Below are 72,089 nucleotides of genomic sequence, written 5' to 3'. Positions count from 1 at the left end.
ACAGTGAAGATAATTCAGAGAAAATCAAGTGGGAAGATAATATTTGCGGAAGGAAAAGAAGATTTTGCAGACTTTCTTTGTAGTCTACTGACTATTCCTTTAGGAGGAGCGGTACATTTGATGGAAGGGTATTCTTGTGTTGGCAGTGTTGATGGATTGTATAAGAGTGTGGTTGATCTAGATGAAGATTATTTTACCACAAAGGAAGTAAAAAATAAGTTTGTTGATCCTGTGCTCGCCCCACAGTTTAAAATGGGTAAATTGATCCCTTTCATGTCGGACGATGTCCCCAAATGTTATTGTTACGTTGAGCTATACTTAGATGGAAGTCTAATAAGAATGTGCTATCTAACAATACATGAGAAGATATGCAACATTTACCCTAAAAGTTGTGTTGCTGGGGAGTTTGTGGACCCCTTATCCGATACAAGTGACGGTGGTACAACATATATTAAAGGACCGACAACGTATATGGCAACAGATGATTTGGTCGTGACGCCGTCGTCCTCCATTTCTGTCATGTCTTTGCTGAACAGTATGAATATTCCTGTTGATGACTTAAAGGAGAAAGTGATTAGAATTGGCATGGAGGAGGTAAGAGCAGTATGATAAAAGGAGTATGCTTTTCATCTGATCCGTCAAATGCTACTCCACTTTTTTAATTTTATTTTTTGGCATATAATATTTTTTTAATTTGTTTTTTTGTAAATAATGCATCCTTAAATTTGATATGTTGTCTGACATAGTCGTTAAATTATGTTTTGATATATTTGTTTTGTATAAACTTTTGGTGTTGTTGCAGGGTGTGCGCATACTACAAGCCTCTTTGATCTCTACGTCAGCCCTAACATTAGGTCTCAGCCACATGTTAACCAAAGTGAAGGAAGAGAAGTGAGTTATGGATATTCTCCAGAGCACACATATTGTGTGAGATAAAGCAGGAATGAACTATATTTACTTGTAGTCCTTTAATTTACTGTGCTTTTTGTTCATTTTCCGAGTTCTATTTCTACATTTTAAATTGTTCTGTTGTCATACAATGATTTCGCTTTTGGAGCAATTTCAGTGCTTTATGATTTGATCTATTTTTAAGTAGTAGACTTCTGATCTTTTATTGATTTTTGGTATTCTCCACCAATGTAATTATCTAAATACTCTTATTGTTATCTTTTTTGTCTGATATGCAAGAAGTATTATTTGCTAGCACCTTGTATATAATTTGATTGAGATGAAATGTTGTAGTGATTTTTGTATATCTTTAATATTTCAAAAGATTTACTTAATTTATAATTAGGTAGACCTTCCAAGTCAGATACGCATGGACGCAAATTAAATATTACTAGATCACCACAAAGAAGTAATAGTTTAATTATACTATTTTTTTGGGTGTTAAACGCAATTCAACAAAACTCATTATCGAATAATTAGATCGAGTGAGTTGAGTCAAAATTTGAAAAAAAAAAATCTCCTTTTTGTTAGAAAGTGATATGGTGATGTTTAGGGTATCCGCATACAGGCGTCGATGAGCTCTAGATCAGCCCTAACATTAGGTCTCAGCCATTTAATCAAAGTAAAGGAGGACAACTGAATTATCAATAGCAGTCTCCAGATCTCACGATACTTCTTCTATTTTGTATTTTATTTTATTTTATTTTCCGCAATTCTATTTCTGAATTTGAAAATATTCTGTTGTCGTACAATGATTTTGCAGTTTGGCAGTAATTTCGGTGCTTTATTATTTGATCATTCTGTTTTAGTTGGATGATCTTGATCATACACACGAGGATGTCTTGCACCGTGAAAATAGTCGATTTAGATAGAATGATGTCAGATTTTTGTTATTTATTTAATGTTTCGAAAATTAATTTTATTATTCTATTAATTTTGGTAAATATTTAAAAATCAATTTAGTGATCCGGAAGACAAATTTCATATTTAATTCGTTGTGTTGATTTAGTAGATTAAAATTTGTGCACATATGAAACTGACTTGGTTTAATTTACTTTTAAATCCTTTCATCAATTTGTAGTGTTGTCGGTGAAAGGATTAAATCGAGTGTTTGGAGTGTATTATTATAGTTTCCGCTGGATGGGATTTGTAGGATTTGAGTGGCTTTTACAAAAGATTTGTGTTGTTTTTTGTTAATATTAAGAGCACTTGTGATTGCGAGCGGTGTGTAATTAGGTGGGAATACAAGCTTAGTGATGGAAATGAAGTAAATTTATGGTTTGAGAAGGGGTAGTATGAGTTTCATTTGATGAATGTCCATTTGTTTCTTTCAATGATTTTATTGAGTTGTTGTGCATGTTATTTTTAAAAGCTTTTTGTTGGCAATATCAAAACTACTTTTCATTATGTGTTTATTCTCTCTTCTTCTATTCTGTCCGTCTTGTTAGCATCTTCAAGGAGTTGCATCCTTTCTACACCTTCTCTCTTCTATTTTTCTCTTTTTTTCCTTAACTTTGTTCGGTCCTTCTAACTTTTTTATCTTTTCAAGCGTCTAGAGTGTGGTGTCGGTGTACCCTTGACGTTTGGTATCGAGTTACGGAAAGATAATTTAATATTTTGGACCCTTTCTTTCAAATTTTCCTTTTCCGACAATTTGGTTCCAAGCTTTCGTGACCTTAGAAGTCTTGATTCAGTCCATAAGTAATGTGTTATTGATTAACGTAATTTACACACTCTTTGATTTCCGTGAATGGTACTTTTGAAAATATTGGCAGTGACATCACTTCAATTCTTTTTTTAAGTGATACTTGACAAAAGTTATACTTCTAATTTGAAATGAAGATAATTATCGTGCACCTTCATTAATTGTTGCACTGCTTCGTAAATTTAATTCAGTGTTTCAGTAGTAAATGAAATTACGTAAATGGATTATGATATTATAAGTACTCTATTACTAATATATATTAATTTTTCTGACAAAAAAATTGAACAAATGCGTCAAAATTCTGAAAGCTATTAATTGCATTTAAAATCAAATTTTAATTCTAAGAAGAAATGTAAAGAGACTATACAGAACACTCTTTATACGAGAGCCTAAAATATTGTTTTAAGGGACGATGAGTATTCTAAACGATGAGAATTTAGTAATATTTTAATAATAAAAGCTTAAATATAAATAGAAATTTTGTAAAAGAATTTTATTATCTAAAATTTATCTATCTTTCTAGAAAAAGATTGTAAGAATTCTCTCTCTTCTTTCTACGGTTCATTTGTTTGACGATCAAAGATTATTGAAGTGATCCCTGCATAACGCTCTCTAATTCTACCTAATCAATTTTCTCCACAGAGTAAGTTGATTTTCTGTTCTTCTTTTCTGTGAAATGTTTTTAGGTTTGCATGTGATCCATTATAGGACGCTTGTGGTTTCTAAGTCTTCTTTTGGATTTTCTGTTGGTTCTAATGATGTCCCCTAATCATGTCAATTTGATTTGTAGGTTGAGTGGTACGTTCTTAAGCGGAAAAAAAGGGATTTTTCTGTTTTAAGAGGTTGAAACTTGATAAACAAGGTAAGGAAAGCTAATAATTGATTAATTTGATGATTTTATTTTGTATAATTGTGGTATAATTAGAATTGATAGCCTGAATTTTGTGATTTGGTGAATTGATTAATGTTTTGAATGAATTGAGATGTGAATGCATTGTTTGAATTTGGGGTAAATTGAGAAAAATGGATTCTTGAGTCATAACTCTAATTAGTATTACCTTCCTTGGTTTAAAACTATTTTTGAACCAAAAATCCATATAGAAGTGACATGTAGAGTCATGAAAACAGATAACGGATTTCTCAAGAAAAACCAAAACATGTGCTGCTTTCTGGTGTGGCGCTAAGCGTCAAAATCAGCGCTGAGTGCTGAAAACATGCGAGATGATTGGCACTAAGTGTTTGCTGAGCGGTGCCCGAGCACTAGGACCTCTACAGGTCTCGAAGTGATTTTAGGTGCGAACGCTAAGTGGTGAATTGGCGCTAAGTGTGACGCCCTGACTATTATACTAAATAATTATTATTTTATAAAAAGATACAAAATTAATTTTTTTTTACCATAAGATTTTCCTTGAGAGAACATTAATAATAACATAACTTCATATTCATATATATAGTTTACATCTTTATAATTGTTCAAGAAATATTACAAAAATATATATTTGTAAAATATTAAGAGTCCTACATCAGAATAGAAGATTTATCTATATTTTTAATATCTCCTAAAGATATTAATAGAAATTATCCATGAGTCAATCTTCAGAAGATCCACCAATAATATCCCGAACAACTCTCATTGAGCAGGTTCCTCTTCTGCTCATGCAACAGGTACATATGAAAGAAAAATATGAAAGGAGTGAGGTCTTTATAAGCCTTAAATATTAATCTTAATAAACTCAGCAAACAATACAAACACCAGGGGCTTAGATTTGGACCTAACACCACAAAACTTGATCTTGTTTTACCATACATATGGATCCATATTCCACTTCTGATGATCCAATCTGAACATCAAAAGTTATTTTGGGAAGTGATTAGGTAGTTGAGTATTTCTCATAAAACATTGGTACAATCATAATTATTTCTTTCTCGAGAATATTAGCCATTCATTGGCTCACAAAAGAGATATATACTCACTACCTAACATTGGCGATGCCGAGCAGGTATCGGGTAGTCCCAAGTTTGGCCTATGAATATCCTAGTCCAATGCGTTATTCTGAACTATCCAGATATTCACCTACTTGGTAAAACTTCCTTAGACCCCACCATGGTCCATGCCTTTCATCCCACAGTGTACCAAACTGTGACTTCCCAAATACAAACACTTTGACACTGGTTTAATCTCAACTTATTGAAACCAGACTTAACTCTTACTTAACTGGCATACTCTTGGATATTTTAAAGGTCATAAAATGTGATGACTATCAATTCATGTCATTGTATAAACTATACACAAAGAATATAAAATAACGATAAAATGTACATGCAATTTTCTTCTATTCAAGCTCACTGAATAAAATAATATTTACTTTCACTTCACATTTATTTTATTTTTAATTATAAAATAATGATAAAATAAGAATCAAAGCAAGAACTTTAAATAAATAATTAGATAAGGATTATAACATTATAAATAAATATAATAACAAAAATATAAATTAAACGAGACCAGTGCGTAACTGGAAATATATTAATTGAAATAAATATACAGGTACAATGCATAATTGGATATAAATAAAATAAAATAAATAAATAGGACCAGTGCGTAACTAGAGACAAATAAAATAAAATAAATAAATAAATAGGACTAGTGCGTAACTGGAGATAAATAAAACAAAATAAATAGGACCAATGCATAACTGGAGATAAATAAAATAAAATAAATAAATACGATCTATGCGTAATTAGAGATAAATAAAATAAAATAAATATTTAGGACCAGTGCGTAACTAGAAATAAAATAAAATAAAATAAAATAAATAGGACCAGTGCGTAACTGGAAATAAATAAAATAAAATAAATAAAAAGGACTATTGCGTAACTGGAGATAAATAAAATAAAATAAATGAGACCAGTGCGTAAATTGAGATAAATAAAATAAAATAAATAAATAGGACCCGTGCGTAACTGGAAATAAATAAAATAAAATAAAATAAATAAATAGGACCCGTGCGTAACTGAAAATAAATGAAATAAAATAAAATAAATAAATAGGATCAATACATATTTGAAGATTAAATAAAATAAATAAACAGGATCAGTGTATAATTAGAGATTAAATAAAATAAATATAAGAGGATAATAAATGAAAATAAGTTAAATGAAAGTAAATAGAATAATATATGAGTCAAAATAAATAAAATATTTTTTTATCTTTTCTTTTTTTTTTCTTTTCTTCTTATCTTTTCTTCTTATCTTCTTATCTCTTCTTCTTCTTTCTTTTTTATATTTTTTTTTCACACACCTATTTAATAAAATTTAAATTAATATTTTTTTACCTAATATTTTTTTTAATATATATATATATATATATTATTAGTTTTGTTTTCTTCTTATTGTTATTCTTAATAAGTAAAAACTACATCATGATAAAATAAATTTTTAATGTTTAAACTACATCATAATAAAATACGAAACATTAGTAAAAATAGAAGTTTTTCTAAGTGTTTTATTTAAAATAAATAATACAATTTATTAAAAATAGGGATGTTACATTTCTCCCATCCTTTTAGGAATTTCGTCCCCGAAATTCACATGGTTGTAAAAAGATGAGGATACATCTCTCTCATATTACTTTCTAATTCCCAAGTTGCATCACCTTCATCTTGTTGATTCCACAATACCTTTACCAAAGGTATGTCCTTTCCCCGAAGTTGTTTAATCCTTCGATCTCCAATCCTTACAGGAAGCACATCATAGGTAAGGTGTTCTCATATTTGTACTATATCAGGTTCTATCACATGAAAAGGGTCATGAATATATTTACGAAGTTGAGACACATGAAAAACATTGTGAAGTTTTGAAAGGTTTGGAGGTAAAGCAATTTGGTATGTGACAGAACCAATTCTTTTAAGGATTTGATAAGGACCTATGAATTTGGGTGTAAGTTTTCTAGATTTGAGAGCTCTACCAACCCCAGTTACAAGTGTAACTTTCAAGAAAACATGATCTCCTTCTTCAAACTCAAGGGGTTTCCTTCGTTTTTCATAGTAACTTTTCTGCCTATCTTAAGAAGTTTTCATCTTTTCTCTGATCATTTTAATCTTATCAGTTGCTTGTTGAATCACCTTTGGACCCAAAACTAAGGAATTTCCATTCTCATACCAACACAACGGGGTTCTACATCTTCTCCCATATAGAGCCTCATATGGAGCCATTCCTATGCTTGAGTGGATACTGTTGTTATAAGTGAACTCTATAAGTGGTAGAAATTTCTCCCAACTTTCAGTTTGTTCTAAAACACAGGCTCTCAACAAGTCTTCTAAAGATTGAATAGTCATTTCCGACTGTCCATCAGTTTGAGGGTGATAAGCTGAATTGAGCCTAACTTTCGTTCCCAAGGCTTTTTGTAAGCTATCCCAAAATCTAGATGTGAAACGAAGGTCTCTATCAGAAATTATACTAGAAGGTACTCCATGCAGCTTGATAATTTCTTTTATGTACAAATGAGCTAACTTTTCTAAGGAAAATCTAATGTTAATAGGTAGAAAGTGAGCAAATTTTGTTAATCTATCTACAATGACCCAAATTGCATCATGACCAGACACAGTCTTTGGTAAACCTGTCACAAAATCCATGGATATGCTTTCCCATTTCCATTTTGGAACATCTAAGGATTGTAGTTCCCCATAAGGCTTTCTATGTTCAACTTTTGTTTTCTGACAACTAAACAACGTGCAACGAACTCCACCACTGCTTTCTTCATCCCAGACCACCAAAACATTTTCTTCAAGTCTTGATACATCTTTGTAGCACCCGGATGAATACTTAAGCTACTCTTATGAGCTTCCTCCATTATCAGCTTTCTCAACTCTTCTTTTGCAGGTATGCAAATTCTATCTCTAAACTTGACGATTCCATTTGAATCCTTGTGTAATTCATATTCTTTTCCTTCAACTTTTGCTATCAACTTTTCTTCAAAAATTGATCTCTTTCTTGAGCTCTCTTTATTTCTTCTAAGAATTCACTTGATATTTTTAACATTCCTAAGCATATGCTATTGGGTCTAAGCTTTACAGCTAAGTTCAAGTCTCTGAATGATTCTATCAGATTCAATTCCTTCACCATCATCATGGATGCATGTATAGACTTTCGACTTAAAGCATCGGCAACAACATTTGCTTTCCCAAGGTGATATTGCAACTCAAAATTGTAATCCTTAAGAAATTCCATCCATCTACGTTGTCTCATGTTTAACTCTTTTTGATCAAAAAGGTATTTCAAACTTTTATGGTCATTGAAAACTTCAAACCTTGCTCCATACAAGTAATGTCTCCATATTTTCAACGCAAACACCACCGCAGCTAATTCTAAATCATGTGTAGGATAATTAAGCTCATGTTGCTTGAGTTGTCGTGAAGCATAAGCTGCAACTTTTCTTTCTTGCATCAACACACATCCTAATCCTTGTCCACATGCATCACAATATACTTCGAAATTTTTTCTAGGGTCAGAAAGGATTAAAACAGGTGCAGATGTTAATTTTTTCTTCAACTCTTGAAAACTAAACCCACATGCTTCATTCCATTTGAAAGGTTGGCCCTTACGTGTTAACTTAGTCAAAGGCAATGCTAATTTAGAAAATCCTTAAATGAATTTTCTATAGTAGCCTGTCAATCCTAAGAAACTACATATTTCTGTGATATTCTTTGGTTGTTCCCAAAGCAATACCGCTTGAACCTTTGAGGGGTCAACTGCAATGCCATTTTGTGATATCACATGTCCCAAAAATTGAACTTCTTTCAACCAGAATTCACACTTTGACCATTTTCCATACAATTGTCTCTCTCTCAGAATCTGTAACACAATCCTCAAATGTCTCTCATGTTCTTCATGATTTTTGGAATAAATTAAAATGTTGTCAATGAAAACAACCACAAATTTATCCAAAAATTCATGAAAAATATGGTTCATATAATCCATGAAAATGGCAAGACCATTGGTCACACCAAAAGGCATTACCAAGTACTCATAATGACCATATCTCGTCCTAAATGTTGTCTTTTGAATATCTTTCGCCTTGACTCGAATCTGATGATAGCCAGATTTTAAGTCAATTTTTGAATATACCACAGCTCCTCTCAATTGATCCATCAAATCATCAATCCTTGGTAAATGGTATTTTTTCTTAATGGTGATTTTGTTAAGCTGACGATAATCCACACACAACCTCATAGTGCCATCCTTTTTCTTGACTAACAATACTGGCGCACCCTAGGGAGAAACACTAGGTCTGATGAATTGTTTATCCAACAATTCTTCTATTTGTTTTTTCAACTCTGCTAACTCTAGAGGTGACATCCTATAAGGGGCTATAGACATAGGTCTTGATCCTGGTACCAAGTCTATAGTGAATTCTATTTCTCTTTGTGGAGGTAACCCAGGAACATCCTCAGGAAAAACATCAAGATACTCACAAACAACAGGAAACTTATTAATGTCTGGAATTTCCTTGACTTTTAAAGAAGTTAAGATCATGTATACTTGAGATCCTTTTGGGATTTCATTGTGATTGGTAGTACTCTCTTTTAATTCTCTGGAGTCAAAAACTTCACCTATGTGTGATTCAAAAATTAAAGTCTTATCGTGACAGTTTAGGAGAAGATGGTTGGAAGATAACCAGTCCATTCCAAGAACAATATCCAAATGAGACAAGGGTAGACATATAAGATTTACAAAAAAAAATTTGTTGCCTATACAAATATGACAATTTGGGCATGCAAGTGAAGTTGTGACTGGAATATTGGTAGGAGTAAACACAGTTAAATCATATGGTAATAAAGAGACAGGTAACTTTAAATGTTTGACACATTCATGTGATATGAAAGAATGAGTAGCACCTGAATCATATAGTACATTAACAAGGTGACCATTTATGATGCATTTACCTTGGATTAGATCTTCAGATTGAACAGCTTCAGTACCATTCATCGTGAAGACTCTTCCGGTTGTCTTTGGTCTTCTAAGTTGATTATTTCCTTTGTTGCTACTTCCCCCACTTCCTTGCTCCTTAATTAACTCTTTGCATTCATTACAATAATGACCCAACTTCCCACAATTGAAGCAAATTATAGTCCTTGTGGTGCAGTTTCTCGACAGATGAGGTCTTCCACAGTGGAAACATTTGATAGGGTTGGTTATGCTTGAATTATTGGCAGGAGAGGAATGTCTTTGTCCTAAAGAGTTCCATGAAGCATGAGATGGACGTTGGTAGGGTTTCTTATTATTAAAATCATTTCTTTTGTGCCTCAAAGGCCCTCCTTGCCTCCACTGAGTTTGCCTTGCCTTAGTATCATCCTCATAAATCCTGCAACGGTTTACAAGAGTAGGAAAGGAAGAAATTTCTAAATAACCAACTGCTTGTTTAATATCAGGTCTCAGTCCACTTTCAAACTTGGAACAACAGGAACGTTCATCAACTCTATCATGAAAGTAAGGACAAAACTTTGACAACTCGTCAAACTTTGCTGCATATTCTCCTACATACATGATTCCTTGACAAAGATTGAGGAATTCAACTTCTTTCTTCCTTCGAAGATCCTCTGGAAAATATTTTTCCAAAAACTTTTGTTTGAAGACTTCCCAAGTAATTTGTCTCCCTTCATCCTTCAATTGTTGTTTTGTAAATCTCCACCAGTTTTCAGCTCCTTCAACGAGCATAAATGTAGCAAATGTGACTCTATTTGCATTTGCACACGTCATTGCGATGAAAATTTTGTCAATTTCTGCTATCCATGATTGAACACCTTTAGGATTAAATCTTCCTTTAAATTTTTGTGGATTGTTCCTGCGAAAGGTTTCTAGTCCTTGATTTTCCATGGGTTCAACATTTTGTTTTTGGCTCATATTTTCCAGGGCAATTGTCATTCTTTCCAATAACTTATTGGTAATGTTTGGTCTGTTATCCATCTTTTCCTGAAAGAATGAACAATTTCCTTAGTTTTCTTTAGAATTTTTTTTTTAACTATTGTTCAAGCTTATCCTTACTACAAGTATTAATTGTTGTTATTACTTACTTTTATTAGTCTACTTGCATTTCTCTTTCACAAGAAAAATGGAAGAACAAACAACTTGCACCTTTAATTACTAGTAGAGACTACAAACATGGAAGACACCATACCCAAGGTCTTGACAAAAGGAACGACTCTGATACCACTAAATGTGATGCCCCAACTATTATACTAAATAATTATTATTTTATAAAAATATATAGAATTAATTTTTTTTAACCATAAGATTTTCCTTGAGAGAACATTAATAATAACATAACTTCATATTCATATATATAGTTTAAATCTTTGTAATTGTTCAAGAAATATTACAAAAATATATATTTGTAAAATATTAAGAGTCCTACATCAGAATAGAAGATTTATCTATATTTTTAATATCTCCTAAAGTATTAATAGAAATTATCCATGAGTCAATCTTCAGAAGATCCGCCAATAATATCCCGAACAATTCTCATTGAGCAGGTTCCTCTTCTGCTAATGCAACAGGTACATATGAAAGAAAAATATGAAAGGAGTGAGGTCTTTATAAGCCTTAAATATCAATCTTAATAAACTCAACAAACAATGCAGACACTGGGGGCCTAGATTTGGACCTAACACCACAAAACTTGATCTTGTTTTACCAGACATATGGATCCATATTCCAATTCTGATGATCCAATCTAAACATCAAAAGTTACTCTGGGAAGTGATTAGGTAGTTGAGTATTTCTCATAAAACATTGGTACAATCATAATTATTTTTTTCTCGAGAATATTAGCCATTCATTGGCTCACAAAAGAGATATATACTCACTACCTAACATTGGCGATGCCGAGCAGGTATCAGATAGTCCGAAGTTTGGTTTATGAATATCCTAGTCCAGTGCGCTATTCTGAACTATCCAGATATTCACCTACTTGGTAAAACTTCCTTAGACCCCACCATGGTCCCTGCCTTTCATCCCGCAGTGTACCAAACTGTGACTTCCCAAATACAAACACTTTGACACTGGTTTAATCTCAACTTATTGAAACCAGACTTAACTCTTACTTAACTGACATACTCTTGGATATTTTAAAGGTCATAAAATGTGATGACTATCAATTCATGTCATTGTATAAACTATACACAAAGAATATAAAATAACGATAAAATGTACATGTAATTTTCTTCTATCCAAACTCACTGAATAAAATAATATTTACTTTCACTTCACATTTATTTTTATTTTTTTAATTATAAAATAATGATAAAATAAGAATCAAAGCAAGAACTTTAAATAAATGATTAGATAAGGATTATAACATTATAAATAAATATAATAACAAAAATATAAATTAAAAGGGACCAGTGCGTAACTGGAAATATATTAATTGAAATAAATATACAAGACCAGTGCATAATTGGATATAAATAAAATAAAATAAATAAATAGGACCAGTGCGTAACTAGATGTAAATAAACTAAAATAAATAAATAGGACCAGTGCGTAACTTGTAAGATCCGGGAAAATTTAATAGTTATTTAATTAATTATTTAGTTAGGACGGGTAATAGGAACATTTAAAGTAATTAATGTGTGGAACTATGATGTGGAAAAGTACTAGCTCATGTGGTTGAGTGTACTTTATTGTGTGTGAGGACTTGGGTTTGAGTCTTATGTGTGTCACTTGAATGCTAATTAAATTATGTATTTTTTTGTTGTTTGATTATATATGGAATGCGGGGCATGGTGATAAATTCCTAAAATTATAAGAATTATCACAAAAGATGATTTGGTTGAATTGGTTGCACTCTTAACTTGGTAATTGATTGGTGGTGGGTTCAAGTCTTGCTAAGAATCAAAATAGATGTTTCATTTTTGGATTACTTTTATTTTTGCATGGCATTGGAGAGGCATAGGAAACCCTAACTGCAGAGGGGGGTATTTGAATGGTTGAAAGTTTTATGCCAATGGTAGTTGTCTAGTCATTAGGCACCTGAAAACTCGTTTTTGATTTATAGTGGGAAGGGAGCACTTAAAAGGTTATAATTGTGAGAGAGTGAGAGACCTGGAAACTGAGAGTGAACTGGGCAGCGGCGTTTTTGTGGTTAGGCACGAACAGTGGAGGGAATTGAGGGTGGAAGATAGTGTGAGAGTGCAAGAGAAGACTCGAGGAAGGTTCGGGTTAGTGAAATCATCAAGGATTCGAGTGAAGAGCGGGAAATCCAGGTAAGGGGAGTTGTTTTTGCGTGCCTTTTATTACATTCATCATAATATACCTTGTAGGATCATAAGAGTATGGATTTTGCCTTGAATGTATCGTTTTGTTGCGTTTTCTGGGTTCTGCCCAGAAACTGCCTCGTGGGCTTGCATGTGCGGCCAGGCAGTTCATCAATTTATGTGTGGTTGTGGCTTCTGCTAACTTAAACCGCCTGGCAGGGATAAATATCCGCCAGGCGGCGTGACAGTGCTTGTAGTGGTTGACTGATTTTGATGTTGTTGGGGTGAAAAGTCATTGCGATTTCTGAAATTCAAACGTGTTGACTTTATTGCGTGTTATGTTAATCTGAAAACTGATTAGAATTGCAAGATAGTGGAATTTAGACCCAATTGGGATGGGTCGCTCATGATGGTACGTATGAGGGTAGAGGTTAAGAACATGTATGAATTGATTTGCAAACTGAAGTGGAGCCATAATATGTGTATTGTTGTATTTGAGTGCCGTAGACATAGGTCTGGACCTTGGTGATGGCGGACAAGATCGCAGATAGAGAGAGAAACCTAGTCTTGGACTGGTTCTGGTGCACCGCTCGGCGGTGGTAAGCCTGCCGCCAGGCGGTGACGAGGCACATGAGCTGTCTATAATTCTTGACATTGTAAAATGAAGAGAGGGTTTTAGTTATGTGAGTAATACTGGAAAATCATGGACGAAACAGTAGGAACGATATATTGGTACTAATGTGTGTAGTGAATTGGAACAAAGGTGGAGGTGAACGTAGCATGATAGAATTGAGAGAACATGTGTTGCAAGTAGGGAGTAGAACTATTATGAATCAGCTGCAGGGTTGAAATACATCGACTTATTGATGGAATAAAGAGGAGACAGGGGCTAGCGCGTTATCATGAGATACGGGGTAAGATAGAGTTTATGAAATATGAATTTTAGGCCAAAGGAATAGAAGTAGTAAATTTTGGGGTAACGTAGCTTGGGTTGGTATGGTGTTGGGAGGTACTGTATAATGACCTCAGTTTGAGATAAATTGGATCATTTGTTAATGATGGAGTAAATTGTTAAATTATAAATTTTATAGAGTGATTGAGAGGGAAGATTCAGAGGTAATGGGTTTACTAGGAAAGTGCCAACGAGGCGAAAATGTGGATTAACTTTATTGAGGCATGGTTGTGTAGTTTTGCATTGAGTCATGATGATTGAGAAAAGTGAGGCTTGTGGTAGTGTGCTGGTCTGGAATCAATTAGGGAGTATGCCAAATCAGTTGCTGACTACTTCTGGTATGGCGCTTGGCGACCTACTACCGACCGTCAGGCGATAGCCTTTGTGTGAGAGAGCGATGTACAGAGGGGTGCCTGGCGGCAAGACGTGCTCCGCCAGGCGGTAGCGGTAAAATAGTGACGCTGGGAGGTCTCTGGCACCTGGCGGTGAGCTAGTACCACCAGGCAGTCTGGAACAGTTTCGCCTGGCGACGTGTGGGCCAAGCCAGGTGGAAATACTGTTGTTCTTTGCTTTCTGGTGTGTTGTTTTAATTAACGATGATGCTTTTCTCGGATCGGGGGATGTTGTGCCATGAGCGGGTAGGTTCATGGATGGTGGATGACATGTGATGATATGAGCGGGGAGGTTCATATCCAGTTACTCTCACGTGGGGATACGAGCGAGGTAGGTTCGTATGTTCCGTGCTCACGTTGAGAGATGCCACGTGCGGGGAGGTATGGGGCTGGTGGATCACATGTGTTGGACTACGGGCGGGTAGGTCCGTAGAGCAAGACTACGAGCGAGGAGGTTCGTAGAGCAGGACTATGAGCGGGGAGGTTCGTAGAGGCAGGACCACGAGCGGGCAGGTTGGTGTGAGCATCATATTCCCGAGTCCAAGGCTAACTAGTTGTGTGATTGAAGGCTATAAAGCCTTGGGGTTAAAGTCTTGGCCAAGCAATAAGTAGAATTAATAAGATAGGTATATGATGTTATCTTGTATTTTATATACCTGTTATCCTATTTTCACAGCTCACCCTTTCTTGTTTGTGTGTTTGTGTATGGCGATGATCGTGTGATTCGTTATACGGGAGCAGATGTTGACACAGGTGGAGCTGATGACATCCAACCGACGGAGTGAGGGCTAGCTTTGGGGATTAGAGCTAGGGTTTTTCCCTCGTGTATTTATTATGTGTTATTATGAACATGAACTTTTGGAAATTTGTAACACTCTGATGTTTATGTTATGAGTTTTGGCGCGCTCTTTTAATAAATTTAAATTTTTCCCGCGTTGGGATTTTGATCGAGATGACTTTTAATATAATTATTTCTTTTATTATTTATTTTTAAGTAATATTCCCTAGGGATGTTACATAACTAGAGACAAATAAAATAAAATAAATAAATAAATAGGACCAGTACGTAACTGAAGATAAATAAAATAAAATAAATAGGACCAATGCGTAACTGGAGATAAATAAAATAAAATAAATAAATAGGACCAATGCGTAACTAGAGATAAATAAAATAAATAAATAGGACCAATGCGTAACTGGAAATAAATAAAATAAAATAAATAGGACTAGTGCGTAACTAGAGATAAATAAAATAAAATAAATGGGACCAGTGCGTAAATTGAGATAAATAAAATAAAATAAATAAATGGGACCAGTGCGTAACTGAAAATAAATAAAATAAAATAAAATAAAATAAATAGGACCAGTGCGTAACTGGAAATAAATGAAATAAAATAAAATAAATAAATAGGATCAGTACATATTTGGAGATTAAATAAAATAAATAAACAGGATCATTGTATAATTAGAGATTAAATAAAATAAATATAAGAAGATAATAAATGAAAATAAGTTAAATGAAAGTAAATAGAATAATATATGAGTCAAAAAAAAATAAAAGATTAATATAAAACCCATGAGTTGATCAAGATTAATATGAAAAGAGCTTAACCTCACTCTCTTTACCTTATTAATTGAAGGACACACTAATAATATTTGTAGAGGACTAGGATCTTTTTGAATCTTTGCTCTTAACTTTTTCTGTTCTTTCTCTTTCTCTCTCTCCTTTCTTTCTCTCTCTCTTTTCTTTCTTCTCTCTTTCTCTCTCTTCTTTCTTTCTTTCTCACTTTCTTACCTTCTCATCGTAACTTCTTCCTTCATCTCTATATATATATATAAGCAAGCCATGTGCTTATTTAGATTTTTCTTTCAAAACCATCATTACCCACATTAATGAAGAGATAATCTGTATCTCTTCATCTTATCTTTTTTTTTTCTTCTTATCTTTTCTTCTTATCTTTTTATCTATTCTTCTTCTTTTTTTTATATTTTTTTTTCACACACCTATTTAATAAAATTTAAATTAATAATTTTTTTTACCTAATATATATTTTTTAATATATATATATATATATATATATATATATATATATATATATATATATACCTACATCATGATAAAATATATTTTTAATGTTTAAACTACATCATAATAAAATACGAAACATTAGTAAAAATAGAAGTTTTTCTAAGTGTTTTATTTAAATAAATAATACAGTTTATTAAAAATAGGGATGTTAAACAAATGGCGCTCAACGCTGAAACCTGGCGTTGAGCGCTAGATTGTCTTGTTATAAGTGCTTCTTGTTTGATCTGTATGAATGCATTGAATATTACTAATTGGATTTTATAACTTCTATTAATGAAAGAGTTTTATGGAGAAATTCTATGTGTTGGTAATGAAGGACATAAGGAATCATTTTTGGTTAGCATCCTGACACTCTAATAATCATTAAGGCTCACGTAGAGCATAATGAGTTATTTCGTGAGGAGTAGCAGGAGGTCTTAGTCATTAGACTCGATCAAGTCCTAGGCACGAAGGGGATTTACCTGGTGTGTGATTGGGTGATAACCCCTTGAGGCCAAACTCTGCAGAGTTTGGGAATCACACACTGATGCAAGCCACCAAGAAAGGTCTAGTGTCGCTTGCATATATCTGAATAATTGAGTCTTGTGTCAACTGTTGATATGTGTTAGATTGTTTTTTGCATTAGTCTGTGATAAGAAATTAGCAATGTGATTTTGATATAATTGAACTTTTCCTTAATTATAATTAGCTTACCCTGTGTTGTTTGTGTTTGCTTGGTTTTGGTTTATTTTTGCAATGATCAATTAATTGTGTGAGTAGAGGAAGCTGTAGGTGAGGATGCTTCCCGTGTGGTTATTAGAAGGGTTGCGGAGTAGGACCTGAACCTATTTATAGATAGTTTCTATTTTGGAGTTTAAAGTTAGAATTTGACTAACTATGTTCATAGTAGGCTTGTATATATAGTTATTATTATGGTTTTTGGATGACTGTATTAATACTTTATATGAACCTTTATGTTATCTACTTGGTGCTATCATTATATGATGTTTTATTTAATAATTTAAAGGTTATTAAATGAGATGTTACACCTTCTACTCCATCTAATAAAAAAACAAAACAATATTAGTGAGAGCTAAAATTGCGTCTTTTCAATATATCATAATTGGTGATACAACAATTTAAATATTTTTAATATATAAGTTGGACATTTAAATTTTTGTAATATAGAAGTTGGACAACCGCATCTTTATATTTATTATTACGGAAAAAAAACATTGAAAGCTATGATTAATTATCAGTAAAACTTTTGATTGACTCGGTTACTAGAAAAGAATACTAACAAAATTTGCATGTAGAGGCAAATAATGATAATGAATTCTTCTTGGAACCATGCAATAATAATGAGCTATCGCATCATTGCAGATGTATTAGGCAATATACACATCTAAAAATAGGTTTTTTCCCTCATCAGTGCAATTCACTTTTGTAATTATTAAAGTAGTGCATAAATTATTAATATTCCAACAAAGGGTAAATCTTGAGATAATGACACGATTTAATAATAAAGAAGTCGTACCAAAATAAGACGATTTGACTTAAGCTAAATTAAAGTCATGCTAAAATGACAAGACTTATTTGTTGATGTGAAGTCGTGCCAAGTAGATAGGACTTTAATTAAGTTAATTATCTATCTAAACAAAGTCATGCCAATATGGCCCGATTTCAGTATTAGATTCGTAATGAAGAAGTCGTGTCATATTTGGACAACTTCAGTTAATGCCATTTTTTTAGTGATTAATACACATTAAGGGATTTGTTGCTTGAATAAAAAATAAATATTTTTTTAGTGATATTAATTAGTTAAATAATAAAGCATATAAGTACTTAAAAATGTCCATGATGATTTTGTTCATTACAATAAGGTGTGAAAGTTATTTATTAGAACCCATGCTACAAGGAGGTCTTCTTCGGTGCCGTCTAGGTCGTATTTGAAGGGTTTGAACTGGATCATCCTCATTATTATTATCTTCATCTTGTTGTGTTTGGTTCATATCTTTCGGCATTTATGGTGGCATTATAGGCCGGTAATATTGCTAGAAGGATATGGGATATGCTGACAGAGGTGTTGACGAAGAAGTTGCAAATACATTTTGTGAAGGAGCAGAAAAAGTATCTAGTTGTTGAGGAAACATGTTGTATGTGTATGGAACTTGCTGGAATGGAGTATGTGAAGACATTGGTTATGATGCATCCAAGTATGGTGGAAAAGGTAGTGGTTGAAAGGACTGGTACTGAAGTTGTTCAACATATGAAGAAGAACCAACATGTTGATAAGGAGTGTTTGGTGGAGGTTGGGTAGACTCTTGTGGCGTGTCGTACTGTAATACAAAAGAGAAATGTTTAGTTCACATGAAAAGAAATCCCAAATTAGTTATTAAAGATAAGTGACTTACATCGTCATCAAAGGATGGTTGCAGATGTGAAATATAACGAATAGCATGGTTGATGTACCACTGCATGTGCGTTATTGTGTCACACAAGTGGCCATTGCCAATGAAATTAATACCTTCAATTAGTCGATTATAGCGATCGTTCCACATGGCTATCCATGTGGTATGGTATTGAGGCCACTTTCTTTCTATTCTACCTCTCATATCTTCTCTGTGAAAATGATCCAAATTCAAAGGGTCAGTAGGAATATTTTGGCGAAATCGAAATCGTCGCATGACCCGATCAACCTAATGAAATTCCACGGTGGCAAAATAGATCAGAGGGACTATCGCCCAAAAAACTGAAGAAACCTCAATATGAATCAGTGCAACGACGTCATTCTTGGAGTATGGAGTCCATAAGAACTATAAAGAGTACATGTCAGTAGCGATGGAAATTATTTTTTAACTATACATACAAACTTTGTACATGAATCACAATTCACTTGTTTATTGTTTAGTTGGTCCAAGGTTTTCCTTATTAGGGGAATAGTTTTTCAACCATACAACGATATCATTTTTTTGTCTCATTCCCATCCCGGTATATTCGCGTACCCATACCCATTTTCTTACTGTTTCAATATTAATTAATTAATTTTTATAAAATAATAAAAAAATACGGTAAAGAAAACATAATATTATCAAATATTCAATATTAAGAGGAAGGTTATTTCTTCAATATCAAATATTTAGAAAGAAATTATAATTGCATACATTTCAAATTAGAATATCAAATAAAATTGCATGAAAACCAAAAAAATTATTAAATTTGCAATTATTAATGAAACATAATTGATAAATTTTCTTTTAAAGAAATGTAAAAGGAAAACAAATATTCAAATTAAAATATATTGAAAATGTCTATTTACTTCAATTTTTTAAATTCTAATGAATCTCATTTTTATACACAATAAAAATTATAATACATTACTGGATCAAAATCACACAAATAACAAATATTAAACTAATAATTTAGATCTTGTGTCTTTTGAAATTCAATATATGTTGGATGATTATAACAAAAAAGTCATGGCAATCACATTAAAATTTTATATTATAGTTAATAAAATTTGTTTATACAATTATATTGACAAAATTACAACATGATTATAATGAATTAGAAAATAAAAAATAATCATATAAAATATATCAAAATAGTATTGTACATAATAAAAATAAACAAAACATAAAAATATTAAAAATTATCAAATGTGTGTCTTAGAAACAATTTGAGAGACTATTGAATGAAGTGACCCAAAAGAAAACAAATATATACTTAAGGGTATGATAAGATGAAAAATACCTTAGAAATCTAAGAAAATTTTTCAAATATTAACATAGTCAATGGTTGAGAAATAACGAAAATTGTTTTAGCGAAACAAAATGGTTCTTGAAATGAAATAAAAATTAATAATAATAATAATAGAGTAAAGAAGATAAATTTGTTATATTACCTTGTAAATGAAAGGTTTATGTTATTAAACACTTAAATTGAGAATCTTAACAATATATTGAATATGCGAATAAATTTAATGACAAACCAAACAACTAAAAAACATAGAAAGTGTGTAATAATATATATATATATATATATATATATATATAAATAAGGTCACTTAATTAATTGTGAATACTTTAATAATTTAAGCGGAGACATGAATATGACGGGGACGGATATTATGGCGAGTATGAGACGGATATGTACATCCTCATACCCATCTGCATATCCAAATGGAAAAGTCGAGAATTTCTTATACCCATATTCATACCCAGTCAATATGAGAATTTCTCGTCAAAACGGTGATGAATTGGAACAATATCCACGAAACGAATTTATTTGTCATTAGATATCAAACCAAAAGTCACAATCATCTTCTAGTATAATTCAAGATAAGCATAAATTAGTAATTATGTTATAATTAATAAAATAAATTTTCATTATATAAATTCTTTTTCATAAATCTAAAACACAACTCATATATTTAAAAATATATATTAATCATTAATTTTAATCATAATACAAAGCATATATATAAAATATAGTTTATATATTTGAATAATATTTATTTATCATAAGCTTATATAAAATAAATTATTTATATATACTATATATAGATTATATTATCATTAATTAATTAAAAATAAAAGGTCCACTAAAAAAAGTTGACTTAACGCAGAGAACAACCTCCACCGAGTAGAACCTAAGATAAGCAAACCTTCAATGACCAATGTCATAAACCTCTCTCAATTGTATATTATTTTTGTCATTTTACATATATCTCTTGTATAAATAGTGTTGTTATCAGTTTTATACGCACAAAGAAATGGTGGAATGAGTTAAAAATAATTTACAAGTATGTGATAATTATGGATGAAAATGGGTCGATACGAATAATATTTATTTGTACCTCGTTATCTGTGACGTCCTTTTTTGTTAATATAAGATGTGTAATTTTTAATTATTATTTAAGGGATAACATTAGAAAATAATCAATCAAAAAATAACACAAATTGATAAGAACTTAGACAAAAATAAGACAAAATTGGGGACTACTTGTACCATGAATCAAACTCTTTTATTGTGAATAAAAGATTTTAAAAATAAAACAAATATGATTTGAAATTGTGTGAAAATGTTTCTTTATCCCAGAAAACGAATAATAATCATCTTTGCCACCATTTGAATTAAAAAAAAAAAAAGAAGCAAAATAGTTTTTTTTTTTTTCAAATTACGTTGAACAAAGGTTACACTAACACCGAGGGATGACATAATATTTCATCTGGTTTGTCCACTTGGTGATTCAATCAATACTAAAAAAAGAAAAAGAAAAAAGATTGAAAAGAAAAAAACGATTTGGTTATGATAAGAAAACAACAAAAGGAGAGAAGCAAAAGTTGAAGAAAAAGAATAAAAAGTAAAAACAGAAAAAGAAAATCAAAAGGTGAATAGTCAAATTGATGCTATATTATTGAAAGAACCTTGTTCCAAATAAATTTGATTCGAAACTTTTTCACCTCAATCAAGTTAACTCTGTTTTATAAAAGTTCCAAAAATAAATTAAACCTTAATATTAATTCATTTCATATAAAAAGATATTATCTTGATTCTCTCTCATGATAATATAATGAAGAACTTAAAAGACTAAAAATATATTTTGATTTCTAACAACACTGAAATTAATATAAAAATTTAGATTTCGTCTTATTTTGTTATATTAAGCCACACATACAAGACTTTCTTTATTGAATCACTCTTTTAAACATCCAAATCTAAGGATACAATATAATGTCACATATTTCTAGTATTACAAAACCTATAAAAATTGTCCACAATAAAATAGTAACAATTTAAAGTGACCAATTCCATGTAGTAAAACCATGTTTGTCTCCAATAGGGATTGATGTATAAAGCAATTGCAGTTGCTAATAATGCTAATGTGTATGACACAATAAAACTCACACAAAAGATATACATGTCCACCAACCTATCATCGTCTCTCTTAGTGTCTAGGTTATTTTGAATGATTTTAAGAGTTGGATGGCAACTCTTTGGCAATGGAGGTCCACAAAGAAACGGATTACCTTCATAGCTACTCTCATCAAATGTGGCAAACTGGTTTGTTCCTTCAGGTATTGAGCCTGATAAGTTGTTGTGCGCCACACTTAATACTTCAAGCGAGGTTAGGATATTGAGCTTAGGAGGAATTTGACCACTCAACTTGTTAAAAGAAAGGTCTAAACTCTCAATTTGCTTCAAATTCGAGAATGAATATGGAATTTGTCCAATCAAATCATTATGAGACAAGTTCAATACTTTGATTCCTTTCAAGATCCCAAGTTCATATGGGATATTCCCTTTCAATTTATTCTGTGGTAAGTCAATTCCAGACATATAAGTAAGGATGCGTCCCGTGTAATTATCAAATCTTTTCTTTGAAGTGAAACTTGCATGTTCTTGTTTGAATGATGACGAATTTCCTCCAGATAAGGTTCCAGCAAACTCTTTTAGTGATGGATTAAGGTTCTTACTATCAAAAGCCATTTTTCCCAAACAACGGGGAATTCCTCCAGAAAATTTGTTGTCTGAAAGGTCTAACATGGTTAAATTTATCAACCAACATAACTCCTTAGGTATATCTCCAGTCATGTGATTACCTTTTAACAAGAGAAAATTCAACTTTGTATAACTAAGGTCTTCTATCATTTCTTGAATATTGCTAGATATTTCGTTGTAGCTAAGGTCTAGCATCACTATAGAAGAGTTTCCATTGAACATATTCTTTGATAATCTTGTTAAATGATTATTGTTCAAATGGATAAAGTGAACATAAGAATTTAGAAATGATGGTACAAGACCAACCAAATTATTCTGGGAGAGATCTAAATAATATAGATCTCCATGTTGACCCAATTCTAATGGAATGGATCCTTCAAAATGGTTATTGGACATACGAAGTTCCGATAATGCTGAATTTTTTTTCAAAAGACTTGGAATCTTTCCTACCAAATGATTATTGCTTACATCCAACGAAATGATTGATATGTTAAAAATGTTGCTTGGAAGTTTGCCACTAAACTTATTATCATTCAATGATAAGAACCTCAAATTGGTGGGCATTTCTTTTGATATCTCTCCAGATAGTTGGTTGCTTGAAAGATCTAACTCATCTAATAACTTCATTCGGCCTAACTCACGAGGAATTGAACCTTGAATGTGGTTTCCAGAAATATTTAGATATTGCAAATTTGGAAAAATTGAACTGAAATTCTTACTTGGGATTTCACCAATTATGATATTATCAGAGACGTCAATTCTCTGTAAATTAGGAAGGGGATGCAATGGTAGTTGTATAGCACCATTGAAAGAACAATTTTTAACATGAAGCTCAATCAATTTTGTGTTGTTTTCAAGCAACCATTGAGGAAACAATCCTTCAAATCTACAACCAGTGAAATCTAAGCTGATCAAATTGTTTTGATGTAGAAGAAACTTGGGGAGTGGAAGAGAATCATTTTCGGTTGTTGAAGGCAAACTAAGCACTTGCAATTGAAATTTAGGAATCCAAGTTTGTAGACTAGGTTGTATGTCTAATATGACTTTGTTGCCTTCACCATATATGAACTTGAGGTTTGAATGATTGGTAAATGGTGCAAAAGAAATAGGAACTTCAAATTGATTTTCGGTAAAATCAAAATATTCAAGTGATGCAAGACTGGCAATGTTAGAATCAAATTGTCCACTAAATTGATTTATGGAAAGTTCCAACCTCCAAAGAGATGTCATGTTTAAGAAAGATGAGGGAAGTGATCCCACAAATAGATTCTCCTGTATATTTAATTCTTCAAGACTTTTCAACTTAAACCAATCTGAAATATGAAGTTATGGAAAAGAAAATAGTAATCATCTTGTAAGGATTATAACAAAAAAAAAATATTAAGATTTTTGTAAAACTATAAAATATTTTTGTGCAACTATGTTATGAATAACTTAAAAAAGGCAAGTTAATAATATAATTACCGGCTTGAGGAAGGGTGCCACCTATGTCACAATTTGAAAGAGTCAGAACTTTTAAGGACGTCAAATTTCCAATACTTTTGAAAAATTCATTCTCCATGTTACTATTTCCGTCCAATCTCAAATCTTCTAAGTTACTTAAATCATGAAAATCTGTGCCAGAGAAAAAAAATCTTAATGTAAATTAATTTACCTGGATAATAATATTTTAACTCATTTTTTGACTCACTTTTAACTCACAATTTCAATCACTCTTAGATTATCACATCACATTACTAAAAAAAATTAAAATAAATAATTGAATGGTGATTAGAATAACGGGTTAAAAATTGGTTAAAAAAAGTTGATAAAAATATCATTATCCGAATTTACCTTGTGAACATAATAAATATTACTACCTTGAGCTAAAATTGTTCCGTTGAAGTTATTGTAAGACATAGAAAGCTTCCTAATAGATGTTGATAAAGCTCGTAATGACTCCCTAAGCTTGTTTCCATCTATCGTATTTCCATCCAAATTAAGGACATGTAGTCTATTTAGACTTTTTGAGCCTGAAAATAAGTAACTTAAATTAACTAAAAATGAAAAAATAAATTTTAATTTAACTAAATGGGACAGAGAAAATAAATGTTTATAAGAAGACAATTATATTTTGTATAAATGTAAATATATGATCTTAGACTAAATAATGGGATTAACAACGTGTTAGTATCATGAATTTTTCTAATTAATAAATATAACGTTCATTCCTGAACAACAAATGCAACTTTTTTAATTTAATTTCCTTAAATACCTTGATGAGATGCTAAAATATGGATATTATTATAGCTTAGATCAAGGTACGCCAAGCTGGTCAAAGTTGACAATCCTGTAAGAGATAAATAAAGAATCAATGAAAAATGAGATATGAAATATCCTTCAAGTTAATATTTTTCTCAACACGTAAAATATAGAAGCATTACAAAACTAGTAAAGTAGAAGCATTATAAAACTAATTTACTTTCAAATAACCAAAAGTATTTCTTTTTTCCAAAAATTAATTAATATTCAACCTCTAAAAGTTGACTTTGTTTAATGGAAGAAATTACTATAAATTCAACTCTGTAACTAACTTACACCATTTTTATAGAATAAAAAGTGAAAATTATAATTAGAAATAATTTCCAATATGAACGATATCACACAATAGAGTTTCAATGTTTTTACTAAGTATTTAATAAAGAAATTAAGATTTGAAAAATAACCACTAAAAAACGACATTCATCAATATCACAAATTTCAAATGCAAAGAATCTACGAGTAAATCATATTATGGATAAATTTTCGACGGCAATGATCAATAGTTTGTCATAAGTAATTTTTAGATGAATTTTTATCCGTTAATATATGTGGGTAATTCGGCCTCCGATTAGTCCCGCATTCGTATGCAATACTTATCGTGTCTCATATGTAGGTAAATTTACTTTGTTTTATAATACAAATGGAAGTGTGTTCTATAATTTGTGGACTTTTGAAATATTAATTATCTTAAAAATCAAATTAACTATTATATTTTATTACTTGATTGATTAAATATACTTTCTTACATTAGCCTTTTACAACGTTAAATTCATATCAAAGTCGGTTCGAGTCAATTTAAATCAAAGATTGTCCTGCATCGGTTTGGATCGAAGGTTCGCCCGAGTCAAAATTGGTCGTGTTAGTTGAGGCTAATGGTTAACTAAGTCAATTATAGTCAAAGATTAGCTGAAATTGGACTCAGTCAAAAGTTAGCTCGATTGATTTTTGACCAAAGGTCAACCCACGTCGGTGTTGATCGAAAGTAGGCATGTATTTGCCCTAGTCTAAAGTTGACCCGAGTTGACGTTGATTAACTCGGTCAAAGATGAAAGTCAGCCAAGTTGAACTTGATCAAAGATCAGCTTAAATCGTCCATGATTGAAGGTTAACTTGAGTTCTCCCCGTCCGAATGTCTGAACAAGTTGTCCTCGACCACACATCAATCGAGATGATCCAGTCAAAGGATGACCAAGTCGACCCGGCCAAAAGTCAGGCAAGCTAGCCCTGCTAGCCCGACCACAGATAATTAATATATACTATATTAGTTCACTCTATAATGAATGTGTAATGTAAACTACTATAATATAGTTGTATGTAGTACAAAAGTACATGACTCTAAGTATACTAGGAAAATGAGAGAGTAAGTTTTTATTTTACTAGTATTTTGGTTTTTGATATGCATATATCTTTGTACATGTCTTGTTTTGGGAGCATTGTGTATAAGTAGAATTAAATATGTTTTTATTCCCTTAATTTTTAGTAAAAATTGGAATTAGACCATCTTTAAAATTTTGGGTCAATTTAGTCTCCAATTTTAGAAATGCATGAATTTAGTCCTTTTAACCAAATTTTGTTAAGTTTATTTGATGTTTCAAATGTGTTTCATGATAGTATTTGAATGGTTACAATTTGACACATTTTTGATTCAATGTCAGTTGAGAAACGCAATTAAAACGTCAAATAAACTTTAAAAATTGGGTAAAAAGACTACTTTCACACATTTTTAAAAATAAAGAACTAAATTTGTCCAAAATCTTGAAGATTGACTAATTTAAATTTAAACCGAAAGTTGAAAAAAAACATACTTAACCCATATAAGTACGTTGAATATATGTTTTGTATGTAAAAATTATGCGTGTAGTTTTATTTCTTCAATTAGTACGAAGTAAAAGATTTAGGAACATCTCAATTTTATATTTATAATTTATAATATTATGAGATAAAAAGAGAATAAATAACTATGAAGAATAAGAGTTATAAGATTGGTTTATTGATAAAGTTAGTTAGGACGTGTGAGAGGGTTCAATTCCTCTCACTTACACTTGAAAGTTACCTTTGAAATATAAATTATCTGTAAAATAAAGTTAACCACGATTTATTACTTGATTGGTTAAATAGATTTACAATGCATTGTATAAATTTTAAACTCAATAAATAAGTAACTAATTTATATGTGGATTCTAGGATTTGTTTTAATGTTTAGTTGAAATGGTTCTAAAAATAATAAATATTATAGTTTTAATTATCTTAAAAATATAAACTTCTAAATTTCACTATCTGTCTAAACTTTTTTTCTTTATCTTTTTTTTTTTTTAATTTCTAATTCAATTATTCATCCTTTCTACAATAAAAAGCGGTCTTCTAAAAGATAATAGAAATTTAGATAATTTAGATAATAGATAATTTAAAGTAAGTGTTTTTCCCTCAAATCATAAAGCTCTCTTTCTTAATGTTGTTTACATGAGGAGTACTTTGATCTTGCATGTGAGATTTGAGCCTATTAGGTTAAGCTTTGCTAGTTTAGGTTGATAATTATGTGATTTGTTTGTGAAACAAGCTCTTTAAGAACAAGTTATGATCTTTCTAACTTAGTTAGGTTTTGAAATCTTCCCTTGAGAAGCTAAAATAGAAGCAAGCGAGTTTAACTAATTCACTTTATTTTAAGTTGGAATGTTAGTGTAAGCTAAGAAAATGGGAATTAGTAAATAATAATGGTTTATTGAAGTAATTAAGACCATTTTGTTTTTAATGATAAAGTTGCATTGGTTTATATGAACAAAATAAATTGGTTTGTGGCAGGCATACATTGATATTTTGAATTGAAATAAGATTATTTGGGTTATGAAGTTTGAAAAAGAAAAAGAAGAATGAATGAATAGTTTAACGTTTGTTCTAAACAATTGAATTTGGGACGTGTTAATGATATGAACTATAAAACAAATGTATTTATATTGATTTTTAGAGATATTAGAGTTTATTTTTTAGTTTTGGTCTATTGCATAATCTTAATATTAAGACACTTTGTTTCAGTGAAGTATTTTCGCCCAAGTAAAAATAAGCAAAGAAGACTCAAGATGAACTATTTGGTGTATGTGTGTTAGAGAAAGGGGTGCACTTGAAGTTGAGTTGGAGATAAATTTATTTATTAAGAAAATAGATGACAAACAAATCATGAAATGCGAAGGTAAAGAAGATTTAGATGTAAGTAATCACTGACATAAGATTTCAAAATCAGTTTTTACCTGTGGTGGTTCTAACGAGTAATTGTTATATAGTCTTGGGTGAAATATACTTAATGTAAGTTTGATTTCTTTTCAAATCATTAGATGTAGTTGGAGATTCTTATACTTAGATGGAAATAATTCAATAGTAAATTTTTGTTACTTCTCTAACATGAAAATGAATGTGATTGTTATGGGATGAGAGTGTGTAAAAAGAATATATTTCTTTTGATATGGATATGGGTGTTTATTATATTAGATTACCTTAGTATATCTGTAATGTGAACTATTATGAACAGACTAAGTATGAAAATAGAGTTCTGAGGACTTTTGTTCTTCTAATATTTTAGTTTTTTATATGTATAAATGTGTACTAGACTCCTGACTTATAACAAATCGTTGAATACTATATTAATTCTGAAATATTAGAATAGAATATCTAAAAAATATTAATGTCTTAAAGTAATTCATAAAAATACTGACCACTTATATTACCCATTCTTATTTATTGTCGCATAATCTAAGAGATTGGAGACGTAAAAGACTACTAAGATATGAAAAAAAAATTGTTGCTCAATCTATTATTTGATCTCAACCATAACCTTTGTAAATTGGTTGGCAGTTTAAATATGTTATAAAAACAAAGTTAACTTATCATACCCACTAAGAATAAGAAACATGCAAGTTGAAATGGAGTCATAGGAATTAAAAACAAAAGTTGTCAAATGTAACCTAGATTATATAAATTTATATAAAATAGAAAGAAAATAGAGAATAATTTACATAATGAATTCAAATTGGTATTAATTTAATTTTATGTGATATAAAAGTATATTTTATCCTTTCTTATGTAGGATATATATGATGCGCCACCTCATAAATAAATAAATAATGGGTTAAATATGTTTTTAGTCTGAAAATTGAAATTAGTTCCTCTTGAAAATCTTGAACCAATCCAATTTAGTTCTTTTATCTTTAGAAATACGAGAATTTAGTCCTTTAAACCAGATTTTTTTAAGTTTATTTATCGTTTCAAACGCGTTTCTTAACTAACATTGAAGCGAACATGTGTCAAACGACGTAAATAAACTAAAATACTATGATAAAATGTATTTGAAACGTCAAATAAACTTACTAAAATTTAATTAAAAAGACTAATTTTTTTTAAGTTTATTTGACGTTTCAAATACATTTTTCAATTAACATTGAAGCGAACATGTATCAAACGGTATAAATAAACTAAAATATTATGATGAAATGTATTTGAAATGTCAAATAAACTTATTAAAATTTAGTTAAAAGGACTAAATTCACACATTTACAAAGTTGAAGGATTAAATTGGTTCAAGATTTTCAAGAATGACTAATTTCAATTTTCACTAAAAGTTGAAGGAAGAAAAACATATTTAATCCATACATAATTGATATATTCTTTTGATTAATTTTAAAACTTATATATTATGTTACGTTTATTCTTCTTTCTCAAATGTCTTATTTTTTTTTCAGACCCGGAAACAATTTTATTTAAGATATAAAGACATATTAAATATGAATAATTTTTTTAATAGAGATCAAACATTAATTAGTTGTCTAGGAAACACTAATCATATCCATTGAATATTTAATCTTATTTATTTTTTGTTTATTATTTGATTAGAGGTTGCTTTGAAGAAAAGGGATTGCAAGTAAGAGAAATTATTTATGATTTTTATAGTATCTTAGTGTAGCTGATCTAGACGTGCATGTAACATTACCACAGTATCTTGTTTTATATATGATTGTTTGTGTTTGTATATACTTTAAATGTTTGAATTGAAATGAGATTTGTATAGTTTTGAATGAACCATCCTTAATGTTGTGTGTTAATAGTTTTTGTGTTAGAATATTGCATCTAGGACAAGTGTGTTATAATTTTTTTTTTCACGGATAAAAATATTTTGTAGATAAAATAAAATTATGTATGAAAAAATATTTATAGATATTTTTTGGTAGATGATAGACGATTTTTTTTGTAGTGATTAAATATAAAAATAAAGAAGTAAAAATTTATCTTGAACCAATTTGAATTCTTACACTATTATGCAAATGTGCTGAATTATGCAAAGTTATTACACGAACAAAACTCATTGGATAAAATTTAATTAATTAAAAACCTAATTTGGTGATAAATTTTAATTAATTAAAAACCTAATTTGGTCCGCAGGCTTATTTTCCTTGGGTCAAATTCAATTAATTGAATATCTTAGAGCTTTGGTAACCAGGAAAGCCACTCCTCATTTGAAAAATTGTTTTGTTGAAACTCCCAAAAATTTTCGTCGGACAAATAGGTTTTTGGCAGATGAAAAAGTTTTTTTTTTTTCTACGCGAGCAAGTTTTAATATACTATTTTTCGGTTAGCAAGGCAATGTTTTAAATTTTTGACAAAAATGTTTATAAATGTCAAAATTTGTTTGTATGATTAATTAAGAGTTAAATATGTTTTTAGTCCTTTAACTTCTAATAACAATTGAAATTAGTCTCTTTTTCAAAAATTTATACCAATTTAGTCCTTCATCTTTAATAAATGAGTGAATTTAGTCATTTTAACCAAATTTTGTTAAGTTGATTTGACATTTTAAACACATTTCTAAGTAAACATTGAAGTGAGGATGAGTTAAATGATGTAAACAATTCAAATATTATCATGAAATGCCTTTAAAATGTCAAATAAACTTTAAAAAATGTGGTTAAAAGGACTAAATACATGTCTTTCCAAAGTTAAGAGACTAAATTAGTCTAAAGTTTTGAGGAGGGAGTATTTCCAATTTCTACCGAGAGTGAAGGGACCAAAAACATATTTAATCCATTAATTAAATTGTTGTTTTTGATAAAATCAATCACTTTATTATTATTATTAACAACATAACTGACTATATAGAATTTATAATGGATTATAAGTATATTTTATTCTTAATGCCCGCATGTTAATAGGGTGAGTACAGGTATCATAATATTCATACTCGTGGATACCCGTATCCGCTATACTTTAATTTAAATAAAAAAATGTCATTAAAATATTAATTTTGAATGAGTTATTTTTTATCAATTAGTTTTAAAAAATTTTCATTTTTTTATAAATTATCATTCAACACTATTTAATTATGAAATTTATGAATGTTATACATTATATTTATATTTAAATTTATAGTTAAAATATGTTGTTAAATATTAATTTTTTTTAAATACTTTCTATCTTTTCCGATGACATTCCTTATTAGTCATAATATCATTATCCTTATATTAATTGTAAATATTAGAATATAATATATCTGAGAATATTTTATTGAATTTTCTAATAAAGTAATGGATAAAAATACTGACCGCTTATATCTAGCGTGCTTTCTAATTGATTGTTGCTTAAATCAAGAAATTGGAGATGTGGAAGGTCACTGAGAGATGAAAGAGATTTGTTGCTCATACTGTTGTACTCGAGGTGTAGTTCTTGTAAATTGGTTGGCCATTTAAATGTATCATTCTCTGATAAAAACAAATTTGTAAGAATCAACTTATCAGTACTCACTAATTACAAATCATTAAATTAATTATGATTTGTAATTGACTGTGTAAATATTTACTGGACTCCTGATTAAATCATTATCTATAACAAATCGCTGAATACTATATTAATTCTAAAATATTATAATATAATATCTTAAAATATTTTTTTAATGTTTGAATAATATAAATAATAAAAATACTCACCGCTTATATCTGGCGATCCTTGTAATTGATTGAAGCTTAAATCAAGATATTGGAGATGTGGAAGGCCATTCAGAGATGAAAGAGATTTGTTGCTCAATCTATTATACTCGAGATGTAGTTCTTGTAAATTGGTTGGCCATTTAAATGTGTTATTCTCTGATAAAAATAAGATCAAAAGCATAACTTATCCGTACTCACTAATTAAGAATAAGGAGATGCATATGTGTTGGATTAAAAACAAATTTGTAAGAATCAACTTATCAGTATTCACTAATTACAAATCAATAAATTAATTATGATTAATTGATTGTGTAAATATTTATTGGATTCCTGAATAAATAATTATTCATAACAAAACGTTGAATACTATATTAATTCTAAAATATTATAATATAATATCTAAAAAAAATTGAATGTTTGAATAGAATAAATAATAAAAATACTTACCGTTTATATCTGGCGCTCCTTCTAATTGATTGTTGCTTAAATAAAGAAATTGGAGATGTGGAAGATCAGTATGATATAAAAGAGATTTGCTAGTCAATTTGTTATTCTGGAGGTGTAGTTCTTGTAAATTGGTTGGCCATTTAAATGTCTCATTATCTGATTAAAAACAAATTTATAAAAATCAACTTATCAGTATGCACCATAAATAAGAAACTGCATATAGGAATGGAGTCATAAGAATATAAAACGAAGCTAAAATTTAACTCAAATGGTATGTCACAATGTAACTTAGATTATTATAATATATGAAAATATTATTTTAATGTTCAAATAAAATAAACAATAAAAATACGGACCGCATATATCTAGCTCTCTAATTGATTGTCGCATCAATGGTAGGACTTGGGAAGAAAAGGGGGGAAGGGTTTAATGTTTCTTGTAATCACTATTTTACCAAATAAAATCTGTATATTTTTATTTATTTTTTTCCTTTACCAAAATACAATAAAGTTCATTACTAATTCATACCAGCTATAAGAATATTTGTGTATATCAAAATATACGTATCAATGATGTCATTACTATTTATTCAATATTTAATATCATTATATATTATTTTTAATGTGTCATATGTAAATTGCAATATTAAATCTTTATTTGTAATTTTTTAAAATTCAACAAAGTATGGATCATATATTCTAAAAAGAATTCAAAAAACTTTATAGGAAGAAGAAAATTATGATTTGTATTTGTTACGTCTATTTAAATTCAGTTGTTGCGTATTGTTTTTGTTATTTGTATACATATTAACAAAAATATTTAATTCTTATAAGCACAACCTTAACTTGAATCTTTCTCAATTTAAGAAAATTTCGATGATATAGATTTATGATTCTGTCTTTTTAACAACATACGTATACACACAGGCACCTGCACATAAATTCACTTACCCACGCCCACACACTCACATTATCAATTTACAAATATTAAATATTAATAACTTTTGTCATAATATAAATATTTTAAAAATATAGACACATATGCGACATCTATTTTCTGCTAATATGTTGAACTATATTAATCAAACATAATATGCCGGAAGTATAATCATATTGAATATAATTGAAATCATAAAATATCTATAGTAAATCATAGAAAATAAAATAAATGAATTTAATTATCATTTTTGAAGAAAGAAGAAAGTACAATGATATTTAAAGTCAGGAGATAGTATAATAATTTGTGTTTATGCATGTTTTCAATAAACAACAAATATTTGGCCAAAAAAAAAAACAATCACATTGATGTGTTCAAATATAATAAAAATTGATAATATGAATATCATATTCAAGTGAGAGAGTAAAAGGATGAATATGAATTTCATATGCAATTAACAAATGTCAAGACAACACCAATGAAACATGATTCCAACCTTGTATACATAATGGATTGACACTACCTTTAAATCAAAATTTTAAGACAATAGGTTTATGGATCTTCATCCTTCTATGATATTCAACTTTCTCACTTCTACTCAATGTAGTGGTAGCAAAATGGGTCAGTCTAGCTCATCAAGCTAAAATGGCCAATAATCATAACCTGCCATACAAGACAGACTAACGGGTCGGACCGGGCTGACCTGTCTCTTTTGTTTTTGTCTTTTTTTTTTTAATTTGCTTTCAATTTTTTTTTAATTTTTTGTTTGTATATACATATAAATGAATATTAAAAACATATATAATCATATAAAATATTTTTAAACTTTTAATTGATTAGTTAATATTTTTAATTAGATAAATTAAAATAATTATTACATTTACATAAGTTACTTTATTATAACTAATAATTGAAACTTAATTTGTAAGTATTAATGATTTAAAACACAATACTATTATAAATCTTTAAACAATATAATATAAAAAAAATAATCTTTTTTTATTATTTTTATTTTTAATGTATTAAAAAAATGAGTAAGCTAACGGGTTGAAATCTTCAACCAAACTCGTCCCTTTTAACATGGATTGAAGGGTTGACTCATTGGATCCAACCCTGTTTTGCTACAACTAATTCAACGTAAGATTTAGACTCACACTTAAACATCTAATACTAGCATGATTTAAACTTCTACCCTATTATAAAACTTATTAAACTAAAATCTTGAATATTATCAACCAAAATGAAGGGATTTAATTTCTACTTTATCTTTTATTGAATGAATAAGAATTTAGAATTTATTCAATCTTAGTGTGTGTATGTAACCTTTGATATATATTTTTTCTTTATGTAATCATCGTACTTTAAATTATATTTAAAACGAGGAAATAGTGTAAAAATGTGTTTAATCTAATCGAATAAATTATTATAGATGATTTTAGTTTATGTATTTTTTTTTTGTGTTTAACTCAACAAAACAATATAAGTTATATTAATTACTTTGACTTTTAAAAGTGAAATATAATAAATCATAAAAAATAAAAACTACTTTAACATTATTAAAATAATTTAAAAATTATATTTTAGTTTATCTTTTTTTTCGGTTATTAAATATACTAAATCACTAAAAACAAAATTTACTCATATTTAACATTATTAAAATAATTTAAAATTTATATTTTAGTTTACCATATATAGTTTTGTTATTAATTGTAATTGAGTGTTATTTAAAAAGAAAATTCAAAATAGCGATTACTCTTAAAAAAGGTTAATTAACAATAAGAACTAAAATAAAAATATGAATTGTGTACACAGTGAAAAATTCTTTTTATATAAAATTATAAATATCAATTATAAAATATTAGAATATAATGATCGATCAATATACTGACTGCTTGTATCCAGCGACCCTTGTAATTGATTGTAGCTTAAATCAAGAAATTGGAGATGTGGAAGGTCCCTCAGATATGAAACAGATCGGTCACTCAAACTGTTTCCACACAGGTCTAGCTTTTGTAAATTGGTTGGCCATTTAAATGTGTCATTCTCTGATAAAAACAAATTTGAAAGCATCAATCAGTACTCACCATGAATAAGGCTTAGATGTTGTAAATTGATCGGCCATTTAAATTGAAAGATACTGACTGTTTATATCTAACGCTCCTTCTAACTGATTGTAGCTTAAATCAAGAAATTGGAGACGTGGAAGGCCACTCAGAGATGAAAGAAATCTGTTGTTCAATCTGTTTAAACTCAGGTCTAGGTGTTGTAAATTGGTTGGCCATTTAAATGTCTCATTCTCTGATAAGAAAAAAAAAAAGGAAAGCATGAGTCTATTTGCTAATTAAGAATAAGGAGGATGCATATGCATATGTTGAAATGGAGTGATATCTACTTTAAATAAAATACTATCAAATATTAATCGCAACCTAACCTTTCAAAGGCCTCAACACACTCTCATGAGACTCGTTCAAGTCGTTCCCCTCCAAGTGAAGCTCCTCCAAAGAACTTAAGTTTGAAATATCTAACCATATACATATTCCGATTATAGAGAGTTGGATATATTTTATAATAAAAAACAAACAAATGATGAAGATTTCGATAATATGAAAAGTATATAGGGGCATACTATAAATTGATCTCCAACTCAATTGATTGTATATTAAATTTAAAGAGTTGAGGGATGAGAATCCAATAAGAGCAGAGCCAATATCAATGTGGTTGAAGTTGTTGAAGGACAAGTCAAGAACCTCAAGATTCTTGAATGATGAGCAAAAAGCTGCAAAGAATATATTTTCCATTAATTAACAACTACTCAGCTTTATTAATTAAATGAAAAAGTTACCTTGAAAGTGAAGATCCGAGTCCAATAGATTTCCAGCCAAATAGAGTTCCTTTAAAGATGTGAATCCCTCGAGGGATGCCAAGATGTCATTGGTCAAATGGTTCCCACTTATGTCAAGAACCTCCAGATTACTACGCAGCTTTGGTGACACACTTTCAAAAACTTACATATATGCACCAAAAAAGTTGTGAAAGAAGCCAACAAATGTGAAAAAAATATAGTATAAGAAAATTAGAAGACCTTCATGCTAATCATAAGTATTATTGTTGTGATTTTTTAAAAGACAAGAAAAAGAAATAGCTAATAATCTCACCGTGTTTAAATGAAAAAGTATTGAACATGTTGTCCCTTAAATAAAGAGACTTAAGAGATGGAAGGCCCTCCAGACAAGATAGAATGCCGGCAGTAGTATCCAGATTGTTATAACTCATGTCAAGGATCTCCAGATTTGGCAACTCTGGAAAGTATGTAAAATAAAGTTTAAATAATAAGTACTCCTTTCAACATAACATGGAGATTCTTAGTTTTGAGTAAGTACAGAGTAATGAAGTTTTATTGAATAATACCTTCAGCCTCCACACAACCAACTATATTACCATCTGACAAGTGGAGTTCCTTCAAATCTTTAAAAACAGAAAAATCAGAGTAATTTATATATTGTTCGATGTCAGAATCCCACCGGCCATAAGAAAGATGGAGTTGCGCCACTCTGCCTGTGGAGGAGTTGCAGTACACTCCTCCCCATTCACAGCAATCCTTGTGGACATTCCAAGTGAAATAAGGAAAACGGGAATATAGGCCCAGAAGTGCTTCTCTCTCATCCTTCCAACATCCTTCACAACAGTACACAGCTTCCAATAAAAGGAAAATCAGGAAACTCAATCTCACACCACTCTTCATTCTTCTCTTCATTGCATCAACAACTTCCTCTCCATCCCTTAAATACAACTTCATTTTTCTCCTTTAATTTTAATTTAAGAGTCTTGATATTTCATTCACATCAAAACTATTCATTTATTCTTAATTTTAATTACATAAATCTTTATATATCAACCAAATTTTTAATAATTATTAAAACATACAAACACTAACAAAGCATAGAAGAATAACTTTGACGTCAACCAACAGGCCAAAACCAATGAAACCAAAAAACTGACATACCTCTACTATTTTGTTAAAATAAGTCAAATGAGTTAGTAATTAACTTTTCTTACTAAACACATCAATTAATGCATGACTTATATCTACTTTGATAAAAAAAATTCTTAATCACAAACATTTATGAAATTCAAGTGTCGCTACCGAATGCTAACAAAATACTAGTCAATAATCTTGTTGGAACCATTAAATTTTTTGAATTTCTTAAACTGAACGACATGTTATATGTAAGGCCCATTTTATTTCTATTTTTTAAAGACTACCCCAAACGGTTGGGCCTAAGGGCTGGCCCAAAAAGGGGAAAAGGAGACCCTAAGTTTGCCCTTACACTTTCATTCCTCTTGCCCTTCAGTTTTTTGCATCCGTCAAACCCTTCATCTCTCTCGCAACAGGAACCTCTGCTAGGGTTTGATACCAGCTCTTGGACAAGACAACTCTAAGCTCCGCTCTACTCCATGTAAGTAAATCTCGAGCTTGTACTTCTCACTCTCTAGGCATCCTTTCTCTTGTTGATCACAGTAGGGACTTTGTAGTAGTCTCGTTCCTAATCTGCTCCCCTTCGTTTTCAATCCTTTGGCTCACTCTTAGGATTGTGGTGCTCTCTGTGTGTGTGTCGGAACTTCCCGCTAGCCCATTTCCAGGTAAGGGAAGCTAGGACCCTCGGTTGCTTGTGTTTTTCCGCTGTTTTGTCGTCATTTCATGTCTGTATGGCTTGGTGGTCGTTGTGACCGATTTGGATTGAGTTAAAGCATGTTTTGGTTCGTGGTTTTGGCTGTTGTACGAGAAAACAGTGGTGAGTGCTGGTTTTCTCGCCCAAGAGAGCTAGTCTCGCCTAGGCGAGATTATCAGAGGCTCGCCCAGGTTTTTGTTGCGCGATTTGTCGCCTAGGGGACGTGCGTTCTTTTTTAGCGAGGAGTGTTATCGCCTAAGCGAGAAGGGACTCGCCTGAGCGAGACCTCGCAGGGTTCTCTGTCCCCTCGTCGCGCCCTCGCCTAGGCGAGATGGGACTCGCCTGAGCGAGCCTTGTGAGCTTGAGTGAGGCAGCGGGCGGGTTTTGATGTTGTTATTGAGTGGTTCACCGTTATGTGGCTTGTTTATCTGACCCAAATGCTTTACTATAATGGTTTTGTGATGATGGCATGATTAATATGTACATTTGAAATGAAAATGGCATGTTATTTGATTGGGTATGAATTGGAAAGCATGAATTGTATGAATTGTTGATTGTACATGATATTTATGTTATGGGAAATTTCTTGATTGGTGGATGGAACATGTTTAAAGCATGGGTAGGGCATAATTCCATGACTCTTGTAATAAGAGATCTTGGTGGCGCCTCATCGGTTGGACGTAATCCCATGGACCCTCTTAAGGGGAGTCCCTGGTGGTGCCTCGACAAAAAGGACATAATTCCACGGGGGGTCGTGGTGGTGCCTCAGGGCCAGGGCGTAATTCCACGAAGGCCACGTGGTGGTGCCTCCTGTAAGGGTATAATTCCGTGAAGGCCTCGCGGTGACGCCTCATTGCTAGGACATAATTCCATTACCATGTGGTGGTGCCTCAGTACGTATCTGGATAGCTAAATCTTAGGATTTTATATGAATGGGTACTTCACATATGAGTGTCTGCTATGTATGTTTGAATTGGAATGGTATGTTGAGTGCCTGATATGATGACTTCTTCGCTAGCTTACCCTTTCACTTGCTTGTGTGTTATGCGTGGTCTCTTTCTTTCCAATGATCATCAACCTTGTTGATGTAAGCAGATGTGAGAACTTCTGGTAGTAGTGATGGTAATAGGAATGCTGCAGCTTGATGGATTGGACAGGTGTTGGGCCCATTGTGGGGCCCATTACTGGAGGATTTTATTATTTATGTTTTCTTGTCCGAACAAGACCTAGTATATTTAATTGTGTTCTTTTCAATATATTTCTGGTTGGGCCATGTGGGGCTTTTTTCTTATAATCCGGATATATTTGACGTATTGTATATTTTCTTACCCTAAACCTCGTACTCTCTAAATATTCATGTATGTGATGTTTTATTAACTGAGGTTATTCAGTTTTTGGAACGTTACATTATACATTCCTTCGTTCTCTATCAATCTTATTTTTATAAGCAATGAGTTAGTGTTACTCTTTTTCATTTTTAAATTTATTTTATCAATAAGAAAAATTCAAAGACCGGATGATATTATCAAGAGAGTGAAAATATATTATGACTTTTAATTAGATGATGTTGAGACTGGGAATACACATAACAAAATGAACTTTTAATTGCATTAACTTTTTATTAGATTTAGATTTAATTTCAACTTAATCCATTTACCTAAAAATAACTAGTGGTACGATGGATAATTTAGAAAAAATATGATCCATATAATTTTACAATTTTATTCAATAATGAAACAATTTTATTGTATCACGATCATGGATATTTGAATTTAAAACAAAAGAATAATGAGGAGAACAATAACTCAACATTCAGTATTGGAAAAAATAGCAATAAATCGTAATTTATTATAGTGGTGGTGATGAATCTAGATTGGAATTAGGTAACTTGCGGATTTGAAATGGATGCAGATGGCACTGGGTGGAGGTAATTAATATGGCTTGGATAATATTAATAAATGGTCCCACAAATCAAGTTGCGCAACAAGGGATTTCTTATGGAATCACCACTTTACCTAAACATTTAATTAAGAAAAAACATGACACGAATTTCGGAAATTATAATATGTTTAAAAGTTATTGTATTTGTTTATTTGTGAAGTGACGCGGTTATAAATGACGAGGAGTTGACTTGAGGTCAACCGGGACACCAAAATTTATGGCAGCCACCAAGAAAATCCGTAGCCAATCCACGTTACATTTATTTCCTACTACACTTCCTCGGAGAAATTATATTCATATAATAAATCTTTCTATAAGTATTTCTGCAGTAAAGATGAAGAATTTGTTTTAATTATACATAGTGTTTCACTAAATAATTAGTTTTATCTTTTCTTCTATTTGAAAATTACAGTTTCATTTATTTATCCTTATTTAATTTAAAATAAAATCATAATAGTTTCAAGTGTCAGAATTTTTTCATTATTTAATGATGATTTTGTTTTTGTAATTTTTTTTTTTAACTCGAAAGTATACCTTTAGTAGCCTTCTTAATTTACGTATGTTTACTAAGAAGTAAAATCATAATAGTTAATAAAGTTGATGATGTTGTTAAATTCTTTAGTGATGTGTGAACGTAACAAAAGCGTGTTTGACTTTGGATCTGCTGTCATAAGTGGATCATAAATGGTTTAGATTTTCAGTCACTCATCCAAATTGCGTATTAGAATTTCAATATACCATATTTATTGTTTGACACTTCACAACTATTATCGTTTCACACTCACCCAAGATAATTGATGCTCTTCACAACTATCATAATAGTATTAGGGGTGGGCATGGATTGAATATTTAATGATCAAATTCACATCCATTTTAGATCCAAATAATTGGATTAGATTTTTGATCCAAATCCATTTTTTTAGCAAAAGTAGTTTGGATTTTTTTAAAATCCAAATCCAAATATTTGGATCAAGATTTAAATCCAATCCAAATATTTGGATTAAGTTTAAAATCCAGAATCCATTTTTAATAAAAGAAATTTAAATTGAATTTCTTAAAACTTGTGTCATTAAGGCCCGAATGACTCGGATGGGATTGACGACCCGGACAACCCAGACGGGCCCGACGACCCGAACGACCCAAACGGGCCCGATGACCCGAACGGGCTCGACAACCCGAACGGGTCGGACAACCCGAACGGGCCCGAAAACACGAACAGGCTCGACGAGGCGAACGGGCCGAACGACCCGAATGGGCCCAACGACCCGGACGGGCCAGACGACCCGAACGGACCGGTCCAAATAGTCGGGCCCAATCGGGTAGTCAGGCACGTTCGAATCGTGGGGCCCGTTTGGGTCGTCAGGTACGTCAAGGTCATCAGGCCCGTCTGAGTCGTCGGGCCCATCTGGGTCGTAGGGCCTGTCCGGGATGTCGAGCCCGTCTGGGTCGTAGGGCCCGTCCGGGTCATAGGGCTCGTTCATGTCATCGTGCCATCCGGGTCGTAAGGCCCGTGTAGGTCGTCAGGCTCGTCCGGGTCGCCAGGCCCGTTAGGATCGTCCAAGTCGTCAGGTGTGTCCGGATCGTCGGGCCCATTCGGGTCGTCCGGCCCGTTCGTGTTGTAGTGCCCATCCGGGTCGTAAGGCCCGTGTAGGTCGTCGGGCCCGTCCGGGTCGCCAGGTCGTCTGGCCCATCCAGGTCTTCGGGCTCGTTCGGGTTGTCAGGCCTGTTCGGGTTTTTGTGCCTGCCTGACTCTTTCGGGTCTTTGGGCTGCCTGACATGTTTTCGTCATTGGTTCTGCCTGGTTCGTTCGGGTTTTCGGGTCCGCGTGACCCTTTCGAGTCTTCGAGTCTGCCTGACCCGTTTGGGTCTTCAGGCCCGCCTTACCCCGTTCGATTCTTTGAGCCCGCCTTACTCGTTCGGGTCATCAGGCTCGCCTGACCCGTTCGGTTCTTCGGGCCTGCCTGACCCGTTCAGTTCTTCGAGCCCGCTTGACCCATTTGGGTCATCGAGCCCGCTTGTCCTGTTCGGGTCTTCGAGCCCGCTTGGCCCGTTCGGATCTTCGAACCTGCCTAGCCTGTTTGGGTCTTCCGGCCCACCTGGCTCATCAGGTCATTGGGCCTGATCGACTCGTTTGGTTTGTCGGGCCCGCCTATCTCGTTCATATCTTTAGGCCCGCCCAACCTCTTATAGTTGTCGAGCCTGACCGATCCGTATAGGTCGTCGAGCAAGACCCATCCAAGTCTGAATTTAGTATAGTTCATCTCAACCATTAGTCTAACCCAACTAAAAATTTAAATTGAAAATTTGGATTGGATTTTTTGGATTATCCATATTTAAAAATCTTGATTTATAAAATGGATATCCAATCCATAAGATATATAAAATGTAAATTAGATTGGAATCCATATCTATTAAATGGATTTTAAATGGATTAGATTTTTAATAAAATGGATTATAAATGGAGTGGATTGGAGCAAAAGTGGATTGAATCAAGAAAATTAAATTTTTTGCCCACCCCTAAATAGTATAAGGAAAATGTTGGGCACCGATTAAGAAATATTATTTTTATATTAAAAGTTGAAATAATTAAGTACAATAATTAAAATAGTATAAATGTACATAATAAATTTTATAAAAATAAAAATATTAATTTTAAAGTTTTAGACAACTTTCTAATATAAAATAAAGATTTTAAAATTTTGAAAATCTTTACAAAAAACAAAAAATTCAATAAAGTTTCAAAATGATATTTTAATTTTTTTTTAAATTTTTAGATATTTAACGCTACTTTTTTTGTTAGTTTTTCTATTAATATAAACTTCTTATTTTTTTTTGTAAAACTTTTAAGATATTTAACACTTTTTTTTGTTGATTTTTCTGTTAATTTAAACTCTCTTATGTTTAATTATATTTATTTTTTATCAATATTAAAATGTTGTTATTGTATTATTTAATTGGTTTTTAACTTTTATTTTTAACATTAAATAAAATATTAAATACACATGTATAATATTTATGGATATTTTTATCTTTTAAATAAAATAAAATTGCATTAATGATTATTAGATAATATTTTATTTAATATCACACTTATTTATGTACTTTTGTAGGATCTAATGCATATTAATCATCCTTAATCAGTGTTTTCAGGACAATGGTTAACAAGACCCATAATATAATAATATATAGGCTTAAATATGTTTTTGGTCCATTAACTTTCAGTGAATTTTGGAATTAGTCCATTTTGAAACTTTGGACCAATTTAGTCCTTCATCTTTCGGAATACATGAATTTAGTCTTTTTAATCAAATTTTGTTAGGTTTATTTGATGTTTTGTACGCATTGTGCATTGTAGGATTGTATTTGAGTTGTTTATACTGTTTGACACATTTTTGCTTTAATGTTAAGTCAAATACTATTGTGAAACGCACTTGAAATGTCAAATAAACTTAACAAAATTTGATTAAAATGACTAAATTCACGTATTTCAAAAGATGAAGGATTAAATTGTTTCAAAGTTTCAAAATGGATTAATTCCAAAATTCATTAAAAGTTAAATAATCAAAAACATATTTAGTCCTAATATATATTAATACTTAGAATAAACAAATAAAAAATTTATTAAAAATATTAATTTTATAATTTATAAAAGTGAGTGTCTTCAACTTTTCCTGTGATATTTTATTTATAGATTACTTTGAGATTAATTAGGTCACCCTATGTCAACCCTAGAATATACGTGTTGTTAACTCATATTAAATAACTAAATAACACTTTTTAATATGTTAAGATATTTCGATTAATAAATTTACTAAGCGATTATGAATAAATAATTTTTAAAAGAAACTTTTCACGTGGCTTTAGTTATATTTTAATCAATATTTAAGATATTTTTTGAAAAACAAAAGTAGGTATATTAATAGATTATGAAGTGTATATTAGATTGGTCCGTGAATCAATATAATATAGGCTCATGTAATATGTTTCAGATATATTACATTGATTATGAACAAACTGATCTAATATTTTTAATCGAAAAAGTTAAAAAAATACATCTTTGAATATATTACAATGATTATGGTATTAATTTCTTTAATATTTGCATGAATTAAAAAAAAATAACATGTATAATTAGATTGGTTATGATATTAACCTATCTAATATATCACTTAGTGTTATAATTGACATAATATGTACTTTATTTTTTTTAAAAAAATCAATTTAAAATTGCAAGAAACCCAAATAGACAAAAGTGGTCTATAATTCAAACCCGACAATGGATTTTACCAAAATTTGTCCTAAATCATAAAAGACAATACTAATACTAAATAAAAAGTAAAAGAAAAAATACATATGAACTAATTTTTTCGTTGCAAAACTAACTTAAAAGGTTAGCTAAAAGTGACTACGAGTAGAGATGGCAAATAAACTCGTCTCCGTGGGTATTGTTCGAACCCATCTCCGTTTTAATGGAGAATCCCCGCATTGACTGGGTATAGGTATGGGTATGGGGAATCTCCGATTTTTTCGAATGGGTATGGGGATGGGATGAATATATCCCCGCCATAATACTCGTCCCCGCCATATTTCCATCCTCTTTTAAATTATTAAAATATTCACAATTAATTAAGTAACCCTATATATATATATATATATATATATATATATATATATATATATATATATATATATATATATATTCTATTTTTTATTTCTTCTAAATATTTGGTTTGTCATGAAACTCATTCGCATCTCCAATATATTTTTTATCTTATCATAATCTTTATGTAATTATATTAAAATGATGTATGTCAATTAAAAAAAATTTATGTCTAACATTTGAATATTTCTATTATTTTTTAATATTTTTATTTTTTGTATATTTTCCTTTCACATGAGAATGTTTAATATTCTCAATTTAAGTGTTTAATAGGATAAACATTTCATTTACTAGGTAATATAAAAAAAATTATTTACTTATTTTTATTAATTTTTGTTTATTTGAACTCTTTTATTTCGCTACAACAATTTTTGTTATTTCTCAACCATTGAGTATATATATTGATATTTGAAAAGTTTTCTTAGATCTCTAAGATATTTTTCGTCTTATCATACCCTTAATTATACATTTGTTTTTCTTTGTGCAATTCCTTCCAATAGTCTCCAAATTTTTTATAAGACACACATTTGTTAATTTTTTAATATTTTTATTTTTGTGTATTTTCATCATGTAGAATATTATTTAGATAAATTTTATCTAATTATTTTTTATTTTCTAACTCATTACAATCATACTTTAATTTTTTTCACTATAATTGTATAAATAATTTTTATTTACTACAATATAAAAATTTAATGTAATTGCCATGAATATTTTTTTATCACCATCCAACATATATTGGAGTTTAAAAGATACAAGATCTATGATAAAATTTTATTATGTTTATTATTTATTTTTTGCGTCATTTTTTTTATCAACCATTGAGTATATTTGTTGATGTTTGAAATTTTTTTTTAGATCTCTAATATATTTTTTATCTTATCATACCATTAATTATATATTTGTTTTCCTTTGTGTGATTCCTTTCAATAGTCTCCAAATTGTTTATAAGACACACATTTGTTAATTTTTTAATATTTTTATTTTTTGTTTATTTTTATCATACAGAATACTATTTCGATAAATTTTATCTAATTGTTTTTAATTTTCTAACTCATTACAATCATACTTTAATTTTTTCAATATAGTTGTATAAATAATTTTTATTTACTACAATATAAAAATTTAATGTAATTGCTATGAATATTTTTTTACCACCATCCAAAATATATTGTGGTTCAAAAGATACAAGATCTATGTTAAAATTTTATTATAATGTTTATTATTTGTTCTTTGCGTCATTTTGATCAAGTGATGTATTATAACTTTTATTAGTGTGTAAAAATAGATTCATTATAATTTAAAAAATTGAAGTAAACAAACATTTAAAATATATTTTAATTTAAATATTTTTTCCTTTTATATTTTTTAAAAATAATTTTTCCTTTTATATTTTTTTAAAAATATTCTTAAAATTTATTAACTAGGTTTCATTAATGTTTGCAAATTTAATAAATGTTTTGGTTCTCATCAAATTTTATATGGTATTATAATCTAAAATGTAAACAATTATAATTTATTTCAAAGCATTTGATATGAAGAAACAATCATACTTTTAATATTGAATATTTAATAATATTATGTTTCCTTTACCGTAATTTTTTATAAAAATTAATTAAAATTAATATTAAAGTAGTAAGAAAACTAGTATGGGTATGGGTACGAGATTACACCCGTTACCCGGTGGAAATGGAGATGAGACAAAAGTTTGATACCCGTTGGATTTGGGTATGTGGATGAGGATGAATTTTTTTTTACGGAAATATGTGTGGGATAGTGAAACCCGTCCCTGTCCTGCCCTATTGCCATCCCTAACTTCGAGTCCAAAAATACTAGTTTTATACTTTGTAACATTAGTTTGCTTAATAACACTTAGTTAGTTCATTGTATTATGAATATAGTCTTTATAGCAATAAATTATTCAAAATCTACAAATACATTAATCGAGTTTTATTTTAATTGAAACTCGTTAAGGATACAAAGGAAAACACCCTTAATTCAAGAGAGTGAATAGGTGTTGCACTTAAAAAAGACAGGTGATGATGAATTTTAATTGCATTAATTTTTTATTAGATTTAAGTTTTACTTGAACTTAATCCATTTATCAAAAATGACGAGTAAAATAATTTAGAAAAAATAACAATCCATCCGTTTTTACATATTTGTTCAATAATCTATCGATTTTATTGTATCACGATCAGATTTGAATCGAAAGTATTACATAAAATCACAAAATTTTACAATTTTACAAGATAAATTTTATTTTTTACTAAAATGTTTATTATTAAAAACAAAAGAGTAGTGAGGAGAACAATAACTCGATGAGTATAGTATTTATACTACAAGGAAAAATAGCAAGAAATCGCAATTTATTAGAGTTGTGGTGATGAATCTAGATTGGAATGACATAAATGGACGCAGATAGCACTAGATGGAGGTTAAGAATGAGCATGAATTAGATTTTGAAAGATCCGATCTAGAGTCAAATTTAAGATTTTAGATTCAAATTTATTTTTTATACAAAACTAGTTTAAACTTTTTTAAAATTTAGATCAAATATTGAGATCAAGTTGTAAATCTAATCCAAAATCAAATTCGAAATTCAATCCATTTTCAATAAAACTTAATTCTTTTATAAATATAGTTTTAATTTTAAATCTACATTTTAAAAATAAAATAATTATTTCATCTAATACTTAATACATAAAAAATTTAAATAATTTATAAAATTATAAAATTATAAAATATAATATATTAATATTAATGATTAAAAAAATATATTATATAAATTCTTAACATTAAAAAAACTAAAATCATATAATATCCATATAAATCCTATAAACCAAATTCAAGCTAAAACAAAATCAGAAGCAAATTTAAGTTCTTCACGAAAAAAAACAGTTCACTTAATAAGAATTCTAATTCAAATTTTAAATCCACATCCAAAAGTTATAAATCCAAATTATTTTTTTATAAAATAATCTAAATTGAAATTCTACATCCATATCTTTTAATAAAAATTAATTTTTATTAAAAATTTAAACAATATATATAATATTATAAAAATATACTATCATAATTTAAAAATGTCAAAGACTAAATATAATATATTATATAAATTCTTAATATATATATATCACTGCATAGTTATAGTCGCAAAAGAGGAAAAGCTTCCGTTTGTTTAACTAATGGAATTTACATGAATCCAAATTGCACTATTTTAATATTACGTGCCCATTCATTTCGAAAACAAGAACAGAAAGCAAAGCTGCCTGACAATTAAGATTGAAATTTGAATTTTCCAACTTTTAAAATCCATAGAAATAAAATGGAAATCCTATCTGAAAAATAGATTAAAATGTATATCAAACCAGAAAATAGATTTAAAGGAATAGATTTTTAATGAAAAACAGATATAAGGGAATTAATTTTTAATGAATCAAAACAGAACAAAAAATTAGGGCAGTTTGATAAAACCATATTTTTTTCTCACCCTAGTGGAGGTAATTAATGTGGTTTGAATAAAATCACCGCTTCACCCCAACATTTAATTAAGAAATTTATCATGTTTTAAATTTTATCAACTAAATATGTAAGTATTTTTAAGTCATATCAAGTTGAGTAAAAACTTTTAATGGGATGAATTAAAATTATTAAATGTTTCATTATTTTATTATTAAAATTTGATTTACAAGCGTTAATTATTTAAATTTTTTTAATAATTAATTTATATAATTTGTCCTGTCTCTAAATTTTCTTAGAATATATTTTGTTTAATTTTCTTTCGATTACAAATAAAAATTACCATTTTACATTGATATTTTTGATATGAAATACAAGAAAAACATTTGCTAAAAAAATTTAACATCAAAAGAAAATTGAAAAATTATTTTAAGGATAGAAAATCAACAAATATGTCCGAAACAACTTGACATGTTTTTTTATAAAGAACAGAACTATTTGTCTTAGGAATGGAATATAAAATAAAATCTATTTGAGGAGTTGAAAGTAAAAAAAGAAATGAATCGCAAATAAGAACATCAAAAAAATTTCAGAAATTAGAATATATGTAAAAGTTAACTGTATTTGTTTATTTGTGAAGTCATGCAGAAATAAATGACGACTTGACTTGAGGTCAACCGGGAGACCAAAATTTATGGCAGCCACCGAGAAAATCCGTAGCCAATCCATGTTAGGCTTATTTGCTTCTCCACTTCCTAATATATGTTTATTAAAAAGTAAAATCATAATTGTTTATAATGTTGTTAAATTCTTTAGTCATTTCACTATGTGGAAGGTCTAAACTTAACAAAAGCGTGTTTGATATTGGCATCTGCCGTAACAAATGGTTCAAACTTTTAGTCACCCATCCAAATCGCCATCAACAAATAAAAGTATTTAATTAAAATATTAATTTTCTAAGTTATAAAGTGGGTGTTTTTAACTTTACCGGTGCCAAACATCACCCTCCTATTCATAGCTTATTTTTAGATTAATTACGGTAAACATTAGTTTACACCCACGTTAATTTAAGTCTGGATTTCTTTTAAATCTTTATTTTGAAAATAAAAAATTTTCGGATCAATAATCTTATGATTTTGTTCAGTAGAAAAAGTTATGTAAAGTCGTTTAACTTTATATTATGTTATATCTTGTATAGAGTGGGAGAAAATATATGAATAAAATAAAGGTATAACTATTTATTTGATCTCCCAATTTTTTTTAGTTTGTTCAATTTAGTTTCTGAATTTTTGATACTATAATTGTGAGAATTCTTAACACTCATAATATTTCATACTGTAATTATATGATTCCTAATAGTCCATATTATTACAATATCACTTTTAAAATTTTATAAGTTCGCATCCCAATTAAGTCTTCATCAAACTATCAAAATCAAGATGTGGACTTAAACGATTTCTACTATAGGCCACTCTTAATTATACACGTTGTTATTTCATATTAAATAACTAAATAACATTTTTTTAATATGTTAATATATTTCAATTATTAAATTTACGAAGCAATTATGAATAAAGTACTTGTAAAAAAAACTTCTCACGTGGTTCTAGTTTTATTTCAATCAATATTTAAGATATTTTTTGGACAAATTTATTTATACACATTTTTTAAGTGAGAAAAATAAGAAGAAAAAAGTTAAAATTATTTATTTATTTATTTATAAAAGTGTTTACAAGAACCAGTAAAATGCACTATACAATGACATAATATTAAGGAGCAAAAATTGAATCTTACAAAATCGTCGGACCTTCAAGATGGATACTCCTGTAGTATTCGGCTAGGATATGTCATCATAGTGTAGGTGGATTGGACATTTTGAGGGTTACTTGCGAAAAAGGTTCCGAAGATCCAGTCAAGAAAAGCTCTCTCAAGTCAAGTAACAAATTGGTGGATTAATGATTTTTGTGCCTTTAAGTGTTGAGATCCACATGTATTTATAGAGTTAATAATTATGGTTGACCCTATTTTATGGGCTAGACCTTTCTTTACTGTGTTGGGCCACCGTTTGGGTTGTATGGGCCTGGTCCAAGCCCAAAAACAAAGTTTGTGAGTTGACGTCAGAAGTTTGCCTATTATCTAAGTTTGAAGTGAGCGGCCCATACTCATGTGTTGTTTGAAGCATGCGACTATAGCCGCTATGTATGCATTGTGTTTTTATGTATTTAGCCAATATCTCTATTTTGTGCTATTATATGTTGGGTCGGGTGGATAACAAAACCAGCCCTATCCGCCTAGTATAGTACATAAGTCATGATTGATGCTACTTTCTTTTAAAATAATCTAAATAGGGATTGCACATTATTATCGAAGAAAATGTTATAAAGAATATGTCGTAGGTAAAATTGTTTGGTTGGCATGTCTCTCCATAAAACAATGACACACTACAAAAATAATTAATTTTATTTGGATTTTATTAGTAAAGGTTATAATAACCTCATTAAAAATCAAACATAAAAGAGGTTTCAAAAACCCCGTGTAATTATCAAAGGGTTTTCAAGAAACTCAAGTAAAGTTTATCACAACAATACAAATGAGTTTTACATCCAACTTCTTGCTCCACCACCATGAGAAGACTTGTCACTGCTTTGCATTCCCCACTTGTGCAAGACGTAGAGGAATGAGAGTGAAACGTACCTAAGCTCAACAATGAAGAATGGAAAAGACAAGCTCTTCTTTCGGGGAACAAAACCTGTTCTTTCAAAGCCTTAATGTTTACATTTTAGGGCAAAGTGATGAATCTCTTCAAAAGGGGTAGAGGATACATTATACACGTCATTACAAAACAAATGACATGTGCTCTGTGCAATATCACAGCTCATCACACCAAACACCATTTCATAGTACATAATATTAATGACCTATTTGCTACACATTTAAAAAAAAAAAAAAACTGGATTGGAACAACTTAAAATCTTTGACGACCCAATTGAAGTTTTGAAACAAAAACGGAGAAATTATGAGGGTTTCAACCTTAAAATTAATATATTCTTGGATATAATAGAAATACAAATTGCATTTGTGTTTATTTTTGAAAAACCAATTGGTACTTGCGCATATTAAAATAATTATAAGAGATATTCAGTTAAAAAATTATGTATTAAATACCATATTTTAAAAATAATAAAATATAATTAATATTGAATTAAAAACTTTGACCATGGTTAAAAAACCCATTATTTTTACGTAAAACACATGGTAATAATATAGTTTCTCCTCGCCTTTATAGCACCCACATGGCAGCAATCGCATTCATATATACCTTTTTCAAAGTTCGTATTCAACGGAGAAATCAAACAGCACATGTCAACATTTTTTCTCATTAGTGAAGTCCTCACTCACCATTCATTTCCAACTTATAAAACATCATCACCATTTTACTGTAAATAATATATAATGTGCCAACAACAAATAACAATTTACTTAAAATTAATCCTCCACACTTACAATATTTTCGGAAATTCCAAATGACAAAATGTTTATAATAATCTCTAGTGAAAGGCCTTAATTAACGTAGTTACAATAAATTATTACACACGAAAAAAGAGAGGCACATATTCTTCAGCATGCCTATGTTTTCTTCCTTAAATAACTGTGTAGTAGAGAAATCAAGTATTACGAGACAAAATGATGTTTTGATTAATATAATTTTTCTTTTGGTAATAAAAAATAATTGAGGAATGTCTTACAAGAATGAATTTAGAGGATTAGCCAAAATATACTCTAGAACTAAAAATCCAGAAATAATGCAATAATGGGAAAAGATGATGAGTTTTGCATTTTCCCACTCGCCCCTTTTGGAACAATGCAATAATAATTAACCTAAACAAAATGAGAGAGTATTATATTATGTCATTCCGACATGCATCTCATTGAAAACCCAAGAGATTATTAAACAGATTCTGTGTTCCTTGTCGACTCTGCATATTCTACCACTCTCTCTCTGTAACTCTTCCATTTCCTTTCCATGGAAGCACTCCCTCTATTAATGAAATGGTTTTAATGTTAGGAAGCGAAAAGGCCATGGACAAAGTTAAAAATATATTGACCGCCTGATTCGACCAATCCTTGCATAGTAATAATTCTCTTGGCTTCCTTCTTTTCTTTCAATCTCTTACAATTAATAAACATTTCCACACAAAATACTACCTCATTACAGTCAAAGTGTCTTTAGGTCTTCAATATAAATACTTAATATGCTTAGAAAACCCGATGAAAATAAAAATAGATACTTTCAAGCAATCTGCATAAAAGGTTGTATCCTCTTAGGTAATCGATATTTGATTTTTTCGGCTATAATGGCTGCGGTTGGAACTGAGCAACCTCTTACCTTGAAGCTTATGGTAATCAAAGGGAAAAAAAAAGTTGTCATTGCAGAGGCAGGGAAGGAGTTTGTGGATATTCTGTTTAGCTTCTTAACATTACCTTTAGGAACCATTGCAAGACTTGTGCGTGAGGAGTCATTGGTGCAGCCACCTGAAGTTGCATTACTGAGCACGCTCTATCAAAGCGTACAGAATCTTGACGATGGGTATCTTTGTACTGATACGTGTAGAGAAATGCTGCTGCGTCCCAGAAACTCAATGGAAGCTTATTGCAGGAGTTTGAAGATAAACATTGACGACACAGAACCAACGGAGTATTTTGTATGTAAAAACCTTGTCAATTGTCCAGAAAAGAGCCCAGTCTTTATAAGCAGCTTCAAAAATAAAAAATGCCGATGTGGCGCCTTGCTGGGAAAACCTATTTCTGCTGAAACCTCTTGTGTCTTTGATGGTTTTATCAAGAGTAATGTCCGTTTCATGATCACGGACGATCTGAAAGTTATCCCAAACTCATTGGATGAAATGGTTAATGTGCTAAAGGGCAGTGGAATAAAAACCATGTCCTCTGTGAACGTAATGTCGGTACATATAACAAAGAATCAGGTTTGTTTAAATTTTCATATCATATTACTTTATAAAGATTGTTTATTGAACAACCGTTTAAGGTTGCTATGATTATATGTATCGAGTTTACCTTTTTACAGGTAGTGGATCTGTTGAAATGTTGTTTGTGCTCAAAAACAGTTTTGACAGATTTGTTCTTAGAAAAACTTCCCAATGAGAGATTACTCAAAAAGAAAAGAATCGCTCCCTCCGATTTTAAAGCAAAAGGTAGTGGTAAAATCACAGTGAAGATAATGCAGAGAAAATCTAATGGGAAGATAGTGTTTACCGAAGGAAAAGAAGATTTTGCAGACTTTCTTTCTAGTTTGTTGACTATTCCTTTAGGAGGAATGGCACATTTGATGGAAGGGTGTTGTTGTGTTGGGAGTGTTGACGAATTGTACAAGAGTGTTGTTGATCTGAATGAAGATTATTTTATCTCAAAGGGAGTAAAGTACAACTTTGTTCATCCTGTACTTGCCCCACAATTCAAATTGGGTAATTTGCTTCCTTTAAGGTGTAACTATGTCCCCAATTATTTTTGTTACATTAAGTGCTACGATCTTCATGGACACAGATATGGTAGTAGAAGCATTGCTTCTTGTTATTTAACCTCCATAAATAAGACAGTCAACTCCTCCTTAGAAAGTTGTGTTCCTTTGAAGTTTGTGGATCCCATGTCTGATACAAGTAACAATGGTAAAGGATATCTTAAAGGACCGACAACGTATATGGTAACGGATGATTTGGTCGTGACGCCGTCGTCCTCCATTTCTGTTATGTCTTTGCTGACAAGTATGAGTATTTCAGTTGATGACTTAGAGGAGAAAGTGGTTAGCATTGGCACGGAGGAGGTAATTAAGAGCACAAACATATAAATATTATGCTTTGTATATAATCTAGCTAGTCCTAACCAATTCATAGTTTAGTTTCTACCTGTAATGCTTTTCATCTGATCCATGAAATGTTACTCTCATATATCTCTGAACTTCTCACTTTTTTAATTTTATATTTTACATATGATATATTTTTAACTTTTTTTTATATAATGCATTATTAAATTTGTTATTTTGTCTGATACACCGTGTTAAAATTATGTTTTAATATTTTGATTGGGTTTTAAGCTTTTGACAAAGCTATTGTAAGCGTATGGTGTTGTTGCAGGGTGTGCGAATACTACAAGCGTCTTTGAGTTCTACATCAGCCCTAACATTGGGTCTCAGCCACTTAACCAAGGAGAAGGAGGAGAAGTGAGTTATGAATAGTATTCTCCAGAGCTTAAAGATACATTTTCGAAGCAAAAGCTTTTTGTGACGTATATTTACTTGTAGTCCATTTATTTTCTGTTTTTGTTTTATTGTATTTTCCGTAGTTCTATTTCTGAATTTTAAAATGTTCTGCTGCTGAACAATTAGTTTGCAGTCTTGCAGCAATTTCGGTGCTTTATTATTTGATCTTTTAATTTTTGTTGGTAATTTGGATAATATTTTAAAATTAATTTAGTGATAATGATATCTTAATTTATTTATTCATTTTTAACATTTTATTTCAATTACTATTAAATTATCTATTTTAATTTTTTTAATGACATGATGTGATGATCTAATAATAATTAAAATAATAAATTAAAGTATTATTATTTTTTATAATTATATATATATATAAAATATATATATATATATATATATATATATATATATATATATATATATATATGCCAATTTTGTGATCTGAAAATCTTCTTTGAGCAGCTATAGGCAGAGAAAAAAAAAACATTTCTTATATTACATATATGCCAATTTGTTGGCCTTAACACACTCAAGTCACAACACGAGGAATTTTTCTTTTTGTTACAAAATTTTGTGTTTCAAAAAATTAAAAATAATGAGATATTCTTTTTATATTGTTTTAAAGCAAGTGTCAAATTAAAAGATTAGATTGTACAAATATTTCAAAGTGTCTGAATATTATTGAAAGAAAATAAGTGGTTACAATTATGTTACATTTGTTATAATCCTTTATTTTATGGGGGCCTTTTTGCACTCTTTGACAAAAATTAATCCAAGTACAAAATTTAGATTGGAAATCAAGATTGCAGAAATACTCTTGTTAAATGGAGGTAATTTTTCCTCTCAACTTTATTCAGATAATGGTTCACTTGTTTTTCCTTCTAGTAAATAAGTAAGATTGGGTGAATCTCTTTAATTTTAGTTGATGTATCCAATTGAGATTTGTCCAAATTAGAAGTTATGTTCAAAATAAAGTTTATCTAGAAGGTTTCATTACTAAGTATTATAAGGCCAAATAGAAAAAAGGAAGAAATTATAAGAGTAGTGATTTATATAGTGTAGATTTTTCTCATTATTTTTCAAGTAATAATGTATGGTAACAGTTTTTTTTTATCCATTTTCTCATTTTTAAATTTTACTTTAAATCATTGCATATAGATTTTAAGATTCAAGACTTTAAGGGAAAAAAAAAATGAATCAAGGTAAAAAAACAAAATCATAATTTTAGTGAGATAGAATCATGAAGATGATGTATCATTTTTATTTCTCTCGTGGTACAAATAATGTTAGAAAGAGATTTTCAGTTTACCTGATAAATGGATAAATGATTATAAATTTCATCCTAGGAAGAGAAGAGACATGCTTAACACACCTTAAAATTCTAGTGTAACTTTAATTTCTGACTCTAAATTGTGCATGTTTTGAGGGGGGGAAAAAAATCCTGATTTTCACTTATTATAGACAATCAATGACATAATTAACTTGAACTATCATCGTTTTAGGTTTGTGATAATTAGGTGTGGTTGGTTTGAGAATGAAGACAAATATATAATTACATGTGTTTACTAAAGTAATAAAAGTGTTGTCAAAAGGATCTTTTATTTTGGTTTCTCGAGTCAACCAAATGCAAACTTTTCCACCACCAGAAAACACAGAAATTTGAAATCGAGTTTAATGACGATACAGTTACATTGTAAAAGAAGGTTTGAGCAATGTAAACATGTTTTTTTTTGTCATGTCCAAAGTAAAAATATTACAATATGACACCACTGCGATGGTCATGTTACACTACCAATGTCACTGTCTAGTGATATAACATCAGTTTTGACACATCACAAAATTTTATTTTAATTTTTTTTAAATTAAAAATAAATAAATAAAAAGTTAAAAAAATAATGATACGACACATACACTTTTTTAACATCGTTAATTCAATATTAACGAAAAGAACCTTACTGTATCCAGTTTTTCAAAATAAAATCAAATTAAGACAGATAAAAAAAAAGAAAATCGATTTGAGATTTCTTAATAAAAATGGAAATGAATGACCTGATTTAACCATACATATGTATTTAAATTGGTGGGTACTCCCACCCTTATACACAATTAATGTATATTGTTTATGAAACCCTTTATCCCAATATATTAATATTATTTCCAGAATTCATTTCTGCAGCCTATTATTGTGTCCTCTATTATTGTGTCCTCCCTAGTTTCCAATCTCGATAATAGGACTGATATTACATATACAAACGTTCAAATAATTTGGAACAAGTATTTGATAGCCTATCCGAGACTTCAATAAAAAGAGAGACTCCAAAATATAACAATTGATTTATAGTGAATAATATTCAATGGGTCTTGTCTGTATATGCTTACTTTATATCCAATGCTATATTGTTGGTCCATTTAATGTCACCGATGTCTTCACGTCATCACTCTTGTTTTAGTCTAACTCTTGGGATTGTGCATTTGTTGCATAGGGGCAGAATTCGTGTGGTTTTGTATTCCCACTTTAAGATTGGTATGCTTTGTTTAAAAGGATTTAAAATAAAAGGGTTTAACATATTTTTCACATGGTCAATCTCTTGTTGCAATTTGTTTCCATGCAAAAAGATTTTCTAAACTATATTGTCTGATATCTGTTAGCTACATACACTACTAAAAACATTAATATTTTTTACCAATTTTGTTTTGAAATTTTTTTTAGGTAATACTTACAAATTTTGTTAAGAAAAAAAATTGCAAAAAATTGCTACTAATTTTCTTGTAAAATATTTTGTATAAAACACTTTTCGCAATAAATTTTGTAGAAAATACTTACAAATTTTATAATTTTGTAGAAAATGATTATTCACGAAGGAATTATTTGTCAATTAAAATTCTTAGAAAAATGACAGAAAAAAGTATTTTCTTGTAAATTTTTTTAATAAATTTGAAAGAAAAATGATGTAATATAAAAATTTCTAGTAATAATTTATATGTCATAACATGTATATGCATCTTTTTCCAAAGTTTTAAAGCAATGAACAAAATATAAATATCAATCTGAGTATCTCGTAGTGATTTATACGCCATAACATGTATATGCATCTTTTTGCAAAGTATTAATGCAATTAACAAAATATAAATATCAATTTGAGTACGAGAAGGATGCTTTTATATTTTTTCTCCTCATCCATACCCATATTATTTGATTCCATATATTCCAAATGAAACCTACCTACATTATTTCTTTAGTTACGGTATGTTGATACAATATTCTAGTTTCTCTCTCTGCATGAGAATTGATCGAATATATGCAAATACATATATGTAAGCGAAAATGTAGACACTAGTATGTGCTAGAAACAATACATTTTTTTTCTGGAGATATATTTTTAAGATAACATCACCATCATAAACAAAAAATAAATATAAAAAAAATGTTGTAAAGAAACGTCATGAAGATGTTGCATTCTGCTTAATCTATGTTTCGAATCAAGAGCCTTGCTTAATTAGAGTAACTTTTAGTCGAAAGAGAGATGTCTCACCCAACAAAGGCAAAAAGCATGAAACAAATGCTTGCAGGCGTAGTGAGTCAAAACTCTAGTTCAGTGGATCATTTGTATGATGAAAAAATCTCAAATATGAAGTGCCTTTTATTATAAAGTGCATTCAGCCAAAATATGTATTTAGAAAGAAAAAAATCTTCGATCAATAATTTGTGATTTTATTTTTTGACAAAATTATTTAAAGTTATTTTACTTTATATTCTGTTACATTTTGTTATATAGATAGAGAAAGAAAATATATAAATAATATAAAATATCAAATTCTTTTTTTAACATATATCTTATATATCTCATATTTTTATGATTTTTACAAATTTTTAACGCTCATAATATCTCATATTATAATTATATGATCCCTAATATTTTATATTGTGATATGACTTTAAAAATTTCATAAGTTCGTCATATCAAACTCTCAATATCAAAATGCGGATGAAGCTAATGTTTATTTATATAATCCTTTTCTTTTTATGTTTTCTCTAGATAATTATTAACTATTGTAGTTTGATCGGTTAAAGTTGTAATAGATTGAAAAAAAATATTTTTAAATTCTTAACTAAAGATAAGACCGTCAATTTGTCTCGACATAGAGAATTACTTTTTTCTTAATAATCTTTAATTTCTTGAATTTAATGTAAGTAGATCCTATTAAGTTGACAAAAAATATGATTCAATAATATATACATTCTACTTGGCTATTTGAATATGACTATTCATGCAATGAGAACAAAAAAGAGAAAAAATTATTTAATGAACTTGGTGAAATTAGGGAAAAATAATTTAATGAACTTATTGAAACTAAAAAGTAAAGTGGTGAAGATTAACTCCACTAATATTATGTTATTATACATTTCTATCAATTTAACTTTATCTATTTCAAAAATACACAAAATATGATAATGCTTAGTTTTATTTTTTAAATTCATATTGTTAAATTTGGTTTCCTTCTATTTAAGTCTAATAGTATAAAAGTTAGAATAATTCTTAATATTACCTTTAAATCTAGACTAGTCAAAAAATTAATAGTTATGCAATCAACTATTTTATTATTCTTAAAAAAAATAATGTAACGTTCCATATTTTATTTTGTGAAAAATACGATGCAAAACTATATAATTTCATGTTACTAAGAGGTCTACTATTATCAAATCCTAGTTCTTGCAAACGTACAATACCTTCTAAGAATTTGATATTAAACGGAATTGTGATAGAGTAACATTGAATCAGTGAGGGATTCACCATGGAGTAGAGTGGAAAATATAAAAAAAATCTTGTAAAGAAACGTCATGAAGATGATGCATTCTGCTTAATCTCTATTTCGAATCAAGAGCCTTGCTTAATTAGAGTAATGAAAATGGGTGGATGATAACAAAAAAAGAGCAATGAACACCTGCCATGTGAAAACGAGACCAAAAATTCACTTATTTTTAAACAGCTATCAATAAGACATGAAATATGAATACTTACCAACTGTATCTAGAAATATATACCTTGTATATCATTATTAAACAACATATATGAAGGCTATTTAATGCAAACATAAAACAGGGGTATTTCAGACATGCATACAAGGTGACATGTTATGTACTTCCATGATTTGAAAACTTGAGCAAAATCTTGTCCTCAATAAAGTAGTAACCATTTGTACACACCAATTCTATATTATAGAACCATCTTCGTCTCCAGTAAGGATTAATATAGAGAGTTGCAACAATTACCAAAAATGTCGATGTGCAAGACACACCAAAACTTAACCAGAAAACAAACATATCAACGAAACCGCCATTGCCCCCATCAGTGTGAGATCTATTTGGTGAAATAGCATGTGGTTGTATATAAAGATTGCAACCTTTTGGCAATGGCGGTCCACAAAGAAAAGGATTATCTTCATAACTGCTTTCATCAAATGTAATAAACTGGCCTTTCCTTTCTGGTGTTTCACCACTTAAGTTATTATGTGCTACACTAAAGATGGCAATAAAGTGTAACCTATTTAGTTGAGGAGGAATTTGACCACTTAATTTGTTAAAAGAAAGATCCAAACTCTCTATTTGTACCAAATTGGAAAATGAAGCAGGAATTTGTCCAATAAAATCATTGTACGACAAGTTCAATGCTCTAATTCTTGTTAAGTTTCCAAATTCAGATGGAATATTCCCATTTAATTTGTTATTGGATAAATCAATTGCAGACATATTACCAAGGATATTCCCTTTGTAGGTGTAGGATGTTTTCTTTGTAGTGAAGTTCACCTTTTCTTCTGCATATGGAAATATCCACTCTCCTGGTCTGGGAAAACCATCATAAGAATTAAAATCACCATGAAGATTTAATGCATCAATGTTCTGGTCCTCAAAAGGCATTTTACCGAAGCAACTGGGTAACAACCCAGAAAGATTATTAGATGAAAGGTCTAGTATAAATAGTTCTTTCAACTGGCATACATGTTGTGGTATATGTCCTGAAAAGTTATTACCTTTCAATATGAGAATGTTCAATGATGAATTTTGAAGGTCCAATATCATGTCTTGAATTTTACTGGTTATTCTATTGTAACTAAGGTCAAGAATCACCAACGAAGATTTGCTGAATGTAGATTTGGACAAGCCAGTAAACTTATTATTGCTCATGTGGATGAATTTCACAGAAGAATTAGCAAAAGACGGTAAAAATCCAGAGAAATTATTTCCTGAGATGTCCAGATATCTCAGAGCTTCCAGTTCCACAAATCTTGTTGAAATAGATCCTCCCAGATGATTGTTTGACAATGAAAGCACTTTCAAAATTTGACAAATTTCCAAGCACACTTGGTAACTTTCCCATTAAATGATTATTGCTTAGATCCAATGCTATCAATGATTCCGCAGAAAAGCTATTTATACTTCCTGAAAGACTATTTTTGTCCAGACACAACTCTTCCAAGTTCTTCAAAGTCGATAAAGTAGGAAACACGGATCCATGTAGCTTATTATTTGAAAGTTTCAAAATTTTGAGCTCGTCGCCAGATATGTTCTTTGGTATTTCTCTTGACAAATTATTGTATGAAAGATCCAACGTATGCAATAAGTGCATTTGGCCGAAGTCACGAGGAATTGAACCTTGGATGTCATTTATAGACATGTCCAAAATTTGCAAATATGGAAAGATTGAACTGATGTTGCTGCCAAATATCTCACCAGTTATGATATTGTCAGACACATCAATATTCCTTATCTTGAGAAGAGGACGCGATGGTAACTTAAAATTATTGAAAGAGTAATTTCTCAGAATAATGTCGGTTAATTGTGTGTTATTTTCCAACAACCAGGAAGGAAATTCTCCTTCCAACCTCAAACTGCTAAAATCCAAAATAGTTATGTTATATTGGTAAAGAAGAAAATTGGGGAAAGGAATAGAATTTGTCTCTGTGGTTGAAGATAAACTAATTACTTGTAATTGAAATTTTGGAATCCAGATTTGCAAACGGGATTGTGAGTCCATAATGACTTTGTTGCCATCACCATAAATGAACTTAAGATTTGAATTATTGGCAAATGGTGTAAAAGAAATAGGCACCTCAAATTGGTTTCCTTGGAAATCAAAATATTCAAGTGAAGTAAGACTTGCAATGTTAGAAGCAAAATTTCCGAGAAAGTAATTATCAGATAATTCCAGTGTTCGAAGAGATGTCATGTTTACAAAAGACGAGGGAAGTAATCCTTCAAAGTGATTCTCGGATAGATCTAACTCTTCTAGCTTGTTCAGCATAAACCAATCTGAATTGAAATTTTGAGAATCAAATTCGTTATTTAGGCAACACAATGAAAACATATAAATATTTTAACAAACGTAAAAGAAAAAGTTGTATTGAGCAACATAAAAGGTTATTTAATCAGAACGTTACCAGCTGCAGGAAGTGTGGCATTTATGTCACATTCCGAAAGAGACAAAACTTTCAAAGAAGTCAAATCTCCAATACTTTGAAAAAAATCATTTTCCAGGTTAGAACTTCCATCCAATATCAAACGTTCTAGGTTTTTTAAATCCTGAAAATCTGCACAAAACGAAAAATGATACGAAGCTTAATGTAGCAGAAAGGAAATTAATTTACCAAGAAAAGTTGAGAAGTAATGGGTAGTACCTCGAGCAACAATTGCTCCTTTAAATTTATTATAACTCATAGAAAGCATCTTAATTGATGATAAAGTTGGCAGAGACTCCCTTAGCTTCTTTCCATCTATCACATTGTAATCTAAAGTAAGGACCTCCAATGTGCTTGTACTTTGTAAGCCTGCAAGATGTAAGGTGAATTAACTATAAATATGCAAATATATATGAACTTTGGCTAAGTAATCATGTCTCTTTCATAGGTAAATCATTAACTAAGTGCTTTAAATTTAATGTTCTTAAATACCTCCGTGGACAACAAAATTGTTGATTTGATTTGCACTTAGATCGAGATTCTTCAGACTGGTGAAAGTGGATAATCCTGCAAGAGATACATGACAAAGTAGAAGAGTGATGGTATCTGTCAATAAATTTTCCTATAAACCTTCTCAACACTTTTTATAATAAGTCAGTCTAATTAATGTTCAAATTTTGTCCTCCTTAATTGCTGATATTCACTTTTAGTTCTTTTATCTAACTTAGTCTAATCTAGTTTAATTTTTTTATAAATTCGTAAATGATTCTTAAGATATGTTCATTTTATTATTTTGAAACATGTGTAATATAAAAATTATTATTTTGGTTTTGGTATCTTTTAAATAGTAAATTTAAAAGAGATCAAATTTAAATAGTAAATTTAACATGACAGAAGAATATTTAGGAACCAAAAAGCAAATTAAAGGGATAGATAATATATTTAAGTATAACTTATTTTTTTATCGCTATAATAAAATTTCTTAAAAATTAGATAAATGATTATTTCTCAGTTTATAATTGTATTAATTTTTACACATTGACAACGCAAGAATTTAACAGAATGGATTATCGGAAATAAAATTATCAGTAAGAAAAATTTATCGATAACTTTTTTTTTACGCATAAACATAATAACTATTTATAGGAAAACAAAATCAATAAGAAAAAGATAAAACCATCCATAATTTATTTTCATAGAGTAGTAATACTTCTCATAAATCATAAATAGAAAAATGTGTTTTCGATTAAATTGATAGATACGTAGCGTGCAAATTGGTGATGGGTAAGAAATAAGGATATTCCTAATTACCTCATAAAATCCTAACAACATTACATTTTTCTATTTTAAAATATAAAATAATATAAGATAAATAAATAATGAAAATAAAAATATTATTATTTTATTAGATGTTTTAAGAATGTAAAAGGATTAAAGTATGGAGATATTACACATTTCAAAAACATAAAATCATATGAAATTTAGTTAATAGATTAAATCTAGAATAAATCATAAAATAATTTAAAATTAATACTAAAGGAATCACGTGTTCTTTTAAATAGCATATTTTTTTAGTTTCTCATAGATTTTACTACAACTTTTAGTTTCCACAATTTTCTCTAGCATCAATAGTTCTTTCTATTAAAATCTATGATACACAAATATGATATATGTATAAGATATAGGTATATGGTATGTCGATACATTAATTTAAAAAATAATAGAACACGACACGTGATATATGTATAATGAAAAATATAAAAATATTTTAAAAACATGAGAAATATATGATTATTCTTGTGTGAATTCAAATTAAAATCAAATATATTAAATATTTTCAACATAAAAATTCATAAGTCATTGTCATCGTAAAAACATTATTGATTTACATATTAGATACTTCAATGGTAAGTGTCGGTAAAGTATCATAAAGTGTAGAATACAAATATGTACCGAACACAATCATAACACAAAATGAAGTATCGATGTTGTTAAAAATATTTAATATAATTTAAAAAATAATTGATTAAAAGATTATCCTACTGCTACTCATGTTTTCATCAACTTTTAATTTCATAGGTAAATGTTATTTATGGTTAACAATTATATTTTTTAGTATGAATTAATATTTTATTTAATCAGACTTATTATAATCGATTCTTAAGTCTCTCTCTAGTACCTATAAATACCCCTTATTTGTATAAAAATAAACACACCTACAAACGTTAGAGCTCTTATAAGTGTTTGTATTCTTTTCTATATTATTTTTAAGATATTGGTATTTATAAAGTTCAAATATCTTTGCTGCATTGAATAATGTCTGCTCAACCCATTAGATATATGTTTCAAGGTTATTGTTGCTCTAATAATTATTATTTCATTATTTCATATTTTTATTATTAATAGTATTATTTATTTAATATTTTCAAACATATACATCATATACATCATAGATTAAAATAAATTAAGCCACTCTTACATAAAATAATAACTTTATAGTTTTTGTACACACTAAAAACGGTTTTAAAGACTAAAATAAAGATATAAAAATTTGCTCACATATTTATTCACCTCAACCAAATTAATTCTGTTTTATTAATACTAAAAATATATTAGACCCTAATATTAATACATGTTACGTAAAAATATGATCTTAGCTCGATTATCTCTTTAGCATCTCATCTTTTTTTATATTTGTATATAATTTTTTAAAATTAAATATGTTTCTAGTCTCTAAATTTTAGTTTAAAATTGTAATTTATCATTTATAGAAATTTTAACACATTTTAATCCTAAAATTTAAAAAATAATTGAAATAATTCTTTTAACTCAATTATATCAAATTTATTTTTTTTGTATCAAACACATTTTAGTTAACGTTAAAATGAGGAAAACATACCAAACAATAAACAACTCAAATTGAGTTAAAAGACTATTTCTACTTAAAAAAATATTTATCCCTAATCTTTATTAGTTAAACTAAATCAACTTATGCGCACGTGTCTTTGTCCACAATTATCTCAAAATAAGACCCAAAATCCAATACGTAGATATTGTGGCTTTTACTTTTGCATATTGAAAACTAGTTACCAAGACAAATAAAAAACACGCGTAAGAGAAATTTACGGAATTAAATATTCGTTTAAGTCTATATTTTATCTTGAGAATTTGATGTGGACTTAAACTTAATTGAAATACGGACTTATGAAATTTTAAGAGTTATATTATAATATGAAATAATAGGTATCATATAATTACATAAAGAAATATTATAATTTTGAATTTTTTTAAAGATTGTAAAAATATGAAAGATATAAGATATATGATAGATATAATAGATATGTTGCAAGAGAAACTTACTATTTTATTTTATTCATATAACTTCTTTTTCTATCTATTTATAATATATATATATATATATATATATATATATAAAATGCGACAAGATATAAAGTCACATCACTTTACATGATTTTTTCTGAAAATATAATCACAAAATTATTAATCTAAAAATTTTCTCTTGTCAAATGCAGATTTAGGCAAGATACAGACTTAAATGAGTGCGGATTTACACAAATGTTCATTGTATCAAATAACTAAACAATTTTATATATATATATATATATATATATATATATATATATATATATATATATATTAAATAAATGTACTGTAATTAATAATTAAAATTTAACTTATAAGTGTTAATTATTTAAATTAAAATATCATTGTATATTACATTTTTTTTAAATAATTACATTACACGAAAAATTTTAAATAATGATTAGTTTTAGTGACAAAATGTAATTAATCCAATTTAGGTACCGATTTATAAACTAAAAGCTACTAATAACTAAATTGGATTCTGAAGTGGCCACTATAGTGAATTGGTCACTAATATTAACTAATAAAGTTTTGTGGCTATCAAAGGAATTAGTCTCTAACATCTACTAATTTCGTTGGTAGCCAAAACTTTGGTAACTAATATTAGTGACCAATTTAAATACTAATTCAATAATAATCAATTTAGATATTATTTTAGTTACCAATAATTTTTAGTTTATAAATTAGAATCTAAATTGGTCACTAAAGTTTGTTACTAACACTACAAAAAAAAACGTGTTTTAGTGACCACCCATTTTGATCGCTAAATGACCAAAAATCGGTCACAAATCATTTAGCGATCGAAATAGAGACTAAAGAGAATTAGTGGCGAAAACCCTAATCACAAACCATTTAACGACCAAATATATATTTGGTCGCTAAATAGCCACCAAAATTATAATTGTTAATTGGTCGCTAAAAGAATTGGTCGCGTTTAACTTTTGGAGACCAATTTAGTCACAAAATTCCGTAGCTAATTCGGTGGCTAGTATTAAAAATATAGCGACTTTTTTTTTATTGCTAACGACAAAAAAAATATTATGATTTTAAACTAGTTTGATCACTTATTCGGTTACAAATGTAACAATTTTATAAAATTGTCAGTCATTTAAGAATTTTCTTGTAGTGTTAATTTATTACTTATCGTGACTATAATCGTGACATGTCATGGCTACAATCGTGACTGGACTATGATTTAGAAATGTATATTAAAAAAACATAGATATTAATACTCAATTACATCTATAATGGTGAATATATAATAAAAGATGTATTTTTTTTAAACATTTATCTTTCCGGAAAACAAAGAGAGGAAATGTTATACAAATAGACAAAATTATCTTTTAGAAAATAAGGATTTGCATAGTTCTAGTCGAAAAAAAAAACTATTTAGAAAATCATCCGAAAACTTTTTTATTTTTTGAAAATGAATTCGACAATGAATAAGTTCACTCCTCCATATTTTCAATCCCAATTAAAAAAAGATCAAATTATTCTTAAATGAAAAACTATTTGAAAATAATCTTGATTTTTAATTCTTAAAAAATCTTAATATTTTTTGGTATTTTTGACACAAAGTAAAGGAATGAAAATTATTTTTGAATATTTTTTATTTTTTAAAACGATTTTAACTTTTATTTTATTTTTCTTTAATATTTGAAGAAACTTTTATTTCACTTCTTTTATTTAGCACTTTTTTCAGAATTAATTTAACACTTACTTTTTTTTTTTATCTTTTAGAATCAATTTTATTCACTAAATTGGATGGTTAAAATTACTTATCTAATTATATTTGTTTTAGGAGACTTAGCTTGTATTTTATATTTAACATTAAAAATATTTATTTAAATTAATTTATTAAAATAATATTTGTAAGGATTAAAATGAATAATTTTTAGCTGAATAAACTACAATATAAATTTTTTTTAATTATGCAAAATAAATAAAAAATATATCTTATGTAAAAAAATGTAACAATATAGTGAAAAACAAATTGACATGAAGTACTAAAATAATCCATAAAAATACGATCTAGCAATTCTTTTGTTTGAATGACTCTTAAATCAAGGTGTTTGATTAATTTTATGACGATATTTAGTTTCATGTTTTCTCTTATTTCTCAAATGACTTATTTTCTTCACATTCAAAAGCATTTTTATTTACGAAAAAAGAAGATAATAAATAAGATTTTTTTTTGGTAAATATATTTTTAGTATTAAATTATGAATTAAAATTATATTTCCTTCTTATTTCAAAATAAATATCAATTTCATTTTATAAATGAATGTAAAACGTCTCTCTCCTTAGTATAAGTTTTTTTTTTTTAATTCTTTTTATAATTCTTTTTCTCCTTACCACAATTTGTTTTTTATCATAAGACGGAGTTAAAGGTGGACTTATAGATAATGGATATAAAAGTTGACAAAGAAATCATTTTCAATATGTACAATGTCACACAAAAGAGTTTTAATGTTTTTACATAAGTATTTGAAAAAGAAAAAAAAATTGTCAAACAACACATTTGTGGAAAAGAATGTTTTATAAATTTATTTATTAGTTTAAATTCATGTAACATTGAGTTTCTTTTCTATAATTTTTATTAAGAGAATGAAAATTAAGATTGATTGAATTGAAGAAAAAAGAGTTTAAAATAATAGAAAATAAGCAAAAATTGTTGTCCATTTGATTAATTTAATAGATACATTTTGTTCTATATATTTAAAAAATAGTTTATGAAATAATTTTAAAATAATTTGATATAAAATTAATCTTTAAAATATAAATCACACATACAATAAATTTTAAATTAAAATAAAAGCTTTATAAAATATTAATAAATAAAATGTTATATTTCAAAATAATAATATATTAAAAATATCTGACCGCTTATATATGAAAGTATTTTTTTGAATGTTGTAATTAGAGCTGTCAAAATGGGTTGGAACCTGCGAGTCGGGTTGGGTTGAAATTTTGTTACAAATTTCAATATAGATTGATTTTTGACCCGACTCAGATAGAACCCGACTCATGTGGATTGAACCCGTGGTGAGCCAACCTGCAGATAAAAAGGTCACACAATTGTTTTGTTTTTTTATTAAGTTGGACTTTACATTTGGGTCATGTTAGGTTGTTATCTTTAGCCAACACATATATAACTTGTATTTTTTTTTGTATTTTGATTGTATTAAAGTTTATTTAAATTTTAATTAGAAATATAATTTAGTTTTGACTGAAAAAAAATAAAAAATTGTATTTTTTTTTTAATTAAGTGAACCCGTGAGTCAACCCGTTTAACCCATTAATCTGTGGTGGGCTGGGCTGGGTTCGAATTTCTTTGGCTCACTAAAAAGTGAGACAGGTTGGGTTGCTCACTAAATCATCAACCCGTGATAAATTGAATTGGATTGGATCGGATTACCCGTTTTGACGACTCTAATTATAATAAAGTAATGGATAAAAATACTGACCGCTTATATCTAGTGCTCCTTCTGATTGATTGCCGCTTAAATCAAGAAACTTGAGATGTGAAAGACCCCTCAGAGATGAAACAAATCTGTTGCTCAATCTGTTTGAAGTCAGGTCTAGGTGTTGTAAATTGGTTGGCCATATAAATGTGTCATTCTCCGGTAAAAACAAATTTGTAAGAATCAACTTATCAGTACTCACCATGAATAAGGAACTGCATATGGAAAAAGAGTCAGATTATCTGAAAATATTTTTTGAATGTTGTAATAAAATAAACAAATATAATACCGACCGCTTATATTTAGGGATCCTTCTAAGTAATTGTAGCTTAAATCAAGATATTGGAGATGTGAAAGGTCCCTCAGAGATGAAAGAAATCTGTTGGTCAATCTATTATTCTGGAGGTGTAGCTCTTGTAAATTGGTTGGCCATTTAAATGTTTCATTCTCTGATAAAAACAAAATTGAAAACATCAACTTATCAGTACTCACTAATTAAGAATAAGGAGATGCATATATGCATATGTTGAAATGGAGTGATATTTGCTTTAAATAAAATACTATAAAATATTAATCACAACTAACCTTTCAAAGGCCTCAAAATACTACCAGACTTGTTCAAATCGTTCTCGTCTAAGTGAAGGACTTCCAGAGAACTCAATTTTGAAATATCTAACAATACATATTTCGATTATATAGAGTTGAATATATTTTATAATGAAAACAAGTGATAAAGATTTGTAATGTGGAAAGTATATATATGGCGCGTACTATAAATTGATTTCCAACTCAATTGACTGTTTATTAAATATAAAGAGTTGAGGGATGAGAGTCCACTAAGAGCAGAGCCAATATCAGTATGGTTGTTGGAGTTGTTCCAGGAGAGGTCAAGGACCTCAAGATTCTTGAATGATGAGCATAAAGCTGCAAAGAATATATCCTCCATTAATTAACAACTACTCAACTTTATTAATGAAATGGAAAAGTTACACACTATACCTTCAATGTTAAGATCCGAGTCCAATTGATTATAAGACAAATGGAGTTCCTTTAAAGATGTGAATCCCTCCAGGGATGGCAAGATGTCATTGGTCAAATAGTTCCAACTTAAGTCAATGACCTCTAGATTACTACGCAGTTTTGGTGACACTCTTTCAAAAGCTTATATATATGCACATCATGTATTCATTAAAACCAAAAGTTGTGAAAGAAGCCAACAATGTGAAAAAAAGTATAGTATAAGAAAATTAGAAGACCTTCATGCTAATAAGAAATATTATTGTTGTGATTTCTTAAAATAAATAAAATAGCTAATCTCACCGTGGGTTAATGAAGATGTATTGAAGCTGTTATATCTTAAATAAAGAGACTTAAGAGATGGAAGGCCATCCAAACAGGATAGAATGCCGGCAGCAGTGTCCAAATTGTTATGAATCATGTCAAGGAGCTCCAGATTTGGCAACTCTGGAAAATGAAGTTGAAATAATGAGTATTCCATAAAACATATACACAGATTCGTAGTTTTGAGTAAGCAAAGACCAATGAAGTTTTATTGAATAATACCTCCATTTCCCTCACAACCAACTATATTACTATCCTCCAAGTGGAGTTCCTTCAAATCTTTGAAGACAGAAAAATCAGAGTAATTTATATATTGTTCTGTTGACTTCCACCAGCCATAAGAAAGATAGAGTTGCGTCACTCTTCGTGTGGAGGAGTTGCAGTGCACTCCTTCCCATTCACAGCAATCCGTATGGACATTCCAATTGGCATTGTCGAAATGGGAACGTAAGCCCAAAAGAGCTTCTCTTTCTTCCTTCCTACATCCTTCAGAGCACAGAGCTTCCAATAAAAGGAAAATGAGGAAACACAATCTCACACCACTCTTCATTTCTCTCTTCATTGCATTGCATCAACTACTTTCTCTCCATCCCTTAAATAGACATGTCTCAATAATTATCCTATAACTAAAAGAAAATACATCAATTTATCAAATTTGAAACATAGTTTTTATGTTTAATAATTTTTAACTATCATAAATTTTAATTATAGTACAATTAATTTATTTTATTATGAGAAAATAACCAAGGGTAGTAGTGATCTTTAAAAAATGACACTAGATTGTTTTATTAATAAAAGTCCCTCTAAATAGATATTTATATTAATCAAGTTTTATTTTATAAGAATCACCATCTTTCTAAAACACTTTCTAAACATTTTTTCTCTTTCTCTTTATCTTTATGAGTTTTTTTTTTTTTTATTTGTTTGATGATCAAAGACCACCAATAAATTCATGGTGGTGAGGTCTATACTTCTGACCGATTAGAATCTCAAACAAAGTAGTTTAGTATTTTTTAGACACACGTAGTTTTAAGGTCCATGAATGTAACTTAAAATAGTTCAAAGTTGTTCAAAGTTTCATATCGAGTAGAGATAAAGTTAATTCACAATATATAAATGGATACAATTCTTACCTTAGAAGTTGGTTTTGTGATATTGAATTAGGTTTAAAGCTTACTTCCTAACATTATATAGAACTCTAAGGAGCAACTGTGAGTTAAAGGGTTGTTTAACCAAGGTAATGAGAGTTAGATATTTAAAAAGCTTTTGTTGAGATTGATGAATGAATCAATTGATGAATTTGCTGCTACGATAAATTTAATTTAACATGTAATGTGTTTTTTTTTATTGATGAGTATGATTCTTTGATATAGTAAATTTTGTTGGTGAAGAGTTAAAGTATAGGGGAAAGGAAAGTTAGATATTTAAATTGACAGTGCCTTCATATGAAATTGTGGTTTAATTGTGCATCGGGTTAATTGGATTCGATGTATGAAATGAATTTGTTGGTTGAGAATGTGAATCATATTAATAATTATGGAATGTTGTTTTGTGAAATTGTGAACCGAAGATGATTTTGTTTTAAGAATGAGTAAATTTGATTCAATTGATATCAAATGGTGTATTTTGCTCGTATAAAACCTAGTTTTTTGGGTTATTGGTGAGAACTTCTCTATGATACCTATGATACCTTTGATTGATTAAATTAGTACTTCTTGAATTAAGATATGATTATAATATAATTTTCTAAAATTTATTAAGTGAAGAACAGTTCAATAATAGTTAATTTGCCCAACTAAAACTTAGAGAAGAAATTCAAGCTTTTGGTGCAACGTCATCTATTAGTAATTTTAATTATAAAAAGTAGTTACATACTAAGCAGCTTATTACTAATTATTAAAACAAATAAAGTCTAAAAAAAATAAAAAAAGAATGAGTTGACGTCAACTAATAGGCCAAAACCAGCACCA

General features: G+C 29.3%; 2 protein-coding genes, 1 long non-coding RNA gene and 1 pseudogene across 5 annotated transcripts; 2 read left to right on the top strand and 2 right to left on the bottom strand.

Moving 5' to 3' along the window:
- Positions 1 to 21,971: 21,971 nt before the first annotated feature.
- On the bottom strand, positions 21,972 to 37,299 carry LOC114182929 (receptor like protein 21-like). 3 transcript variants are annotated; one of them, XM_028069737.1, is made up of 14 exons: positions 36,877 to 37,299; positions 36,624 to 36,767; positions 36,311 to 36,472; positions 36,095 to 36,244; positions 35,900 to 35,989; positions 35,611 to 35,766; positions 35,358 to 35,513; positions 32,533 to 32,688; positions 32,086 to 32,241; positions 31,705 to 31,860; positions 25,077 to 25,151; positions 24,682 to 24,834; positions 24,287 to 24,436; positions 21,972 to 24,135 (listed from the first exon to the last, which is right to left on the bottom strand). In XM_028069737.1, the coding sequence occupies exons 1-14, from the start codon at positions 37,262 to 37,264 to the stop codon at positions 22,058 to 22,060; spliced, it is 4,170 nt and encodes a 1,389-aa protein (XP_027925538.1). In that variant the 5' UTR covers positions 37,265 to 37,299; the 3' UTR covers positions 21,972 to 22,057. The 3 variants fall into 3 exon arrangements, with proteins under 3 accessions (XP_027925538.1, XP_027925539.1, XP_027925540.1); XM_028069738.1 differs by lacking the exon at positions 24,287 to 24,436; XM_028069739.1 differs by lacking the exon at positions 36,095 to 36,244.
- A 522-nt stretch (positions 37,300 to 37,821) lies between these two features.
- On the top strand, positions 37,822 to 39,489 carry LOC114182930. The gene is made up of 3 exons (XR_003604271.1): positions 37,822 to 37,925; positions 38,057 to 38,109; positions 39,234 to 39,489. It is a non-coding gene; the product is annotated as an uncharacterized LOC114182930 (long non-coding RNA).
- A 13,067-nt stretch (positions 39,490 to 52,556) lies between these two features.
- LOC114184345 lies at positions 52,557 to 54,440 on the top strand. The gene is made up of 3 exons (XM_028071655.1): positions 52,557 to 53,186; positions 53,288 to 54,040; positions 54,351 to 54,440. The coding sequence occupies exons 1-3, from the start codon at positions 52,557 to 52,559 to the stop codon at positions 54,438 to 54,440; spliced, it is 1,473 nt and encodes a 490-aa protein (XP_027927456.1).
- Positions 54,441 to 59,609: 5,169 nt separating this feature from the next.
- On the bottom strand, positions 59,610 to 70,199 carry LOC114184344 (annotated as a pseudogene).
- Positions 70,200 to 72,089: the final 1,890 nt, after the last annotated feature.

The sequence above is a fragment of the Vigna unguiculata genome, chromosome 5 (assembly GCF_004118075.2).
Source record: "Vigna unguiculata cultivar IT97K-499-35 chromosome 5, ASM411807v1, whole genome shotgun sequence".
Taxonomy (NCBI): domain Eukaryota; kingdom Viridiplantae; phylum Streptophyta; class Magnoliopsida; order Fabales; family Fabaceae; genus Vigna; species Vigna unguiculata.
This window is presented reverse-complemented; position numbering and strand designations above follow the sequence as displayed.

Coding starts and splice junctions, on each gene's coding strand:
- LOC114184345 (XM_028071655.1), top strand. CDS start 52,557: ATGGCTGCGGTTGGAACTGAGCAACCTCTTACCTTGAAGCTTATGGTA. Junction 53,187..53,287: donor TACATATAACAAAGAATCAG/GTTTGTTTAAAT, acceptor ACCTTTTTACAG/GTAGTGGATCTGTTGAAATG. Junction 54,041..54,350: donor TTAGCATTGGCACGGAGGAG/GTAATTAAGAGC, acceptor GTGTTGTTGCAG/GGTGTGCGAATACTACAAGC.
- LOC114182929 (XM_028069737.1), bottom strand. CDS start 37,264: ATGAAGTTGTATTTAAGGGATGGAGAGGAAGTTGTTGATGCAATGAAG. Junction 24,437..24,681: donor CGGAACAATTTTAGCTCAAG/GTAGTAATATTT, acceptor TCTCTGGCACAG/ATTTTCATGATTTAAGTAAC. Junction 24,136..24,286: donor TGGCACCCTTCCTCAAGCCG/GTAATTATATTA, acceptor TTCATATTTCAG/ATTGGTTTAAGTTGAAAAGT.